Genomic DNA, 72,089 nt, shown 5'->3' with positions numbered 1-72,089 from the left:
CCTTTTTATTTTTTATCGCAAAATCGGTGTAAATACCCATAATTAGAGCTATTTTAGCGTATACAATAATGCCTGGAAAAAGGAGGAGGCCTCTTTTTATTTGTTGTTCTGAGAGGTAGGCCCCTCTAACTATCACAAAACCTCATAAAAGTGTTCCTTATATATTAGCAAGGCTATAGAAAGCATCTCTACTTCCTAGACATTTTTTAAGTTTAAGTTATAACTGAATTTCAAAAAATAAAAATAAAATTGAAGAAACCTCAAAAAAGGAAGCGGGAGGGGACATGAAACATGTTTATTTTTTTATTTGGCCTTATAAATGTGTTAGAACTGGTTTTGGTCAAACCATTTTTTTATAACATTTAAATGTTGGGTTTTAAAGGTCATAAAAACATTTTTCAAATGTTTTATTTGAAAAAATGCTGTCACAATGTGTACTACAAAATATTTTTGGCAAACATTTTTGCAAAATGTTTTTACAAAACTTTATATTATATATGTTAGAAATATAGAATGTTTTGTATCAGGTTTATAAAACTGAACTGAATGTAAAACGTATTAAACCCTTTATATATCAAACAGATATTAAAACATTTTGCACTTGCTGGGATCATGTCATGGCAAAATGTAGAGGATTTAATTGTGCCACGGTATGCCAACCCAGTACATGCTAATCAATACTCACCATGCTCACATGCATAAGGGAAAATGGGAAATTCAACATTTTCTGTAACATTTTATTCTCATGTTTGTTCAAAATCATGGCAGCGAAATTACAGTGCTTTGAATCCTCAAAGGTCTGGAAATAGGCGCTATATAAATCCAAATTTTATTATTTATTTATCATTCCCCTTTCCCGCTCAGTATATATTTCCTGTTCACAGTTCTTTCCTGAATGTTCTCCCTTTCCCTTGAACAAAAATCATTGCACACCCACACATAGAATAAATATCGATTTAGAACCTATACATCAAAAAAGGCCTATCATTATTGAATATTCAACTATGGCATTTTTATGAAATTAGGCTAATTAATTAGACTAATTTGATTAATTAGACTAAATCAATACAATCAATTGATATCATAAAATTTCAATTATTCAAGAAATTATTTCCCCACTAAAAAGAGAGCTACAATAAATGCCAAAATTATAATTAAAGTACAATTAATTAAGTTTTACCTTTATCCCAAGTGATCCCTAATTAGCTAAATTCAATTTGAATCTTTTTACCATATATTTGTATACACATGACTGAATTGACAATCATGAGCAACAGTGTCATGGAGTCATTGAGGCTATTCTCTTTGAAATCCATCCACCCCTATGGAACACATGACCTTAATCTCCCACACAAGGGGTACATAGACTTCAAATGGAATCACCCATTCAGGTAACCCCATTTGAAAGTCACACTCCCTTTGTAGGATATTAAAGTCATGTCTTCCACAGGGGTGTATGGATTTTAACTGGAACAGCTTATCATCATAATTACCCTGCTCTGACCATGAACTTCTGCATTCTTGTCTCTACAATTAACTGAAAAAGGTCAATTTACTAAATTTCCTGAACAGCTGATTTGCAAGATACTGTGGTTACAAGTTGCCATGGCAGGAGTTTCCCTTAACTAAAAGTGATCATTTTGTTGATATAATTTAAGGTTAAATTTAATTAATTGTAATTGTTTGAAATTAGTTTAAAAACCAAACTGTCAGTGTTAGGCCTGGAATTAATAATTAACCCAGCAAACATAAAAATGTTTTGTACAATGGTATTTTATGTTATAGGTCTAAATATTTTCCTTTATAGTCAAAATATTTTAATAACATTTAAAATGGTATTTCATGTTTAAATGTTTTCACTTTTAGTCAAAAAATTTTAATAAAATTTAAAAGTCGGGTTATAAAGGTCAGGTAAAATGGTTTAAAACATCTTTTATATGAAAAACTATGTAACACAATCTGGTCCATGGAGGCCAAAGGAGGCATTTTTGCTATTGGGAATACCAAACATCTAGCATACTTGATTTTAAAGTTTTAAAGTTTTGTGATGTCTATTTTAAGTATTTTATTGGTTTTTTTCCCATATTTTTTGCCTACATATCTCTATTTCAAACTAGTTGCCTTTAGCTTCCATGGACCAGATCGTGTCAAATAATTATAACAACATTTTCATTGTCAAAATGTTATAGTAAAATATTTTAGCATACATTTCTTGTAAAATATTTTGTCACCATCTAAAAAACATGATTATGCTATAGAATGTTTTTGCAAGTTTTCAAAAATGTAACCAAGTTTAGGCCTTATAACTAAGCCAAGATTTATGTTTTCTCTCAAACATTTAGGGTTTACTGGGAATGGCTATATTTTCTGCACAGGTTAATGTGGACAAGTTGGGATACTCATACACAAAATTTAGGGTTAGGGTTAGGATCCACCACCCAACATGTTTCTACTGGGACAGTCACTGTGTAGTTACAGATCTTACAATCTCCGCTCATTACCCTGCATCCAGCATTAATAGAAAGATAGTTTTTAATGTGAAATGTGTTGTGCTGTGCAGAGGTGTGCACAGAAACCTTCAATCCAAAAATATGCTGAAAATGGGCCGATCTTTTAAATGTTTTGGCATAAAACCAGGGAGCAGGCTAGAGGCCCCAATTCAGCATCAAAGTACATCTTGCGTATTTTGGGGGCTTTAGGGCACCAGCCCCGGGTAAAAGCAGAGGCGCCAAAATGAAGGGGCGGCGGAAGAAGGGCGGCGGAAGAAGGCGGCAAAAACAGGGCGGCAAAAACTAAAGGGGCGGCAAAAAGAATTAGTAAATAAAAAGGGTGGACAAATTTGATAAAGCATAAAAAATTTTGAAAAAATGGTACTATACAGTACATCAAAATGTGTTACTTTTAGGGCGCTTGCGCCTGAAATCCTTTTTTTTTTTTTTTTTGCTCTTCACTTTTTCAAACAACCGGAAAAAAATTGGTCAACCTTTTCGGGCTGTTGAGGAAGGGCGGCAAAATGAATTTTCTTCAGCTCCCGGGTTGGGGCGCTGCCACGATGCACGCCACTGAAGTAGTTACCGGTACATAATTATCTTGGTTACCGGATCACGCTAGAAAAATTTAGGTCATGCCTTCGCCCTTCGAGTGCCTTTGGGGATTGTTATGATTGTTGTTCATTACTCAAGCGCGTGATCCTGTGAACATAGTAACATTATGTAACATCGATAGTGAATACCTACCCCCTGGACACATACATACATACGTTGTGTGCACATTATTTCTATCCAAAGCAAAAGTAGTTTGGGGCATAGCAAGAGCCTCGGGGGCCCATGGACAAGGAGCAGTGTAGGGCCCTTTCAACATCTCCTTGGTCAGCCCTAACCATAACCACTTCATTTTCGCTTTTGCTCTGGGCCCCTGAACCCTCGGGCCCTGTCCACCCGCTTGCTATGCCCCTGAGAGTAGGCTCCCAGCTGTCAAATTTCAAATCTCTGGGTGACCCAGTCAGCCAGTATCATGGAAATGGAGTGGGGGACAAGAGTACATATTTTTTGCTCCAAAAGACCAAACTAAACCAAACATCTAGATCAGGGCACAGTTGTACCGGGGTACATTCACTGAATGACCTTTTACATTAAAATTATGAAATTATGGAAAAGTAAATTTCTATCTTGTCCAATTTGGCTTTTCTTCCCAGGAAATAAACATTTTGTCCAGCCCTGTTTCCACCCCTGCTATTAAAGTAATACTAGGCCCCTATAATCAACAATTTATTTTTGGGGACCCGTGCTCAGGTTGCTATAACATTGTTGATTGATAAATTGGAAACTGGATTGATGGTGTGCAGTTCGAATCAGCACCTACACAAAGAACAAGGGCTGGCTGTCCCCCCAGCCCCCACTATTTTGTGCAAAATTTTCCGACTCTAACTCTAAGGAGGGTACTAACCCTGGCCCTAGAATGGCTAATAGTAATAGAGTTGCATTAATTTCTGTCAATTTTGGATGTGTACACAAAGACCCCTGAGCAGGTCCCCCTTAGCCCCCAGCCCCATCAAAAATCAGGGACTGCCTCGGCTCTACTGCTCTCCTTAAATCTGATAAAGGAGAGTGATTTTTAGCTCTCCTTAGTTGACCATTCTCTCCTTACATTCTATTGTAATGCTCCTCAGCTCTACTTACAGGCTCCAGTAGAGCTATTAAAAGCTCTTCTGCAAATTCCAAAAGACAGTTCCTGAAAAACCTTGATCTGTTCCTCCTGGTAAAGTACTTGTTTAAGTTTATGAAGTAACTTTAAAATTGACAAAACATGACTCACACTATACTAAAATGCAGCAAACCTTTGACGAGCGCGACTACCGTGATGTTGCAAATTCGCGCTAACAACGCGTCGGGCGCACACAGTTCATTCATAAATTTCCACTCGGCAACAACAGATCGCCTCAGCTGCCAATCAGAGACAAGTGCGTGCAACGCAGTAGACATGGTAGATACGCGATGTATCCTTACAATACGCGCTCGTCAAAGGTTTACTGCATTTTAGTATATGATTTGGGACTTTAACAAAATTCAAATAATTTTCGCCTATAATTGAATACGGAATTAAAAAGATTAGTTTGCGTCTGACGTCAGTTGGTTGCTGACCTGTGCAGTACAGCATTTTTGGTCTAGTTGACAGGACGTCATACGCAAACTAGTCTCTAAAATAGTCTTCAATTTATCATAGGCTATATGAAAAGCATGCCTGCAAACATTAATGTCATTTCCCCACTAATTCTTAAAAATTTATATTCTTAATTTGCAAAATACAAAAATTTCCCTCCAATTTCCTGAAACATGGTTCCTGCCTGATTACAACTTCATATTGAACAGGTGGAATGGCAAGTGGACATCTATGGACTAACCATGACCATCCTAGCTGTATGGTCATGCGTCATGAATTGGGGTACAGGAAAAGGTGGTGGTGTTACATTTTTCATTTTTTTCAGGACGTTTAGTCCCAGATCTCAAGAATGTTGAGGGTATTGAACTAGAAATGGTCTCATTTTGTTGCTAATTTATCTTGCTATAACTGTGGAAAGTAAAAACTTCACACTGTATTTAGGTTTTGAGATATTGCAATTCAAACGATGCAAAAGTCAGGGGTGGTGGTGCCTACGGTTGAGGTACCTACGGTTGAGGCGTGTGTTAAAGTAGGCCTATAGGGAAAATTGATTTTTAGTCTCTCAAATTTATTTTTTACTGTAACTTCATAACCCAGCAAGGTATTAGGATGGATTATGTACCATTGTTTTGGTATTTATTTATGTCTAGTAGGAAATGTGACCAGTTTTATTCCAAACTAGTTTAATTTGTTGTAAGTGTGCTACATTCTGTGTCATGGGTTCTAGGCTTTTCCTATACGTTACTGTACTAAGCATGCATTTATGCTCCAAAATGTTCCGAATGTCATATTTCTTGAAGAAGTTGCCCTACCTTTGTAAACTAAAAGTTAACATTTTTTACTTTCAGAAGGAAATTTGATGAGGAATTCAAATATGCCATTGTTTTTTGTGTAGGGCACAAAGGAAAAAAGTTTTGATTGATAATGTCATAAAAATTATGTATGACTTTTGAACACCCTGTATCTCAGTTAGGCAACATATCTCATCCTTACAAGTTTGCTTTTTTTGAAAGCCTACAATGTTATTAGCACATCTAAAAAGGTTTTAGCAGAACAAGTGTTTATGTTAGTAAGTAAGAGAGAAACAAAATTTTATACTTTTTGAACCAAAATATAACTTTTCCACCCTATATGATATTTGTGGCACCCTGTATATCAACTTAAAAGATGCAAAATTGTGTTCCTTACACTTTCAGCTTTATGATGATATAAAAATTGTAGGTTTCTGACAAACACAAGATGAATTACAATCATTTTTGTGTGAAAGCGTGATTATTTTTCTCATTTTGAGCATGTAACGCGTTTGGCCCCCAATTCATGACGCACGACCGTATCTAGGTACAATGCCAAAGATATCCAGGTACAATGTCAATACAACAGACATGACAGCTAGAGCCTACAACACTTGTCTATAAAACATCAGCCCAAGCTCCAGGACAGGATGTATTAAACTGTATTATATTATAACATCAAATAAATGAATAAAGAGTTTTGGGTATAACTTAAGTTACCCATTCATCATGTTCATTTAGAGACAAACCATATTTAGTTCTGATCAGCATAATGTAGGGCCTACAAAGTCAAAGGCAAAGCAAAGGGTGTGGCCAACCTTTCATTGGCTCTGTGGCGCCTAAGGCCATGCCACATAGCAAAGTTTAAAAAATTCACCATTGAATTATTATATACCAAAACTGAGTACTATTACTAATGTTTTGTAAATTCATGTGTAAAATGTTTGTTTGTTTTTTTAGAAAATGCTTTGCATGTTCATGGGGATAGACATGGGTGGTTGTCGAGGACCAAATGTGGTCCGCGGGTTGGCACCTGGCCTAGGCCTACAGTAACATAGGCCTATGAGGCAATGGCAGTCTGTACATGCACAACAACAAGATAATGCAATTTGTAAAGTAATGTACAGTACTGCCATCAGATACAAATTCCAACTCATGCACATGATGCAGTGCAGGCAGTGACACTCAGTCATTTTCAGTTATAAAATATGGAATCCTTTTTGGTCATGCATGCATGTTGGCATGAAAGTTCAATTCGTTCCAAATGATAATGACCCTACAGTACTCCCAAACCAAGTGGTATTTTGTGCTGATACAAAATACATGCACGTCCCAGTGAATTCACTGTACCTCGATGTCTGTCAGTGGTTAAAAATAGCACTGTAATTGGGTCTAGGTCGCACTCCTAAGCCTAAGGTCAAATTCAAGTGCAAATTTCCCATATTTATGATTTTAATCATGCAATGTCATGGAATTTACATCGTCAAAAACGGCAGTAGTTTCACCTGATTTACTCCGAAATTACATCCGAAGTGTGCCGAAGTAATGATACTTATGTTAAGAGTACTCAAATTGATAGATTAATTCACTTACCAATGATGTAATCCGTGTAAATAATGGCTTTTTAGCGATAGCTCTATGCGTTAGCAGCGGGTACACAAACAGTGTTTATCATAGATCGATTGCTGCCGCCGCGATATGTCCTCGACTGTGACCTGAAATAAGGTCATCTTTCAGGTCAACATGCGTCTAGCGCTCATAATTGCCTGACGGCAGCGGGCGTGATGCTGAAATTAACAATGAACTTGAGCTGAATGCAGTGTCAGAACAGCTTGCTGGAACGGGGTTTTCGTTTTGTCCCGGGATTTATTTATTTCTGAGACATTTGTAGGGCCTATCAAGTTGTATGTTGGTCTTAAAATTAGTTCTTGTTGGACACATGCTAGACCCCTTCCTGTGCACCTATACAAACACATGGAGTGGAGGCCCTAGCCTAGTCAAAGACTCTCACGCTCTCACCAAAAGACTTACCTATCCGTCATCTTGGACATGTCACCCAAAGACTTAGCCTATCACTTTGGGGGACTGACGTCACTTTGGATCTGTCTCCAACTTCCTCAAAAAGACATAGGCCTAGGCCTACACATAGGGCCCCTACTTCCTTACGCTACTGTCACCCAAAGATCCTGCCAAAGACCAAGTTTAGGGCATATAGGCCTACTTAGAATCTGCCGTCTCTCAAAGACCCTCACTTGAAAGATTTACCGGTATTTCATTTTGGACCAGTCACCCAAAGACCCTCACCCAAAGATTTATTTAATTTTAACCCAAAGACCCTCTACTGAAAAAAATAAAATATAGACTTAACTTTGGAGCTCTCTCCCAAAATCTCTCCCTCAAAGACTTAAGCCTATTTCATTTTGGACCAGTCATCCAAAGACCCTCGCCGAAAAGTACTTCACTTTGGACCTGTCACCCAAGACTATTAACTGCACTTTGGATCTGTCACCCAAAGACCCTCACCCAAAGACTTTCTTCCCTTTGGACCTCCTCACTTAAAAAATTCATTTCATTTTGCACCAGTTAAATCCAAAGACTCTCGCCGAAAAGTACACTTCACTTTGGATCTATCTCATATAGACCCTTTACTCAAAGACTTACTTAATTCTGGACCTGGTGTTATACCCAAAGACCCTCACCCAAAGACCTACTTCACTTTGGACCTGCAAAGATTGATTTCACTTTGGATCTGTCACCCAAAACTCTCACCCAAAGACTAATTTCACTTTGGATCTGTCACTCAAAGACCCTCGCCCACAGACTTATTTCACTTTGAACCAATTGCACCCAAAGATCCTCGAGAAAAGACTTGCTTCTTTAATTCACTTGGGATCTGTCACCCGAAGACCCTCAGCCAAAGATCTACTTTACTCAACCAAAGATTTATTTCATTTTGAACTAGTCACCCAAAGACGCTCACCGAAAAGTTCACATGATTTCGGATCTGTGACAGACAGATCATCTGTCTCATAAAGATCCTCACCCAAAGGCTTACTTCACTTTGGATCTGTCACCCGAAAACCCTCACCCGAACACATCTTTCACTTTATACATGTCACCCAAAGAATTACTTCACTTTGGACCTGTCACCCAATGCCCCTCACCAAAAGACTTATCCTTTGTGGATTTGTCACCCAAAGACCCTCACCCATCACTGTATAAATAGTGTTTAGAAGTGGTGGCAAGAGAAACGTTATGTTTAGAATATGGATGTTTAGAAATTAAACACCATCACTGACCAATGTTGAGAAATTTGACACAATGATGTTTAGCTTCTGAACATGTTTACAAAGTGATTGCAAAATTGTTTTTAGAAAAGTGTTTAATCGCTAAAACACTGTTTTTGCAGTGCAAAGAAAAGATTTGTCACCCAAAGACCCTCACCCAAAGACTTCTCAGTCATGATGCCTATTTCATTTTGGACCTGTCACCCAAAGACTTACTTCACTTTGGATCTGTCACCAAAGCCCCTCACCCAAAGACTTCTCCATCATGATGCTTATTTCATTTTGGACCTATCGCCCAAAGATTTACTTCACTTTGGATCATCTGTCACCCAAATATCCTCACCCAAAGACTTCTCCATCATAATGCTTATTTCATTTTGGACCTATCGCCCAAAGATTTACTTCACTTTGGATCTGTCACCCAAATATCCTCACCCAAAGACGTCTCCGTCATCTTGGATTTGTCACCCAAAGACTCTCACCGAACGACTTACATCACTTTGGATCTGTCTCCCCGCTATGCCGGCACTCGCCCAAAGGTTTTTATTTGGACCTGTCGCCCAAACTTGACATTCACTCTCAAAACTACATATTCAAATTTAATACGATCTATTACTAGGGACACTTAATATATTCAAAATGAATGCGTTTAGATACAAATTCAAAGTGTGATAATTTGTAAACTAAAGGGAAGGCTTTGATATTATTTTGGATTTGTGAATGTGATGTGTAGGAGATATAGGTTTGTTTCAAAATATGAATCCTTTTTCTGAAAAGGTACATGATAAACGACTAATAACGTGTATAAAAAGTGTTAAGGCTAGGAGCAGCAACCTCCAAAAATGAGTTCGTTCACTCCCCACTACAAGGTTTCACACCATAAGTAGTTAGTATGGACCCTCTAGATCACTGCTAGGTAGTGGTCTCAAATTGTGATATCAGGTTTTTTTACATAATTATATATGGAAGTACAATCGCATAAAATCACAAAAAATAGGACTAACGTGTTTAAAGGTGTTATACATGGATGTTACACGCATTGCTATCAGCAGTAGATAGCTTGTTTGAATGTTACACGCATTGCTATCAGCAGTAGATAACACGCATTGCTATCAGCAGTAGATAGCTTGTTTGAATGAGGTTACACGCATTGCTATCAGCAGTAGATAACTTGTTTGAATGTTACACGCATTGCTATCAGCAGTTAATACATGTTAAGTATATTAAACACGTTTACAAAGTGAAGGCAAGAATATGTTTAGAAAGGTGTTTAAATGCTACGCACTGTTTTTGCAGGGGTGTGTTTGCTAGTGCTATCAGCAATATAATGGCTTTTTTAAAAAGTTGCTCTGCTTTAGCTTACTACTAAATGTGACACGCAATGTTATCAGCATATAGCTTGTTTGAATGTTACACGCATTGCTATCAGCAGTAGATAGCTTGTTTGAAGGTTACACGCATTGCTATCAGCATTAGATAGCTTGTTTAAATGTTAAACGCATTGCTATCAGGAGTAGATAGCTTGTTTGAATGTTACACGCATTGCTGTCAGCAGTAGATAGCTTGTTTGAATGTTAGACGCATTGCTATCAGCAGTAGATAGCTTGTTTGAATGTTAGACGCGTTGCTATCAGCAGTAGATAGCTTGTTTGAATGTTACACGCATTGCTTTCAGCAGTAGATAGCTTGTTTGAATGTTACACGCATTGTTGTCAGCAGTTGATAGATTGTTTCAATGTTACACGAATTGCTGTCAGCAGTAGATACCGGTAGCTTGTTTGAATGTTACACGCATTGCTGTCAGCAGTAGATAGCTTGTTTGAATGTTACACGCATTGTTGTCAGCAGTTGATAGATTGTTTCAATGTTACACGAATTGCTGTCAGCAGTAGATACCGGTAGCTTGTTTGAATGTTACACGCATTGCTGTCAGCAGTAGATAGCTTGTTTGAATGTTACATGCATTGCTATCAGCAGTAGATAGGTTGTTTGAATGCTACACGCATTGTTGTCAGCAATACTGTAGATAGCTTGTTTGAATGTAACACGCATTGCTGTCAGCAGTAGATAGCTTGTTTGAATGTTACACGCATTGCTGTCAGCAGTAGATAGCTTGTTTGAATGTTACACGCATTGCTGTCAGCAGTATATAGCTTAATGACACGCATTGCTGTCAGCAGTAGATAGCTTGTTTGAATGTTACACGCATTGCTATCAGCAGTAGATTACTTGTTTGAATGTTACATTTCCTGTTGCTTTCAGCAGCAGATAGCATTTTACATGTTGCACTGCTGTCAGCAGTAGATAGCTTGTTTGAATGTTACTCGCATTGCTATCAGCAGTAGATAGCATGTGTGGCCGAGTGGATAAGGCGCCCGACTCATAATCCATAGGTTGCGAGTTCGAGCCCCGCTCGTGCCAACGTGTTGTGTCCTTGGGCAAGGCACTTTATCCTCATTGCCTACTGGGGGATGGGGTTGGGTTGGGTTGGATGTTTGTATAGTTGTTTGTTTCAATGTTGCAATATTGGCGCCGATTAAGCTGCTGCCTGCAAATTGCATTGTGTCTGATGGTTAGTTGTGTTTAATGTACATGTACAATTCTGGCAATTTGACCTGCGGATCACCATTAGAGTTTGAAATAAAAACCTTCCATTATAGCTTGTTTGAATGTTAAACGCATTGCTGTCAGCAGTAGATAGCTTGTTTGATGAATGTTACACGCATTGCTATCAGCAGTAGATAGCTTGTTTGAATGTTACACGCATTGCTGTCAGCAGTAGATAGCTTGTTTGAATGTTACACGAATTGCTGTTAGCAGTAGATGCACGCATTGTGTCAGCAGTAGATAGCTTGTTTGAATGTTGCTGTCAGCAGTAGATAGCTTGTTTGAATGTTACACGCACTGCTGGCAGCAGTAGATAGCTTGTTTGAATGTTACTCGCATTGCTATCAGCAGTATATAGCTTGTTTGAATGTTACACGCATTGCTGTCAGCAGTAGATAGCTTGTTTGAATGTTACACAAATTGCTATAAGCAGTAGATATCTTGTTTAAATGTTACACGCATTGCTGTCAGCAGTAGATAGCTTGTTTGAATGTTGCACGGCTGTCAGCAGTAGATAGCTTGTTTGAATGTTACACGCACTGCTGGCAGCAGTAGATAGCTTGTTTGAATGTTACTCGCATTGCTATCAGCAGTATATAGCTTGTTTGAATGTTACACGCATTGCTGTCAGCAGTAGATAGCTTGTTTGAATGTTACACGCATTGCTATCAGCAGTAGATAGCTTGTTTGAATGTTACACGCATTGCTGTCAGCAGTTGATAGCTTGTTTGAATGTTACACGAATTGCTGTCAGCAGTAGATAGCTTGTTTGAACGTTACACGCATTGCTATCAGCAGTAGATAGCTTGTTTGAATGTTACACGCATTGCTATCAGCAGTAGATAGCTTGTTTGAATGTTACACGCATTGCTATCAGCAGTAGATAGCTTGTTTGAATGTTACACGCATTGCTATCAGCAGTAGATAGCTTGTTTGAATGTTACACGCATAACTACCAGCAGTAGATAGCTTGTTTGAAAGTAAACGCATTGCTATCAGCAGTAGATAGCTTGTTTAAATGTTAAACGCATTGCTATCAGCAGTAGATAGCTTGTTTGAATGTACAACGCATTGCTATCAGCAGTAGATAGCTTGTTTGAATGTTACACCCATTGCGATCAGCAGTAGATAGCTTGTTTGAATGTTACACGCATTGCTATCAGCAGTAGATAGCTTGTTTGAATGTTACACGCATTGCTATCAGCAGTAGATAGCTTGTTTGAATGTTACACGCATTGCTACCAGCAGTAGATAGCTTGTTTGAATGTTACACGCATTGCTATCAGCAGTAGATAGCTTGTTTGAATGTACCATGCATTGCTACCAGCAGTAGATAGCGTGTTTGAATGTTAGACGCATTGCTATCAGCAGTAGATACCTTGTTTGAATGTAATACACATTGCTATCAGCAGTAGATAGCGTGTTTGAATGTTAAACGCATTGCTATCAGCAGTAGATAGCTTGTTTGAATGTTACACGCATTGCTATCAGCAGTAGATAGCTTGTTTGAATGTTACACGCATTGCTATCAGCAGTAGATAGCTTGTTTGAATGTTAGACGCATTGCTATCAGCAGTAGATACCTTGTTTGAATGTAATACACATTGCTATCAGCAGTAGATAGCGTGTTTGAATGTTAAACGCATTGCTATCAGCAGTAGATAGCTTGTTTGAATGTTAGACGCATTGCTATCAGCAGTAGATAGCTTGTTTGAATGTTACACGCATTGCTATCAGCAGTAGATAGCTTGTTTGAATGTTAGACGCATTGCTATCAGCAGTAGATAGCTTGTTTGAATGTTACACGCATTGCTATCAGCAGTAGATAGCTTGTTTGAATGTTACACGCATTGCTATCAGCAGTAGATAGCTTGTTTGAATGTTACACGCATTACTACCAGCAGTAGATAGCTTGTTTGAATGTAAACGCATTGCTATCAGCAGTAGATAGCTTGTTTAAATGTTAAACGCATTGCTATCAGCAGTAGATAGCTTGTTTGAATGTACAACGCATTGCTATCAGCAGTAGATAGCTTGTTTGAATGTTACACGCATTGCGATCAGCAGTAGATAGCTTGTTTGAATGTTACACGCATTGCTATCAGCAGTAGATAGCTTGTTTGAATGTTAGACGCATTGCTATCAGGAGTAGATACCTTGTTTGAATGTAATACACATTGCTATCAGCAGTAGATAGCGTGTTTGAATGTTAAACGCATTGCTATCAGCAGTAGATAGCTTGTTTGAATGTTAGACGCATTGCTATCAGCAGTAGATAGCTTGTTTGAATGTTACACGCATTGCTATCAGCAGTAGATAGCTTGTTTGAATGTTAGACGCATTGCTATCAGCAGTAGATAGCTTGTTTGAATGTTACACGCATTGCTATCAGCAGTAGATAGCTTGTTTGAATGTTACACGCATTGCTATCAGCAGTAGATAGCTTGTTTGAATGTTACACGCATTAATACCAGCAGTAGATAGCTTGTTTGAATGTAAACGCATTGCTATCAGCAGTAGATAGCTTGTTTAAATGTTAAACGCATTGCTATCAGCAGTAGATAGCTTGTTTGAATGTTACACGCATTGCTACCAGCAGTAGATAGCTTGTTTGAATGTTACACGCATTGCTATCAGCAGTAGATAGCTTGTTTGAATGTTACACGCATTACTACCAGCAGTAGATAGCTTGTTTGAATGTAAACGCATTGCTATAAGCAGTAGATAGCTTGTTTGAATGTTACACGCATTGCTATCAGCAGTAGATAGCTTGTTTGAATGTTAGACGCATTGCTATCAGCAGTAGATACCTTGTTTGAATGTAATACACATTGCTATCAGCAGTAGATAGCCTGTTTGAATGTTAAACGCATTGCTATCAGCAGTAGATAGCTTGTTTGAATGTTACACGCATTGCTATAAGCAGTAGATAGCTTGTTTGAATGTTACACGCATTGCGATCAGCAGTAGATAGCTTGTTTGAATGTTACACGCATTGCTATAAGCAGTAGATAGCTTGTTTGAATGTTACACGCATTGCTATCAGCAGTAGATAGCTTGTTTGAATGTTACACGCATTGCTACCAGCAGTAGATAGCTTGTTTGAATGTTACACGCATTGCTATCAGCAGTAGATAGCTTGTTTGAATGTACCATGCATTGCTACCAGCAGTAGATAGCGTGTTTGAATGTTAGACGCATTGCTATCAGCAGTAGATACCTTGTTTGAATGTAATACACATTGCTATCAGCAGTAGATAGCGTGTTTGAATGTTAAACGCATTGCTATCAGCAGTAGATAGCTTGTTTGAATGTTACACGCATTGCTATCAGCAGTAGATAGCTTGTTTGAATGTTACACGCATTGCTATCAGCAGTAGATAGCTTGTTTGAATGTTAGACGCATTGCTATCAGCAGTAGATACCTTGTTTGAATGTAATACACATTGCTATCAGCAGTAGATAGCGTGTTTGAATGTTAAACGCATTGCTATCAGCAGTAGATAGCTTGTTTGAATGTTAGACGCATTGCTATCAGCAGTAGATAGCTTGTTTGAATGTTACACGCATTGCTATCAGCAGTAGATAGCTTGTTTGAATGTTAGACGCATTGCTATCAGCAGTAGATAGCTTGTTTGAATGTTACACGCATTGCTATCAGCAGTAGATAGCTTGTTTGAATGTTACACGCATTGCTATCAGCAGTAGATAGCTTGTTTGAATGTTACACGCATTACTACCAGCAGTAGATAGCTTGTTTGAATGTAAACGCATTGCTATCAGCAGTAGATAGCTTGTTTAAATGTTAAACGCATTGCTATCAGCAGTAGATAGCTTGTTTGAATGTACAACGCATTGCTATCAGCAGTAGATAGCTTGTTTGAATGTTACACGCATTGCGATCAGCAGTAGATAGCTTGTTTGAATGTTACACGCATTGCTATCAGCAGTAGATAGCTTGTTTGAATGTTAGACGCATTGCTATCAGGAGTAGATACCTTGTTTGAATGTAATACACATTGCTATCAGCAGTAGATAGCGTGTTTGAATGTTAAACGCATTGCTATCAGCAGTAGATAGCTTGTTTGAATGTTAGACGCATTGCTATCAGCAGTAGATAGCTTGTTTGAATGTTACACGCATTGCTATCAGCAGTAGATAGCTTGTTTGAATGTTAGACGCATTGCTATCAGCAGTAGATAGCTTGTTTGAATGTTACACGCATTGCTATCAGCAGTAGATAGCTTGTTTGAATGTTACACGCATTGCTATCAGCAGTAGATAGCTTGTTTGAATGTTACACGCATTACTACCAGCAGTAGATAGCTTGTTTGAATGTAAACGCATTGCTATCAGCAGTAGATAGCTTGTTTAAATGTTAAACGCATTGCTATCAGCAGTAGATAGCTTGTTTGAATGTTACACGCATTGCTACCAGCAGTAGATAGCTTGTTTGAATGTTACACGCATTGCTATCAGCAGTAGATAGCTTGTTTGAATGTACCATGCATTGCTACCAGCAGTAGATAGCGTGTTTGAATGTTAAACGCATTGCTATCAGCAGTAGATAGCTTGTTTGAATGTTAGACGCATTGCTATCAGCAGTAGATAGCTTGTTTGAATGTAATACACATTGCTATCAGCAGTAGATAGCCTGTTTGAATGTTAAACGCATTGCTATCAGCAGTAGATAGCTTGTTTGAATGTTACACGCATTGCTATAAGCAGTAGATAGCTTGTTTGAATGTTACACGCATTGCTATCAGCAGTAGATAGCTTGTTTGAATGTTAGACGCATTGCTATCAGCAGTAGATACCTTGTTTGAATGTAATACACATTGCTATCAGCAGTAGATAGCGTGTTTGAATGTTAAACGCATTGCTATCAGCAGTAGATAGCTTGTTTGAATGTTAGACGCATTGCTATTAGCAGTAGATAGCTTGTTTGAATGTTACACGCATTGCTATCAGCAGTAGATAGCTTGTTTGAATGTTAGACGCATTGCTATCAGCAGTAGATAGCTTGTTTGAATGTTACACGCATTGCTATCAGCAGTAGATAGCTTGTTTGAATGTTACAAGCATTGCTATCAGCAGTAGATAGCTTGTTTGAATGTTACACGCATTGCTATCAGCAGTAGATAGCTTGTTTGAATGTTACACGCATTGCTATCAGCAGTAGATAGCTTGTTTGAATGTTACACGCACTGCTGTCAGCAGTAGATAGCTTGTTTGAATGTTACACGCATTGTTACCAGCAGTAGATAGCTTGTTTGAATGTTACACGCATTGCTATCAGCAGTAGATAGCTTGTTTGAATGTTACACGCATTGCTATCAGCAGTAGATAGCTTGTTTGAATGTTACACGCATTGCTATAAGCAGTAGATAGCTTGTTTGAATGTTACACGCATTGCTATAACCAGTAGATAGCTTGTTTGAATGTTACACGCATTGCTATCAGCAGTAGATAGCTTGTTTGAATGTAATACACATTGCTATCAGCAGTAGATAGCGTGTTTGAATGTTAAACGCATTGCTATCAGCAGTAGATAGCTTGTTTGAATGTTACACGCATTGCTATCAGCATTAGATAGCTTGTTTGAATGTTACACGCATTGCTATCAGCATTAGATAGCTTGTTTGAATGTTACACGCATTGCTATCAGCAGTAGATAGCTTGTTTGAATGTTACACGCATTGCTATCAGCAGTAGATAACTTGTTTGAATGTTACACGCACTGCTGTCAGCAGTAGATAGCTTGTTTGAATGTTACACGCATTGTTACCAGCAGTAGATAGCTTGTTTGAATGTTACACGCATTGCTATCAGCAGTAGATAGCTTGTTTGAATGTTACACGCATTGCTATCAGCAGTAGATAGCTTGTTTGAATGTTACACGCATTGCTATCAGCAGTAGATAGCTTGTTTGAATGTTACACGCATTGCTATCAGCAGTAGATAGCTTGTTTGAATGTTACACGCATTACTACCAGCAGTAGATAGCTTGTTTGAATGTAAACGCATTGCTATAAGCAGTAGATAGCTTGTTTGAATGTTACACGCATTGCTATCAGCAGTAGATAGCTTGTTTGAATGTTAGACGCATTGCTATCAGCAGTAGATACCTTGTTTGAATGTAATACACATTGCTATCAGCAGTAGATAGCGTGTTTGAATGTTAAACGCATTGCTATCAGCAGTAGATAGCTTGTTTGAATGTTAGACGCATTGCTATCAGCAGTAGATAGCGTGTTTGAATGTTACACGCATTGCTATCAGCAGTAGATAGCTTGTTTGAATGTTACACGCATTGCTATCAGCAGTAGATAGCTTGTTTGAATGTTACACGCATTGCTATCAGCAGTAGATAGCTTGTTTGAATGTTACACGCACTGCTGTCAGCAGTAGATAGCTTGTTTGAATGTTACACGCATTGTTACCAGCAGTAGATAGCTTGTTTGAATGTTACACGCATTGCTATCAGCAGTAGATAGCTTGTTTGAATGTTACACGCATTGCTATCAGCAGTAGATAGCTTGTTTGAATGTTACACGCATTGCTATCAGCAGTAGATAGCTTGTTTGAATGTTAGACGCATTGCTATCAGCAGTAGATAGCTTGTTTGAATGTTACACGCATTGCTATCAGCAGTAAATAGCTTGTTTGAATGTTACACGCATTGCTATCAGCAGTAGATAGCTTGTTTGAATGTTACACGCATTACTACCAGCAGTAGATAGCTTGTTTGAATGTAAACGCATTGCTATCAGCAGTAGATAGCTTGTTTAAATGTTAAACGCATTGCTATCAGCAGTAGATAGCTTGTTTGAATGTACAACGCATTGCTATCAGCAGTAGATAGCTTGTTTGAATGTTACACGCATTGCGATCAGCAGTAGATAGCTTGTTTGAATGTTACACGCATTGCTATCAGCAGTAGATAGCTTGTTTGAATGTTAGACGCATTGCTATCAGGAGTAGATACCTTGTTTGAATGTAATACACATTGCTATCAGCAGTAGATAGCATGTTTGAATGTTAAACGCATTGCTATCAGCAGTAGATAGCTTGTTTGAATGTTAGACGCATTGCTATCAGCAGTAGATAGCTTGTTTGAATGTTACACGCATTGCTATCAGCAGTAGATAGCTTGTTTGAATGTTAGACGCATTGCTATCAGCAGTAGATAGCTTGTTTGAATGTTACACGCATTGCTATCAGCAGTAGATAGCTTGTTTGAATGTTACACGCATTGCTATCAGCAGTAGATAGCTTGTTTGAATGTTACACGCATTACTACCAGCAGTAGATAGCTTGTTTGAATGTAAACGCATTGCTATCAGCAGTAGATAGCTTGTTTAAATGTCAAACGCATTGCTATCAGCAGTAGATAGCTTGTTTGAATGTTACACGCATTGCTACCAGCAGTAGATAGCTTGTTTGAATGTTACACGCATTGCTATCAGCAGTAGATAGCTTGTTTGAATGTACCATGCATTGCTACCAGCAGTAGATAGCGTGTTTGAATGTTAAACGCATTGCTATCAGCAGTAGATAGCTTGTTTGAATGTTACACGCATTGCTATAAGCAGTAGATAGCTTGTTTGAATGTTACACGCATTGCTATCAGCAGTAGATAGCTTGTTTGAATGTTAGACGCATTGCTATCAGCAGTAGATACCTTGTTTGAATGTAATACACATTGCTATCAGCAGTAGATAGCGTGTTTGAATGTTAAACGCATTGCTATCAGCAGTAGATAGCTTGTTTGAATGTTAGACGCATTGCTATCAGCAGTAGATAGCTTGTTTGAATGTTACACGCATTGCTATCAGCAGTAGATAGCTTGTTTGAATGTTAGACGCATTGCTATCAGCAGTAGATAGCTTGTTTGAATGTTACACGCATTGCTATCAGCAGTAGATAGCTTGTTTGAATGTTACACGCATTGCTATCAGCAGTAGATAGCTTGTTTGAATGTTACACGCATTGCTATCAGCAGTAGATAGCTTGTTTGAATGTTACACGCATTGCTATCAGCAGTAGATAGCTTGTTTGAATGTTACACGCATTACTACCAGCAGTAGATAGCTTGTTTGAATGTAAACGCATTGCTATCAGCAGTAGATAGCTTGTTTAAATGTTAAACGCATTGCTATCAGCAGTAGATAGCTTGTTTGAATGTTACACGCATTGCTACCAGCAGTAGATAGCTTGTTTGAATGTTACACGCATTGCTATCAGCAGTAGATAGCTTGTTTGAATGTACCATGCATTGCTACCAGCAGTAGATAGCGTGTTTGAATGTTAAACGCATTGCTATCAGCAGTAGATAGCTTGTTTGAATGTTAGACGCATTGCTATCAGCAGTAGATACCTTGTTTGAATGTAATACACATTGCTATCAGCAGTAGATAGCCTGTTTGAATGTTAAACGCATTGCTATCAGCAGTAGATAGCTTGTTTGAATGTTACACGCATTGCTATAAGCAGTAGATAGCTTGTTTGAATGTTACACGCATTGCTATCAGCAGTAGATAGCTTGTTTGAATGTTAGACGCATTGCTATCAGCAGTAGATACCTTGTTTGAATGTAATACACATTGCTATCAGCAGTAGATAGCTTGTTTGAATGTTAAACGCATTGCTATCAGCAGTAGATAGCTTGTTTGAATGTTAGACGCATTGCTATTAGCAGTAGATAGCTTGTTTGAATGTTACACGCATTGCTATCAGCAGTAGATAGCTTGTTTGAATGTTAGACGCATTGCTATCAGCAGTAGATAGCTTGTTTGAATGTTACACGCATTGCTATCAGCAGTAGATAGCTTGTTTGAATGTTACAAGCATTGCTATCAGCAGTAGATAGCTTGTTTGAATGTTACACGCATTGCTATCAGCAGTAGATAGCTTGTTTGAATGTTACACGCATTGCTATCAGCAGTTGATAGCTTGTTTGAATGTTACACGCACTGCTGTCAGCAGTAGATAGCTTGTTTGAATGTTACACGCATTGTTACCAGCAGTAGATAGCTTGTTTGAATGTTACACGCATTGCTATCAGCAGTAGATAGCTTGTTTGAATGTTACACGCATTGCTATCAGCAGTAGATAGCTTGTTTGAATGTTACACGCATTGCTATAAGCAGTAGATAGCTTGTTTGAATGTTACACGCATTGCTATAAGCAGTAGATAGCTTGTTTGAATGTTACACGCATTGCTATCAGCAGTAGATAGCTTGTTTGAATGTTAGACGCATTGCTCTCAGCAGTAGATACCTTGTTTGAATGTAATACACATTGCTATCAGCAGTAGATAGCGTGTTTGAATGTTAAACGCATTGCTATCAGCAGTAGATAGCTTGTTTGAATGTTACACGCATTGCTATCAGCAGTAGATAGCTTGTTTGAATGTTACACGCATTGCTATCAGCATTAGATAGCTTGTTTGAATGTTACACGCATTGCTATCAGCAGTAGATAGCTTGTTTGAATGTTAGACGCATTGCTATCAGCAGTAGATACCTTGTTTGAATGTAATACACATTGCTATCAGCAGTAGATAGCGTGTTTGAATGTTAAACGCATTGCTATCAGCAGTAGATAGCTTGTTTGAATGTTAGACGCATTGCTATTAGCAGTAGATAGCTTGTTTGAATGTTACACGCATTGCTATCAGCAGTAGATAGCTTGTTTGAATGTTAGACGCATTGCTATCAGCAGTAGATAGCTTGTTTGAATGTTACACGCATTGCTATCAGCAGTAGATAGCTTGTTTGAATGTTACAAGCATTGCTATCAGCAGTAGATAGCTTGTTTGAATGTTACACGCATTGCTATCAGCAGTAGATAGCTTGTTTGAATGTTACACGCATTGCTATCAGCAGTTGATAGCTTGTTTGAATGTTACACGCACTGCTGTCAGCAGTAGATAGCTTGTTTGAATGTTACACGCATTGTTACCAGCAGTAGATAGCTTGTTTGAATGTTACACGCATTGCTATCAGCAGTAGATAGCTTGTTTGAATGTTACACGCATTGCTATCAGCAGTAGATAGCTTGTTTGAATGTTACACGCATTGCTATAAGCAGTAGATAGCTTGTTTGAATGTTACACGCATTGCTATCACCAGTAGATAGCTTGTTTGAATGTTACACGCATTGCTATCAGCAGTAGATAGCTTGTTTGAATGTTAGACGCATTGCTCTCAGCAGTAGATACCTTGTTTGAATGTAATACACATTGCTATCAGCAGTAGATAGCGTGTTTGAATGTTAAACGCATTGCTATCAGCAGTAGATAGCTTGTTTGAATGTTACACGCATTGCTATCAGCATTAGATAGCTTGTTTGAATGTTACACGCATTGCTATCAGCATTAGATAGCTTGTTTGAATGTTACACGCATTGCTATCAGCAGTAGATAGCTTGTTTGAATGTTACACGCATTGCTATCAGCAGTAGATAACTTGTTTGAATGTTACACGCACTGCTGTCAGCAGTAGATAGCTTGTTTGAATGTTACACGCATTGTTACCAGCAGTAGATAGCTTGTTTGAATGTTACACGCATTGCTATCAGCAGTAGATAGCTTGTTTGAATGTTACACGCATTGCTATCAGCAGTAGATAGCGTGTTTGAATGTTAAACGCATTGCTATCAGCAGTAGATAGCTTGTTTGAATGTTACACGCATTGCTATCAGCATTAGATAGCTTGTTTGAATGTTACACGCATTGCTATCAGCATTAGATAGCTTGTTTGAATGTTACACGCATTGCTATCAGCAGTAGATAGCTTGTTTGAATGTTACACGCATTGCTATCAGCAGTAGATAACTTGTTTGAATGTTACACGCACTGCTGTCAGCAGTAGATAGCTTGTTTGAATGTTACACGCATTGTTACCAGCAGTAGATAGCTTGTTTGAATGTTACACGCATTGCTATCAGCAGTAGATAGCTTGTTTGAATGTTACACGCATTGCTATCAGCAGTAGATAGCTTGTTTGAATGTTACACGCATTGCTATCAGCAGTAGATAGCTTGTTTGAATGTTACACGCATTGCTATCAGCAGTAGATAGCTTGTTTGAATGTTACACGCATTACTACCAGCAGTAGATAGCTTGTTTGAATGTAAACGCATTGCTATAAGCAGTAGATAGCTTGTTTGAATGTTACACGCATTGCTATCAGCAGTAGATAGCTTGTTTGAATGTTAGACGCATTGCTATCAGCAGTAGATACCTTGTTTGAATGTAATACACATTGCTATCAGCAGTAGATAGCGTGTTTGAATGTTAAACGCATTGCTATCAGCAGTAGATAGCTTGTTTGAATGTTAGACGCATTGCTATCAGCAGTAGATAGCGTGTTTGAATGTTACACGCATTGCTATCAGCAGTAGATAGCTTGTTTGAATGTTACACGCATTGCTATCAGCAGTAGATAGCTTGTTTGAATGTTACACGCATTGCTATCAGCAGTAGATAGCTTGTTTGAATGTTACACGCACTGCTGTCAGCAGTAGATAGCTTGTTTGAATGTTACACGCATTGTTACCAGCAGTAGATAGCTTGTTTGAATGTTACACGCATTGCTATCAGCAGTAGATAGCTTGTTTGAATGTTACACGCATTGCTATCAGCAGTAGATAGCTTGTTTGAATGTTACACGCATTGCTATCAGCAGTAGATAGCTTGTTTGAATGTTAGACGCATTGCTATCAGCAGTAGATAGCTTGTTTGAATGTTACACGCATTGCTATCAGCAGTAGATAGCTTGTTTGAATGTTACACGCATTGCTATCAGCAGTAGATAGCTTGTTTGAATGTTACACGCATTACTACCAGCAGTAGATAGCTTGTTTGAATGTAAACGCATTGCTATCAGCAGTAGATAGCTTGTTTAAATGTTAAACGCATTGCTATCAGCAGTAGATAGCTTGTTTGAATGTACAACGCATTGCTATCAGCAGTAGATAGCTTGTTTGAATGTTACACGCATTGCGATCAGCAGTAGATAGCTTGTTTGAATGTTACGCATTGCTATCAGCAGTAGATAGCTTGTTTGAATGTTAGACGCATTGCTATCAGGAGTAGATACCTTGTTTGAATGTAATACACATTGCTATCAGCAGTAGATAGCGTGTTTGAATGTTAAACGCATTGCTATCAGCAGTAGATAGCTTGTTTGAATGTTAGACGCATTGCTATCAGCAGTAGATAGCTTGTTTGAATGTTACACGCATTGCTATCAGCAGTAGATAGCTTGTTTGAATGTTAGACGCATTGCTATCAGCAGTAGATAGCTTGTTTGAATGTTACACGCATTGCTATCAGCAGTAGATAGCCTGTTTGAATGTTAAACGCATTGCTATCAGCAGTAGATAGCTTGTTTGAATGTTACACGCATTGCTATAAGCAGTAGATAGCTTGTTTGAATGTTACACGCATTGCTATCAGCAGTAGATAGCTTGTTTGAATGTTAGACGCATTGCTATCAGCAGTAGATACCTTGTTTGAATGTAATACACATTGCTATCAGCAGTAGATAGCGTGTTTGAATGTTAAACGCATTGCTATCAGCAGTAGATAGCTTGTTTGAATGTTAGACGCATTGCTATTAGCAGTAGATAGCTTGTTTGAATGTTACACGCATTGCTATCAGCAGTAGATAGCTTGTTTGAATGTTAGACGCATTGCTATCAGCAGTAGATAGCTTGTTTGAATGTTACACGCATTGCTATCAGCAGTAGATAGCTTGTTTGAATGTTACAAGCATTGCTATCAGCAGTAGATAGCTTGTTTGAATGTTACACGCATTGCTATCAGCAGTAGATAGCTTGTTTGAATGTTACACGCATTGCTATCAGCAGTAGATAGCTTGTTTGAATGTTACACGCACTGCTGTCAGCAGTAGATAGCTTGTTTGAATGTTACACGCATTGTTACCAGCAGTAGATAGCTTGTTTGAATGTTACACGCATTGCTATCAGCAGTAGATAGCTTGTTTGAATGTTACACGCATTGCTATCAGCAGTAGATAGCTTGTTTGAATGTTACACGCATTGCTATAAGCAGTAGATAGCTTGTTTGAATGTTACACGCATTGCTATAACCAGTAGATAGCTTGTTTGAATGTTACACGCATTGCTATCAGCAGTAGATAGCTTGTTTGAATGTAATACACATTGCTATCAGCAGTAGATAGCGTGTTTGAATGTTAAACGCATTGCTATCAGCAGTAGATAGCTTGTTTGAATGTTACACGCATTGCTATCAGCATTAGATAGCTTGTTTGAATGTTACACGCATTGCTATCAGCATTAGATAGCTTGTTTGAATGTTACACGCATTGCTATCAGCAGTAGATAGCTTGTTTGAATGTTACACGCATTGCTATCAGCAGTAGATAACTTGTTTGAATGTTACACGCACTGCTGTCAGCAGTAGATAGCTTGTTTGAATGTTACACGCATTGTTACCAGCAGTAGATAGCTTGTTTGAATGTTACGCATTGCTATCAGCAGTAGATAGCTTGTTTGAATGTTACACGCATTGCTATCAGCAGTAGATAGCTTGTTTGAATGTTACACGCATTGCTATCAGCAGTAGATAGCTTGTTTGAATGTTACACGCATTGCTATCAGCAGTAGATAGCTTGTTTGAATGTTACACGCATTACTACCAGCAGTAGATAGCTTGTTTGAATGTAAACGCATTGCTATAAGCAGTAGATAGCTTGTTTGAATGTTACACGCATTGCTATCAGCAGTAGATAGCTTGTTTGAATGTTAGACGCATTGCTATCAGCAGTAGATACCTTGTTTGAATGTAATACACATTGCTATCAGCAGTAGATAGCGTGTTTGAATGTTAAACGCATTGCTATCAGCAGTAGATAGCTTGTTTGAATGTTAGACGCATTGCTATCAGCAGTAGATAGCGTGTTTGAATGTTACACGCATTGCTATCAGCAGTAGATAGCTTGTTTGAATGTTACACGCATTGCTATCAGCAGTAGATAGCTTGTTTTGAATGTTACACGCATTGCTATCAGCAGTAGATAGCTTGTTTGAATGTTACACGCACTGCTGTCAGCAGTAGATAGCTTGTTTGAATGTTACACGCATTGTTACCAGCAGTAGATAGCTTGTTTGAATGTTACACGCATTGCTATCAGCAGTAGATAGCTTGTTTGAATGTTACACGCATTGCTATCAGCAGTAGATAGCTTGTTTGAATGTTACACGCATTGCTATCAGCAGTAGATAGCTTGTTTGAATGTTAGACGCATTGCTATCAGCAGTAGATAGCTTGTTTGAATGTTACACGCATTGCTATCAGCAGTAAATAGCTTGTTTGAATGTTACACGCATTGCTATCAGCAGTAGATAGCTTGTTTGAATGTTACACGCATTACTACCAGCAGTAGATAGCTTGTTTGAATGTAAACGCATTGCTATCAGCAGTAGATAGCTTGTTTAAATGTTAAACGCATTGCTATCAGCAGTAGATAGCTTGTTTGAATGTACAACGCATTGCTATCAGCAGTAGATAGCTTGTTTGAATGTTACACGCATTGCGATCAGCAGTAGATAGCTTGTTTGAATGTTACACGCATTGCTATCAGCAGTAGATAGCTTGTTTGAATGTTAGACGCATTGCTATCAGGAGTAGATACCTTGTTTGAATGTAATACACATTGCTATCAGCAGTAGATAGCATGTTTGAATGTTAAACGCATTGCTATCAGCAGTAGATAGCTTGTTTGAATGTTAGACGCATTGCTATCAGCAGTAGATAGCTTGTTTGAATGTTACACGCATTGCTATCAGCAGTAGATAGCTTGTTTGAATGTTAGACGCATTGCTATCAGCAGTAGATAGCTTGTTTGAATGTTACACGCATTGCTATCAGCAGTAGATAGCTTGTTTGAATGTTACACGCATTGCTATCAGCAGTAGATAGCTTGTTTGAATGTTACACGCATTACTACCAGCAGTAGATAGCTTGTTTGAATGTAAACGCATTGCTATCAGCAGTAGATAGCTTGTTTAAATGTCAAACGCATTGCTATCAGCAGTAGATAGCTTGTTTGAATGTTACACGCATTGCTACCAGCAGTAGATAGCTTGTTTGAATGTTACACGCATTGCTATCAGCAGTAGATAGCTTGTTTGAATGTACCATGCATTGCTACCAGCAGTAGATAGCGTGTTTGAATGTTAAACGCATTGCTATCAGCAGTAGATAGCTTGTTTGAATGTTACACGCATTGCTATCAGCAGTAGATAGCTTGTTTGAATGTTACACGCATTGCTATCAGCAGTAGATAGCTTGTTTGAATGTTAGACGCATTGCTATCAGCAGTAGATACCTTGTTTGAATGTAATACACATTGCTATCAGCAGTAGATAGCGTGTTTGAATGTTAAACGCATTGCTATCAGCAGTAGATAGCTTGTTTGAATGTTAGACGCATTGCTATCAGCAGTAGATAGCTTGTTTGAATGTTACACGCATTGCTATCAGCAGTAGATAGCTTGTTTGAATGTTAGACGCATTGCTATCAGCAGTAGATAGCTTGTTTGAATGTTACACGCATTGCTATCAGCAGTAGATAGCTTGTTTGAATGTTACACGCATTGCTATCAGCAGTAGATAGCTTGTTTGAATGTTACACGCATTGCTATCAGCAGTAGATAGCTTGTTTGAATGTTACACGCATTGCTATCAGCAGTAGATAGCTTGTTTGAATGTTACACGCATTACTACCAGCAGTAGATAGCTTGTTTGAATGTAAACGCATTGCTATCAGCAGTAGATAGCTTGTTTAAATGTTAAACGCATTGCTATCAGCAGTAGATAGCTTGTTTGAATGTTACACGCATTGCTACCAGCAGTAGATAGCTTGTTTGAATGTTACACGCATTGCTATCAGCAGTAGATAGCTTGTTTGAATGTTCCATGCATTGCTACCAGCAGTAGATAGCGTGTTTGAATGTTAAACGCATTGCTATCAGCAGTAGATAGCTTGTTTGAATGTTAGACGCATTGCTATCAGCAGTAGATACCTTGTTTGAATGTAATACACATTGCTATCAGCAGTAGATAGCCTGTTTGAATGTTAAACGCATTGCTATCAGCAGTAGATAGCTTGTTTGAATGTTACACGCATTGCTATCAGCAGTAGATAGCTTGTTTGAATGTTACACGCATTGCTATCAGCAGTAGATAGCTTGTTTGAATGTTAGACGCATTGCTATCAGCAGTAGATACCTTGTTTGAATGTAATACACATTGCTATCAGCAGTAGATAGCGTGTTTGAATGTTAAACGCATTGCTATCAGCAGTAGATAGCTTGTTTGAATGTTAGACGCATTGCTATTAGCAGTAGATAGCTTGTTTGAATGTTACACGCATTGCTATCAGCAGTAGATAGCTTGTTTGAATGTTAGACGCATTGCTATCAGCAGTAGATAGCTTGTTTGAATGTTACACGCATTGCTATCAGCAGTAGATAGCTTGTTTGAATGTTACAAGCATTGCTATCAGCAGTAGATAGCTTGTTTGAATGTTACACGCATTGCTATCAGCAGTAGATAGCTTGTTTGAATGTTACACGCATTGCTATCAGCAGTTGATAGCTTGTTTGAATGTTACACGCACTGCTGTCAGCAGTAGATAGCTTGTTTGAATGTTACACGCATTGTTACCAGCAGTAGATAGCTTGTTTGAATGTTACACGCATTGCTATCAGCAGTAGATAGCTTGTTTGAATGTTACACGCATTGCTATCAGCAGTAGATAGCTTGTTTGAATGTTACACGCATTGCTATAAGCAGTAGATAGCTTGTTTGAATGTTACACGCATTGCTATCACCAGTAGATAGCTTGTTTGAATGTTACACGCATTGCTATCAGCAGTAGATAGCTTGTTTGAATGTTAGACGCATTGCTCTCAGCAGTAGATACCTTGTTTGAATGTAATACACATTGCTATCAGCAGTAGATAGCGTGTTTGAATGTTAAACGCATTGCTATCAGCAGTAGATAGCTTGTTTGAATGTTACACGCATTGCTATCAGCATTAGATAGCTTGTTTGAATGTTACACGCATTGCTATCAGCATTAGATAGCTTGTTTGAATGTTACACGCATTGCTATCAGCAGTAGATAGCTTGTTTGAATGTTAGACGCATTGCTATCAGCAGTAGATACCTTGTTTGAATGTAATACACATTGCTATCAGCAGTAGATAGCGTGTTTGAATGTTAAACGCATTGCTATCAGCAGTAGATAGCTTGTTTGAATGTTAGACGCATTGCTATTAGCAGTAGATAGCTTGTTTGAATGTTACACGCATTGCTATCAGCAGTAGATAGCTTGTTTGAATGTTAGACGCATTGCTATCAGCAGTAGATAGCTTGTTTGAATGTTACACGCATTGCTATCAGCAGTAGATAGCTTGTTTGAATGTTACAAGCATTGCTATCAGCAGTAGATAGCTTGTTTGAATGTTACACGCATTGCTATCAGCAGTAGATAGCTTGTTTGAATGTTACACGCATTGCTATCAGCAGTTGATAGCTTGTTTGAATGTTACACGCACTGCTGTCAGCAGTAGATAGCTTGTTTGAATGTTACACGCATTGTTACCAGCAGTAGATAGCTTGTTTGAATGTTACACGCATTGCTATCAGCAGTAGATAGCTTGTTTGAATGTTACACGCATTGCTATCAGCAGTAGATAGCTTGTTTGAATGTTACACGCATTGCTATAAGCAGTAGATAGCTTGTTTGAATGTTACACGCATTGCTATAACCAGTAGATAGCTTGTTTGAATGTTACACGCATTGCTATCAGCAGTAGATAGCTTGTTTGAATGTTAGACGCATTGCTCTCAGCAGTAGATACCTTGTTTGAATGTAATACACATTGCTATCAGCAGTAGATAGCGTGTTTGAATGTTAAACGCATTGCTATCAGCAGTAGATAGCTTGTTTGAATGTTACACGCATTGCTATCAGCATTAGATAGCTTGTTTGAATGTTACACGCATTGCTATCAGCATTAGATAGCTTGTTTGAATGTTACACGCATTGCTATCAGCAGTAGATAGCTTGTTTGAATGTTACACGCATTGCTATCAGCAGTAGATAACTTGTTTGAATGTTACACGCACTGCTGTCAGCAGTAGATAGCTTGTTTGAATGTTACACGCATTGTTACCAGCAGTAGATAGCTTGTTTGAATGTTACACGCATTGCTATCAGCAGTAGATAGCTTGTTTGAATGTTACACGCATTGCTATCAGCAGTAGATAGCGTGTTTGAATGTTAAACGCATTGCTATCAGCAGTAGATAGCTTGTTTGAATGTTACACGCATTGCTATCAGCATTAGATAGCTTGTTTGAATGTTACACGCATTGCTATCAGCATTAGATAGCTTGTTTGAATGTTACACGCATTGCTATCAGCAGTAGATAGCTTGTTTGAATGTTACACGCATTGCTATCAGCAGTAGATAACTTGTTTGAATGTTACACGCACTGCTGTCAGCAGTAGATAGCTTGTTTGAATGTTACACGCATTGTTACCAGCAGTAGATAGCTTGTTTGAATGTTACACGCATTGCTATCAGCAGTAGATAGCTTGTTTGAATGTTACACGCATTGCTATCAGCAGTAGATAGCTTGTTTGAATGTTACACGCATTGCTATCAGCAGTAGATAGCTTGTTTGAATGTTACACGCATTGCTATCAGCAGTAGATAGCTTGTTTGAATGTTACACGCATTACTACCAGCAGTAGATAGCTTGTTTGAATGTAAACGCATTGCTATAAGCAGTAGATAGCTTGTTTGAATGTTACACGCATTGCTATCAGCAGTAGATAGCTTGTTTGAATGTTAGACGCATTGCTATCAGCAGTAGATACCTTGTTTGAATGTAATACACATTGCTATCAGCAGTAGATAGCGTGTTTGAATGTTAAACGCATTGCTATCAGCAGTAGATAGCTTGTTTGAATGTTAGACGCATTGCTATCAGCAGTAGATAGCGTGTTTGAATGTTACACGCATTGCTATCAGCAGTAGATAGCTTGTTTGAATGTTACACGCATTGCTATCAGCAGTAGATAGCTTGTTTGAATGTTACACGCATTGCTATCAGCAGTAGATAGCTTGTTTGAATGTTACACGCACTGCTGTCAGCAGTAGATAGCTTGTTTGAATGTTACACGCATTGTTACCAGCAGTAGATAGCTTGTTTGAATGTTACACGCATTGCTATCAGCAGTAGATAGCTTGTTTGAATGTTACACGCATTGCTATCAGCAGTAGATAGCTTGTTTGAATGTTACACGCATTGCTATCAGCAGTAGATAGCTTGTTTGAATGTTAGACGCATTGCTATCAGCAGTAGATAGCTTGTTTGAATGTTACACGCATTGCTATCAGCAGTAGATAGCTTGTTTGAATGTTACACGCATTGCTATCAGCAGTAGATAGCTTGTTTGAATGTTACACGCATTACTACCAGCAGTAGATAGCTTGTTTGAATGTAAACGCATTGCTATCAGCAGTAGATAGCTTGTTTAAATGTTAAACGCATTGCTATCAGCAGTAGATAGCTTGTTTGAATGTACAACGCATTGCTATCAGCAGTAGATAGCTTGTTTGAATGTTACACGCATTGCGATCAGCAGTAGATAGCTTGTTTGAATGTTACACGCATTGCTATCAGCAGTAGATAGCTTGTTTGAATGTTAGACGCATTGCTATCAGGAGTAGATACCTTGTTTGAATGTAATACACATTGCTATCAGCAGTAGATAGCGTGTTTGAATGTTAAACGCATTGCTATCAGCAGTAGATAGCTTGTTTGAATGTTAGACGCATTGCTATCAGCAGTAGATAGCTTGTTTGAATGTTACACGCATTGCTATCAGCAGTAGATAGCTTGTTTGAATGTTAGACGCATTGCTATCAGCAGTAGATAGCTTGTTTGAATGTTACACGCATTGCTATCAGCAGTAGATAGCTTGTTTGAATGTTACACGCATTGCTATCAGCAGTAGATAGCTTGTTTGAATGTTACACGCATTACTACCAGCAGTAGATAGCTTGTTTGAATGTAAACGCATTGCTATCAGCAGTAGATAGCTTGTTTAAATGTCAAACGCATTGCTATCAGCAGTAGATAGCTTGTTTGAATGTTACACGCATTGCTACCAGCAGTAGATAGCTTGTTTGAATGTTACACGCATTGCTATCAGCAGTAGATAGCTTGTTTGAATGTACCATGCATTGCTACCAGCAGTAGATAGCGTGTTTGAATGTTAAACGCATTGCTATCAGCAGTAGATAGCTTGTTTGAATGTTACACGCATTGCTATAAGCAGTAGATAGCTTGTTTGAATGTTACACGCATTGCTATCAGCAGTAGATAGCTTGTTTGAATGTTAGACGCATTGCTATCAGCAGTAGATACCTTGTTTGAATGTAATACACATTGCTATCAGCAGTAGATAGCGTGTTTGAATGTTAAACGCATTGCTATCAGCAGTAGATAGCTTGTTTGAATGTTAGACGCATTGCTATCAGCAGTAGATAGCTTGTTTGAATGTTACACGCATTGCTATCAGCAGTAGATAGCTTGTTTGAATGTTAGACGCATTGCTATCAGCAGTAGATAGCTTGTTTGAATGTTACACGCATTGCTATCAGCAGTAGATAGCTTGTTTGAATGTTACACGCATTGCTATCAGCAGTAGATAGCTTGTTTGAATGTTACACGCATTGCTATCAGCAGTAGATAGCTTGTTTGAATGTACCATGCATTGCTACCAGCAGTAGATAGCGTGTTTGAATGTTAAACGCATTGCTATCAGCAGTAGATAGCTTGTTTGAATGTTAGACGCATTGCTATCAGCAGTAGATACCTTGTTTGAATGTAATACACATTGCTATCAGCAGTAGATAGCGTGTTTGAATGTTAAACGCATTGCTATCAGCAGTAGATAGCTTGTTTGAATGTTACACGCATTGCTATAAGCAGTAGATAGCTTGTTTGAATGTTACACGCATTGCTATCAGCAGTAGATAGCTTGTTTGAATGTTAGACGCATTGCTATCAACAGTAGATACCTTGTTTGAATGTAATACACATTGCTATCAGCAGTAGATAGCGTGTTTGAATGTTAAACGCATTGCTATCAGCAGTAGATAGCTTGTTTGAATGTTAGACGCATTGCTATCAGCAGTAGATAGCTTGTTTGAATGTTACACGCATTGCTATCAGCAGTAGATAGCTTGTTTGAATGTTACACGCATTGCTATCAGCAGTAGATAGCTTGTTTGAATGTTACACGCATTGCTATCAGCAGTAGATAGCTTGTTTGAATGTTACACGCACTGCTGTCAGCAGTAGATAGCTTGTTTGAATGTTACACGCATTGTTACCAGCAGTAGATAGCTTGTGTGAATGTTACACGCATTGCTATCAGCAGTAGATAGCTTGTTTGAATGTTACACGCATTGCTATCAGCAGTAGATAGCTTGTTTGAATGTTACACGCATTGCTATAAGCAGTAGATAGCTTGTTTGAATGTTACACGCATTGCTATAAGCAGTAGATAGCTTGTTTGAATGTTACACGCATTGCTATCAGCAGTAGATAGCTTGTTTGAATGTTAGACGCATTGCTATCAGCAGTAGATACCTTGTTTGAATGTAATACACATTGCTATCAGCAGTAGATAGCGTGTTTGAATGTTAAACGCATTGCTATCAGCAGTAGATAGCTTGTTTGAATGTTAGACGCATTGCTATCAGCAGTAGATAGCTTGTTTGAATGTTACACGCATTGCTATCAGCAGTAGATAGCTTGTTTGAATGTTACACGCATTGCTATCAGCAGTAGATAGCTTGTTTGAATGTTACACGCATTGCTATCAGCAGTAGATAGCTTGTTTGAATGTTACACGCACTGCTGTCAGCAGTAGATAGCTTGTTTGAATGTTACACGCATTGTTACCAGCAGTAGATAGCTTGTTTGAATGTTACACGCATTGCTATCAGCAGTAGATAGCTTGTTTGAATGTTACACGCATTGCTATCAGCAGTAGATAGCTTGTTTGAATGTTACACGCATTGCTATCAGCAGTAGATAGCTTGTTTGAATGTTACACGCATTGCTATCAGCAGTAGATAGCTTGTTTGAATGTTACACGCATTACTACCAGCAGTAGATAGCTTGTTTGAATGTAAACGCATTGCTATAAGCAGTAGATAGCTTGTTTGAATGTTACACGCATTGCTATCAGCAGTAGATAGCTTGTTTGACTGTTAGACGCATTGCTATAAGCAGTAGATAGCTTGTTTGAATGTAATACACATTGCTATCAGCAGTAGATAGCGTGTTTGAATGTTAAACGCATTGCTATCAGCAGTAGATAGCTTGTTTGAATTTTAGACGCATTGCTATCAGCAGTAGATAGCTTGTTTGAATGTTACACGCATTGCTATCAGCAGTAGATAGCTTGTTTGAATGTTACACGCATTGCTATCAGCAGTAGATAGCTTGTTTGAATGTTACACGCATTGCTATCAGCAGTAGATAGCTTGTTTGAATGTTACACGCACTGCTGTCAGCAGTAGATAGCTTGTTTGAATGTTACACGCATTGTTACCAGCAGTAGATAGCTTGTTTGAATGTTACACGCATTGCTATCAGCAGTAGATAGCTTGTTTGAATGTTACATGCATTGCTATCAGCAGTAGATAGCTTGTTTGAATGTTACACGCATTGCTATCAGCAGTAGATAGCTTGTTTGAATGTTACATTCATTGCTATAAGCAGTAGATAGCTTGTTTGAATGTTACACGCATTGCTATCAGCAGTAGATAGCTTGTTTGAATGTTACACGCATTGCTATCAGCAGTAGATAGCTTGTTTGAATGTTACACGCAATGCTATCAGCAGTAGATAGCTTGTTTGAATGTTACACGCATTGCTATAAGCAGTAGATAGCTTGTTTGAATGTTACACGCATTGCTATAAGCAGTAGATAGCTTGTTTGAATGTTACACGCATTGCTATCAGCAGTAGATAGCTTGTTTGAATGTACAACACATTGCAATCAACAGTTGATTGATGGTTTGAATGTAATGCACATTGCTATATTAAGCAATAGATAGCTTGTTTGAAAGTAATACGCATTGCTACCAGTAGTAGATATATAGCTTGTTTGAATGATACACTAATTGCTATCAGCAGTAGATAACTTGTTTAAATGTTAAACGCATTGCTATCAGCAGTAGACAGCTTGTTTGAATGTATTACGCATTGCTATCAGCAGTAGATGGCTTGTTTGAATGTTACACCTATTGCTATCAGCAGTAGATAGCTTGTTTGAATGTTATACATAACATATTGCTATCATCAGTAGATAGCTTGTTTGAATGTTACATGTATTGCTATCAGCAGTAGATAGCTTGTTTGAATGTTACATGTATTGCTATCAGCAGTAGATAGCTTGTTTAAATGTTAAACGCATTGCTATCAGCAGTAGATAGCTTGTTTGAATGTTACACGCATTGTTATCAGCAGTAGATAGCTTGTTTGAATGTTACACGCATTGCTATTAGCAGTATAGATAGCTTGTTTGAATGTTAAACGCATTGCTATCAGCAGTAGATAGCTTGTTTTAATGTAATACGCATTGCTATCAGCAGTAGATAGCTTGTTTAAATGTTACATGTATTGCTAATAACAGTGAACTCTAAATCGTCATGTTTAGGAAAATGAATGCGCTCATTGTGATCCCTTTTCGCACTTGCAAGCATTTTAAGCGTATTATTCTGAGCATTGTGAAAATATGGGTATACTCATGACAACCATTGAATAAGCATGTCAAACCTTCAATATATTTTCCGTTGACACACTGTTTACTTTCTAACATATTAATCATGTGTATGTATTTGGAATCTTGTGTGCTAATTCCAGGAATATAAACATGTTTTGCCTCACTTTATGCGTTTAACCATGTTAACAAAATATATGTCATACAAGAGAACATGCACAGAAGATTGTGAATGATTTTTATTGGTAAAAATTATAAAAATGGAAATTGCATGAATTCCTGCCTTATGATACCAATAATTACAAGATGTCAACCCAGTAACGCCTCCCTTAATGATTGGTTACCATGACAGCAGTAAACTAACAACCGTCTGGATACCAGCAGTTGCAACCTAATTTTGGTAGAGTGAGTCCTTTTTGCAATCCACTGTACGCACTGATCATTGTGTTTGAGAATTATTAAAATCCAGGTCCAACACTCAGGCTAAATATATAAGTATTAATTAATGACAAAACGCAGTTGTTAAAAAATTGTGTTATGATAAGAACGAACGTTGATGTTTATTATATTTAATTTTTTGGAATCATGAAACGAGTGCGGATTTCAGTGATAATTAATTACCGATTAAAATTAATGATAAATTACGAATGATATTTTTCGTCTGTCAAACTAAAAAGGAATGCTGGATTCGATTAATCGTGGAATTTACGCTATGGCACCACAACAGCTACGAAGCTACCTGTTGCTAATTTTTTTCGCTTTTCTTCATCAGTGTACATCTTACAGTAAGTATGATTTTTTAAAACAATATTGTTCATAATTACTTTGCCAAATGTGTTTCGGCTTCAAGTTGGATGCATCGTGTAAAGAATACGTTCATGGAAATTTCTGAATATTTTGATATGTTGTTGCTGTGCTGATAACAAATCAGGAAAAAAGGTAATTAAGAAATCCAATTTTAAGCAAAATGAATGTCAAAATATATGTTTTTTTCCAAATTCTAATTACAGGCTTCTAAAAATTCCAAAATGTCGCAAACATCAAAACTCTTCATTATACTAGAAATATTGCATATTCAAATTTTATTTGTTTCACATTACACATGATTATATTGAGCCGAGTTGCAAAGCGTGAAATGGGAAAATAATTCATGGTAATGAGACTACTTTGGAAAAAAAATCCTTAAAACAATGCAAAATCGGACATTTTGATATCCCTGTCGACTTATCAATTAGTCAATGTGTTAAACCATACGTTTATCCGACGTGTGGCAGTTCTTATTGTTGTTCCTTATTTATTTCTTTATCTTTTTAATGTCTCTTCAAAGTATAAAACATGAAAAGCTAAATATATGTACTTTTTCCCATAAAATATGTTGTAAGAAACATTTAACTTTAATACTAACTGTCATTAAAAATGGACCAAAATAACATCAAAACCATAATGGCCTAAAAATACGTCACATTCTACAGGCTGGAGAAAGGTGGGGTGTGTATGGGGAGAGGGATGGGTGTGTGGGTGTATTTTTGTGTCTGCATTGACATTTACATCGTAGACAAAACTTATTAGGTAACCAAACACAAAATGTTTTACAAAAACGTTTAAATGCCGGGTTAAATAAAGGGTTTAAAACGTTTTAATAGCATTCTTGAAAACTTGCCGCAAGATACATATTCGACTAGAGTTTTGAAAAATTATTTAGCAAAGATGTTTGCCAAAAATATCTTACAATAACATTTTGACAACATTTTAAAAATGTTGTTGCAGTGTTTTGTTCATATACAAACGTTTTGACAAAAACCAAACAAACGTTTATTATGTCGCGCGAATTTATTCCACTTGCACCATATTTCACCATTTTAGCTTCAATATAGCAACATTTTTTCGAGTGCATTAATTCCTTGAACTAATTTTGTCGCCAAAAGGTGCTGAATTCATTATATAGTTGGACTAAATTATAAATCTGCCAACTGGATTTACTCTTTTTGCTGTGGCTACCTGCAGTATACTTCAAGAATGCATTATACTTCAAGAAATGTCTTCCTACCCCCCTCCCCCATGTTAAAAAGTAATCCACGCCAATGATATTAAAGATGACTGAATTAGCACAGAATGTTTTTCTGACCACCAGTCTCTGGGATTTTAAACAAAACTTATGCCTTCTACATGGACAGGCCCGTACGCAGGGGGGGTGCGGGGTGCGACGCACCACCCCACCCAAATTTTACCCAGGTTTTTTACGCTTTTTTGGACAAGAAAGGTCCAAATTTTGGGAAAAAGTCCACTTTTCACAAAATCGCCCCCTTGAAAAAAAAGTCCACTTTTTCATATAATGAAATCCTGCGTACGGGCCTGTACATGGGTCCTACACGAGTCCTACACTAAACTGTATTTAGCCCCTTATGAGTTTTTTTTCAGAGGCGGACCAGGGACATGAAAGTCTACGTTCTACGCATATTTGCAAAGGGTTATCGTTTTTGTACGCTATACTTCCCTGTAATTTTTACGTGTATTTCACGAAAATCAATTTGGCATTTTATCTCAAATATATATAAGCCTATGGAATTGATTAAGATGATCACTTTTATTCCACACCAATTTGACTGGAGTTGAATACATTTTGATGGTTTTAACACAAAATGTCACGTTTATGTAAAGCTTTATGGAAGATTTTTTACGCGAAAATGTTGCAAGTTAACAACCTGTACGTACGCTATACTTCCCTGTAATATACACGTAAATCAATTTGGCATTTTATCTCAAATATATATAAGCCTATGGAATTGATTAAGATGATCACTTTTATTCCACACCAATTTGACTGGAGTTGAATACATTTTGATGGTTTTAACACAAAATGTCACGTTTATGTAAAGCTTTATGGAAGATTTTTTACGCGAAAATGTTGCAAGTTAACAACCTGTACGTACGCTATAATACTTCCCTGTAATATACACGTAAATCAATTTGGCATTTTATCTCAAATATATATAAGCCTATGGAATTGATTAAGATGATCACTTTTATTCCACACCAATTTGACTGGAGTTGATTACATTTTGATGGTTTTTAACACAAAATGTCAAGTTTATACGGTAATGCTATATGGAAGATTTTTAAGGTAAAATGTTGCAAGTTAACAACCTGTGCAGCTGCCTGTCATGTTACCGTACAAATAATGGGGGTTTATCATTACAATCTAAGGTGTTTTTCATAATGACGGTATTTTACCATCAATAATTACAATATATACCGTTTAAATCCTAAATACGGGAGACTCACGTAGATCCTATACGGTAAATTACGGTAAAATTCCTAATTCTGGTTGTAATTTTATATTTTAGGCCTTCATGCTTACCTTTTAACATGTTCTGTATATTATGCATGTACTTATGTCTTGCGTGCGGCACTGATCTAGACCTGTATGTTTTTGTCTTCCTTTTTATTGAATAAAAGTGATGTAAGATTGGTCTCTGATTGTACGGATGGGCCCTTTTGTAGGTTTATTTTGTGCTTGTTGAAAATTAACGTAAGTGCCCTCATGCGCTTTCTCTTGATTTGTTTTGTTATTGTTATTGTTGTTATTTGTTTGTTTGTTTGTTTTTTGTCATTCTTGTGATTGTGTAATTTATATTTAATATTGCCCGCGGAAGTTGCGCTTAAAACAGAATCGAAATTTGCTATCAAAAACGTTTCTTTATTATTTGTGTTTAATAATAGCATTTTGGGGTGTAAAATCCGTTGTATACTGCGCCAATAAAGTATCCTTACACTTGGAAAAATAATCACAATTTCCAAACTGAACAATATTGGTGTAAATTTTTTTTTTTTATATATGCACTATCTAATCCTGCACATTATAACGCCACATTGAATCCAATGTGACTTCAAGAAGCAAAGTTACAAGCATTTGATTAGACGAAGGTCCAGTTTTAAAAGTGACAAACTGGCCTATTCAAAACTCCACAGACTAGATATCTGGTTTGAGAGTGGTGAATGGCTAATTTATGCGTTTGGCTCTAAAAGGAACAAAAGAAACTGAAACAAAAGAACTAACAAATAAAATGAAAGTTATGAAAAGTACAGAGAAGTAAAAACTGAAATAAAAACAGCTTTAAATAACGCTTCATATTTCAAGAAACTGTGTTGTCTCTTTGTTGCGCTTGTTGGAATTTTGTTGCGCCTTGTATAGGCCAGTTTGTCACTTTTAAAACTGGACCTTCGTCTATTCAATTGCTTGTAACTTTACTTCTTGAGGTCACATTGGATTCAATTTGGAGTCATAATGTGCAGGATTTGATAGTTCATCTATCAAAAAAACATATTTACCCCAATATTGTTCAGTTTTGAAATTGTGATTATTTTTCCAAGTGTAAGGATACTTTATTGGCGCAGTATATATTGTTTTTGTTTTGCTTTGAATGCTAATACCATTAACATGCACACTGCTAGTACATCAATTAATAAATGTTTAAAAATGGCAGTGAACCGTTCAGTTTTGGAAAATATCTATCGATAATATAGCTATGTTGACAAGTAGAATATATTTGACTTCAACTTGCGATGTGATCGATCATAAAAGCTATTTTCAGAAATAATTGGTCTCGTGCATGATAAAATAAGCAGTCAAAAAAAAGGAAGGGGATATATTGAGATAGATAGATATATAGAGAGAAAGATAGATAGGGAGAGGGAGAGAGAGAGAGGAGAGAGAGAGAGAGAGAGAGAGAGAGAGAGAGAGAGAGAGAAAGAGAGAGAGAGAGAGAGAGAGAGAGAGAGGAGAGAGAGATAAGAGAGGGGGAGAGAGAGAGGGGGGGTGGAGCGAGGGAGAGGGAGAGGGAGAGAGAGAGAGAGAGAGAGAGAGAGGGTGCACGTGAGCAGGAGAGCGAGATGAGAGAGGGGGAATAGAGAGGGGGGGTAGAGAGAAGAAAGGGCAAGAGAGAGAGAGCATGTTAATAGAAGGAATGAAAAATGAGATCGAGAGACGAGAGAAGAGAGAGAAGAAAGCAGATGATTGATAGATTTTGTTTTGATCGATAAGTAACTCATTTTCATTGACCGTAACACATTAATTGATCACGCATATTATACCAATACCACTAAAATTGTTTACACCGGTTGTCATGTTAACGACGACTCTCATTTTGAGTGCCTTTATGCCTGATTGCTTGCGAGTGTGTGTTATGCAGCAATAATAATGGAAAAACCTTTGAATAATTTACTATGAGGTATATGTATTTTATATATATATTAACGTTCCGCTTTAGTGTCAGTCATTTTTTTAATTTAAAGGATTTTGTTTACCCAAATTCACACACTCTTAAAACGATCTACTCATTTGTGAATAGAAACTTGTCAAATTTGACAAGGGCAACTATTCAGATGGGGACATAACAGATTTCTCTTCCAAATGCATCGAATCTGTTCAAAATGAATCGGATATTCTTATTAAAATGACAAGAAACTCATCAAATTTGATAACATTGCCTTGTCATTAAAAAAATGAGTAGGTTCTTTTCAAAAACGACCCAACGTATCAAATTTGAGTAGGTTGTCTTGTCAGAGAGTGACTTAACAGAATCTTGTCAAAATAAAATGGGTAGACTTCTCAAATAATGAGTTGGAGTTCTTGTCAATTTTAATAGTTATATATATATGCCTATAAGAACTTCACTCTAATTTCGTGTTATTCATTTTTTGAATAGAATCCCAACTCAATTATTTTGATTCCGCAACTATTTGTTTTGACGAGATATACTGTTCATTTTGATTAGGTGAACCGAGAATCTTATCAAAATAGATAGCCTCCACATTAACCCTGCATGATTGTGCGTGTGTCTATTCGCCAGCGAAGTGTTACGTGTAATCCGATTATCACTATGTCAAATGGATAAATGGATCACGCTTTTGAGTTCTGCACCACGATCGAAATGATCGCCACACAAAGTCTATGAGATGTACTACCAAAATCAAAAGGTGCGTGATCCAGTTACTAGGGAGTTACGTAACCACTTCGCTGGCGAATTGGCATGATTAGGATTGGTGGAGGTAAGAGTGCAGGTGCAATCGATGGGGCAGCCGGGGGTGGGAGGAGGGGTGGTGGCGCTGTGTTGGTGTGTGTCAACTCCGGGGCAATTCTGGTGCCAAGTGAAACACCAGATAATACCGGAAAGTTTTCTTTTTTGATAATGATCAGTTAGAGAGTTATAGAGCTTATACCTTTGCATAGGTTTGGAAAAGGGACACTTTAAAATGTTTTTTTCATGCTTTGCAATTAGAGAGTCATGTCTTCAGCAATAGACTAAGCACGTATAATCGAATGAAAATATAATCATTAGGAAACGAATTTGGAGAAAACCATCTGTTAATAAAATACTATGCTGAGCCACCAGCCTGGGTGGCTCACGCTCCAGTAATTTCAGATGATTGAGCTCAGTAATACATCAAAGAATGTCTTCCAATTCATGAAAACAAATAGATAATCAGCTTATCGGATTAAAAGCTTAGAGGGAAGGTCTTGCTGCTCAGCGAGTGTTTGTAATTATCAGAAGGTTTTCTCCAAATTCATTCTCTAATGAATAAGACGCGTCCTACGCCACCGCTTTTGTGTCTCTCTTAGCTCTCTACGCAGCAAGACATCTCCAAGTTTGAGACAGAAAGTCATATCTCCATACAAGATAAGTGACACATGCTCATCAATTAAAGCCGGTTTGAGACACTTCTTTATTTTGTGTCTTGCTAGAAGACATGTCTTAATTGGGCAATGTGTCTTAGCCTGTCTGTGCCGCATGCAGCCAAAACATGTTTCTTATTTCAGGTTTTTCAATTGTCATGATTGTGAGACATGATGTTAATGTGAATGCCAAAATACTACCAATAGGCACAGGGTAAACTGAAATCGGATATTGCTTGAGGGGTGAGGGTGGGTATATTGATGGGGTGACGTGTTTCATTGTGTGCTGTGTATATGTAGTTTTATGTGGTGGGAGATGTGGGGATGTGGGGATGTGGGCATGGTTGTATTGGTGTGATTACATCTGTATTCAAATAACATAAGCATGCAGGTATAACATTTCTATGCCACCAGTTATTGTTCCAGTACAGTTGAACAATTTCCCCGCCAGTGTGGCTTCGTTACGTAGACGACACGTTCGTATTGATTCGATTAAACGGGAGCATTTCAACTTATTCACAGAGCACATCAACTCACAAAGTGAACACATAATGTTCACATGCAATGCAACACACAATGTTCACATGTGAAGCTGAAGCGGTTGGACAGCTTCCATTCTTAAATACTTTGGTCAAGCTCTCAGAGGACGGACATTTCTGTACTGATCAGGGTGTATCGTTAACCTACATACACTGACCAGTACCTCAATTTTAACAGCCACCCTCCATTAGAGCATAAATTGAGTTTAATCAGGACGGATTTTACGGTTACAGAGAGAATTTAAAAGAAATCTCTCTGCGGCCATTGCTAGCACCAAATGCAAAGCTAATATCAATTTGCCACTCGGCAACTGTGGCATACGGTGACATATCGTGGAGGTCATCTTAAAATGTACTTTTAAGTTTTAAAAAAAACAAAACTTATAAGATGGATTTTGTCTAATTGCAGGTATACCAACTGTTACCTTAAACGTGGTAAACCCAATAAGACAAGGGTCTCCAGCTAGTCTTACATGTACATTCCAACCACCAACGACTGATGGCATTTACGTGTATCTTGAATGGGGCAAAACCTTGACATCTTCATTTGATTCAGCCACCCCAATTGCGCTTACTGGGTATACATCAGGTAAGCAGGCCTACTGAACCACCAGAAAGTAAAGCAATCAACTACTAGGGATAGGGACTTACCAAGGGCGTAGCCAGCGGGCAAGGGGCCATGTGAGAAGTCTTACCCCTATGGGACGCTGGCCGCCCTGCCCGGCCGCTCTGATGTTTAAGATTTGTACTTTTTAGCAACTTTTGTTGAACAAATTTCTCCCTGGCAAGTTGCCTGTTTTCAAACTCCCTTCTGAAAAAGCCTTGGCTACGCCAATGGAGCTTAAGGTAAAGCAACCAGGAGCGTAGACAGGGGAGAGGATCGCCCTCATCAAAATCCACCAAATGCCCAAAAGGTCCACTTTGCGAGCGTAGCGATCAAATAATTTAGGTTCTTTATGCTTTCTTGGTTAAAAAAGCATTTTGAGAAAAGGTCCAAAAAGTGCACTTTTTCAAAATCAGCCCCCAAATAAATCCTGCCTACGCCCCTGAAAGCAACCAACATCCACCTACTAGGGATAGGGGCCCATATCGCCGAAATGGTTCTAGAATAGGTTGACCACACACAAGATACACTAAACGATCTGAGAGGTGTCTAAGGTCAATTTGAGGTTGTCGATTCGTATCCGATACATGTACAATTTTTAATTTAGAGTTAAAGTAGTCAAATTCTCAGTTTAAAGGGCCAGTACTGAGTATATACTTGTAATTACAAAATCGCCCAATTTTTGTTGGGTTATACAGCGATCAACATCGTCTTAATGCTTCGATGTTCTTTAAAATGGTTGCATTTTGTTCATGTTGCAAAACCAATAATTATTTAAATAAAGCATAGTTTGCACCATCTGGGATGTTTTGTTACGTAGGTAACATCACAAAAGTGGTTATGGTCAATAGAATTCAATGAGGATCTCTTTCAACATATAACGTTATAGTGGAAATTTTGGTAATAATTTATGGCAATAATAATATTTGTTAATTAAATCATTCTCATTACCTGTAAATCGGTCAAGGTCCGACAATTAAAAACAATGCAATGAGCATAATAATTTTGTTACAGGTAAAGCACAATTTATTCTGTTACCATTTGTTGTCTCTTTTTTTTTTATCCAGGTGGTAGTCAGCCTACTCCAGTTTACAGTCACACTGCGCATGATCCGCCGGAATACATCATGACAATAGACCGAAATACAGGGACTAGTGATTTAAATATATCTGCTGTAGTTATGAGTGACACTGGATATTATTGGTGCTCCTATAGTAGCGGAATCAACCCGAGAGGAAGATCGTCTGTACCGATTACAGTTTACGGTATGTATTATAATCTGAACCAGAATTAAAAATACTGGTTTGCGTCTGACGTCACGGTCAATCAAACTCTCCATGACTATTGATTGGTTAGTAGTGTGTAAAAGGAAGGTTGATTCATCTGGTGCCGATCGGAGAAAAGGAATCGCAGAAAATGGCGAACAATTACGGTAATTTTACAAGGCAACTATTCTGGCATTGTTGACACGCCTTCAGGAAAGAAAGTTTTCTATTACTAAGATCTTTTGAGACGGTTTGTATATTTGAAGGTGCAAAATTAACCATAAGGTACGCTGTTTTACCGCCGCCGCGGTCAGACACTCAGTGCCATTGATTGAGTTTGATTGACAGATGACGCCACACACATTTTTTATATAATCCCGAATATGATCTCAATTTATTTTACAATATTGGATGTCACCACGACATCATTTATGGGAAATGTTTATTTACAGTGGTGTAGCTAGGGCAAGGGAGGGCACGTGTCATGGGCGCCGTCTAAGAGGGGCCTGGGGAGCCGAATCCACATTCAGTGCCCCTTAGATCGATTCTGCGCCTCCTATACAGGTGGTGAAAGGCAAACTTTTTTCAATATAACTAATCACTTGAAAGACCGTTTTAAGTCGGAAATTCAACTTGCTTATAACCAAATTAGTGGATTTTGTGCAAATTTGTAAGCGCTCCTGGTGCGATTGTGTCAGGAATGGGGCCTCATTTTGTACATTTTACCCCGTGCGCCACAACCCCTAGCCACGCCACATACAAGTTGTAACGATCGTCGTGATTTTTGTCAATTATTGTCCTTGATTTTCCCCAGATGCTTCCTTTAATTCCATCAAGATATCATCTTCTTCGCAAAGTTACTCATCAGCAGGAGAAACCGCCACTCTTATTTCGGGCGCCCTCTATAGGTGGGTTTGTGCAGTGGAGGGATTAATACAACCAGCTAGTATACAATGGACACTAGGGGATAACCTCTTACACACGTCGGTAAATCAAACCGATGTACCTAGCAGCGAAGATGCGAGTCTGTGGGATAGTCTAAGTGTCTTGTCACTGGCTGCTGATTGGTCACACAATCAGGAAGAGTTGTGGTGCAATGCCAGTGTTTCTAGTATGAATGCTGCTACATATCTATTGCTTGATGTCAAAGGTGAGTTGCTCTGGAAAAAAATAAAAATAAATAGCTTTATTTCGTAGTATAACATATACTATTGATTCAAATAATGCATTTCACGTTGAAGGTTGTAATACAAATATAACACCACAAATATGCCAGCCTAATAATGTTTTGCACCAAAATGACGTAAACCGTCGATTTTCGTCACCGTGAAGAGCGATTCGGTTCTTATTGACAGCTAGGATGATTGAAAATCAGCCCGCAGCTGGAAGAAACAATGGGTTGACCGTCATTTTTAACGACTGTACCTCGAACACCATGGTGACTGAGGCTCACACAATATCCATTAAAATATTCTGGCGTTTCCTGACAAAATAAGTATGAAATGTAATGAATCATCTATTTACATACTTACATTGTGTACAATGTCTCTAGTTGTGAAAAATACATCAATTTATCGTTTTAGCTTCACATAATCTAAAGGACATTGATTAATCATTCAATTAAAAACTTGTTTTACAGTGCCACCAAACAACAACAGCATAGCCTTGTCTGACAATCGCCATCTCGACCCCTACCAAAATGGCGCCATCGTATCAATCAACATCAACGAACAATACACATTGACATGTAGCGTTCAAAACACCCGACCAGCAGCAATGATCCAATGGGAAATCAACGATGACATGCTATCAGATGGGTATGAGGTTGTTACAACTTCATCTTCAGATGGCGAAGGTCTTTATAATACTACTAGTCAATTGGTTTTGATGGCAACGGCAGCATGGCATTGGGTTACGGTGGAGTGTGCTGCGTCAATTAACGTTACTGATGCTCCTCAGCACATGATTAGTAGTGTTTTGTTTGAAGTTTTAGGTAAGGAGACATTAGCGTTAAACAGTGTTAGGTATATTAAAGACAGAGGTAAAAAGACTAGTTCGCGTCTGACGTCAGGGCAAACGTGCACCGTGATTGGTTGCCGACCTGCGCAGTACGGCATTTTCTGTCTAGTTGTCAGAATTTCAGACGCGAACTAGTCTTTTTTTTTTATCTCTGTCATTCATTATACACTAGTGGAAGTTTTGGATGAGAAAACGGACATTTTGATGAGAATCGGCCAAAATGGTGAGAATTTAATTTTCTCATTCTTTTGGATGAGAAAATAATAATCGGGGATTAGCAATTCTCACCAGTTTTAATAAGACAATAATGATTGACACACACACCAGGAAGTTTCTCATCCAAAAGAATGAGAAAATTAAATTCTCACCATTTTGGCCGATTCTCATCAAAATGTCCGTTTTCTCATCAAAACTTCCACTAGTGTAGGTGTTCGTGATCACAGTCTTTATTTAACACGCCACGCCGGTAGATGTCGTTGTAAAGCAGTGTTTGAGTTGTTGGTGGTGGTGGGAAGGGGGGGTAATAGACAGTCGATAACCGACCATCAATGATCAATTAATTGTCAATATTCAATCAAATTCTAAAACCTAACAAGCAAATGATGATCACAGACTGTCATGTTCAATCGCAGTCGCTAAGGGATGATTAGGTGGGGGGGTAATATGTGTGTAGTTGAGGGTGATGGAGTAAAATCGATAATCGATTATCGATTATCGATTATCGATAATCAATCATTTATCAATACAAAATGTTTAAAATGCATAGGCCTACGCAATCGACAAAACTAGATATCTGCAGTAATTTGAAAATATGATATCTCTAAAGTGCTAGAAAACCAACATTTTGATCATTTCTATGCATATCATATCTCATGCAACCTGAATGAACCAAATTTGTTTCCACTTGGGATTTCAACAGCTTAAAATTCAAATTTTTCGTAAAATACGGTTCAAATATTTTGTTCTGAATTGGAAAATCTCTCTTGGTATAAAATGGCAATAAGAGGGATTTTTATCGTCAATTTCTAACTTTGTTATCTTAATCATCATGGCCGTGGACACATGATACTCTATTTTGAAAGCCACCCGAGTTTCCATTTTGACAAACGAATCAAAACAAAAATATCTTTAACGTTGTCGTCAATACAAGAAAAATCACAAAAATGCCTTTTTCTCAAGAAAAAATTTAGCACCCGAAAATAAATTTTCTTAAAAATCGTTTTTTAAATTCTTTATATATATGCTTAATAACTTAAAAAAAAAAAAAACAAAAAAAAAAAAAAAACCTATACTAAAATATCGTAAAGTAACACGTGCTAGTATGATAACCTTATTGTTGGGGGGTTTGTGACCATGGTCATCAGACAAATCAAATTAAGACAAAACACGAGAAAAAAGATAGCCAGCAGTACATAGAGTATCATGATGCCTATAGGTGTTCGTGATCACAGTCTTTATTTAACACGCCACGCCGGTAGATGTCGTTGTAAAGCAGTGTTTGAGTTGTTGGTGGTGGTGGGAAGGGGGGTAATAGACAGTCGATAACCGACCATCAATGATCAATTAATTGTCAATATTCAATCAAATTCTAAAACCTAACAAGCAAATGATGATCACAGACTGTCATGTTCAATCGCAGTCGCTAAGGGATGATTAGGTGGGGGGGTAATATGTGTGTGGTTGAGGGTGATGGAGTAAAATCGATAATCGATTATCGATTATCGATTATCGATAATCAATCATTTATCAATACAAAATGTTTAAAATGCATAGGCCTACGCAATCGACAAAACTAGATATCTGCAGTAATTTGAAAATATGATATCTCTAAAGTGCTAGAAAACCAACATTTTTGATCATTTCTATGCATATCATATCTCATGCAACCTGAATGAACCAAATTTGTTTCCACTTGGGATTTCAACAGCTTAAAATTCAAATTTTTCGTAAAATACGGTTCAAATATTTTGTTCTGAATTGGAAAATCTCTCTTGGTATAAAATGGCAATAAGAGGGATTTTTATCGTCAATTTCTAACTTTGTTATCTTAATCATCATGGCCGTGGACACATGATACTCTATTTTGAAAGCCACCCGAGTTTCCATTTTGACAAACGAATCAAAACAAAAATATCTTTAACGTTGTCGTCAATACAAGAAAAATCACAAAATGCCTTTTTCTCAAGAAAAAATTTAGCACCCGAAAATAAATTTTCTTAAAAATCGTTTTTTAAATTCTTTATATATGCTTAATAACTTAATTTAATTTTCTCATTCTTTTGGATGAGAAAATAATAATCGGGGATTAGCAATTCTCACCAGTTTTAATAAGCCAATAATGATTGACACACACACCAGGAAGTTTCTCATCCAAAAGAATGAGAAAATTAAATTCTCACCATTTTGGCCGATTCTCATCAAAATGTCCGTTTTCTCATCCAAAACTTCCACTAGTGATAGTGCCACAAATATACACCGTTTGTTTTATAAATATCGATATCGGATTTGAGTGGGCAGTTTGGGATGTCCCCACTTCAGCGAAGCCGGTTTGTATACTCAGACCTAATTTACATCATTTTGTTCAAGTTTGCTTTCTTAAGTCAATTCTGTATGTTACCTGAGTATGGTAATGAGTTTAATAATAGCATCATCTGTTGTGGTTGGTCCATTGCATCTGGGTGATACTTATTTCTTATTTCTAGAACTTGTCCCAAAAAAAATGCGAGCGCGAAGCGCAAAACGAGACATGGGCATGAGTAACTGAAGTGGTGGTTCTTCTGTGCTGCGATGGCCCCAATTTATAAAGTCACGCAAACCAAGTTACCGTAAAAACTCGATAGTTAGCACATGTGCTTACTATCGAGCGCTTTTAAAACATGAAATTGTACCAAAGTCCGGCGTTATACCAACTGTGCTAATGGGGTTGAGACACACATTTACATGTTTACTTGTTCGTATATACTATGCGTATCGATGATTTGCTCAAAACTCTTTACACTTTGTGGATGTTTACATGTTTTAAAAGCGCTCGATAGTAACCACATGTGCTAACTATCGAGTTTTTATGGTATGATGATTTTTCCCATGTAGGTCAATCAGACCCACCGGTAATATCAGGTAACTTGGACATGATGGAAGGAGAAGCAGAAATATTATCATGCATGGCTACAAATGGCTACCCAGAAGCGGCCATAGAATGGTTACTTGACGGAGATAACATAACCACTACCCAAACCTTAAATGTTATAGTTGCCCACAACAGGAGATATACAAGTAAGAGTGAATATACATTGATGCCACATAGAAGTGATAACGGGAAGGTTTTGACTTGTGAAGTAACGCATGCGACGCTTGGAGAGCCGTTGGTGATGAACGTATCGAGGGTCTTGAATGTTAAATGTAAGTATGAGCACTAACAGACACCCACATAGACACCCCTGCACACACAAGAGGTAAAATCATTAGGACATGACATATGCTCTTGCTTGCAGCAACGTCGTGGATGACATAATAGAGACATTGCGATTTCCAAACGCAGCACGTGGAACGTACGTTTTCACGTGCGTTTTCACATACGTTTTTACGCACATTAATACGGTGTTAAATATTGCTAGTCTCGGTTCCAAACTGGATTGTGCTCATTCGTCATGAAGGAGAACAAGTCAGCTGGAATGAAGGCTATAATATTTGATCTAATCTAATCTAGGTCAATAGAGGGCATAGTGATTGAAAAAATAACAGTAAGCTGAGTCTCTGCCTAATTCAAACAGGCCGCTTTTGATTTTGACTAAAATTTTGACCTACATGCTGATTAAACTTAATTGTTTTTTTGTGCTCCCCAAATATTATAGTTGCCCAAAAACATATATTGTGGTAGATTAAAGATCACTACATTCATACATCATGACTTTACTTTCAAAATGAGACTTTTTCGTCCTGAAAATCGCGTTTCATGGACTTAGACTTGAGGTAAAATCAGCATACTTCAACGTAGCATCTGCGTTTTATTCTACGTTGGAATCCAAAATGGGAAATCGCAATGTCATTTTTTGTACGCAAAGTATCACACACAATGGGCAATCTCTGCGTATGAATATTGCGTTTAAAGTGAGCCCATTTTTAACACATCGCTGTACCTTTATTATAATGATTTGTTACAAACAAAAAGGATCATAATAATAATTAGACTTTCCTTCGTATGTTCAGTATCTTTGACTGTCTTTAACATATTGCGAAATGGACAAATTTTGTGCATTTTCAACGATGTATCTACGTCGATTTCGCACGTGGAATATCTTCAAAAATAGCTAAATACATGACCTCGCTTCGATACAGGAGAGTGGTTTTGAATAGATCAACGTACGTCCGATACCTACATTTGGAAATCGCAATCTCTCTAATACTATTAAAAAAACTCTAGTGAAAACATGAAACTGTAAAGAACAATCTGGATTACTTTTGAATTCTCAGATTCGCCTCAAGTTTCATTAACAAAATCTGCAAATGGTCCCATAGAAGAAGGCGATTCCGTTACGCTGACATGCTCCACAGACGCCAATCCACCCACAACACATTTCAGCTGGGTCAAAGGTGATGATCTTGGAGACGGAAGTGATACATTGGTACTTGATTCCATCACCCAGAATGAGGAAGGGTCATATCGATGTAAAGCTCAGAATGGAATCGGAGTTGAGAGTGTGTCTGATCCTGTTACCGTTGATGTGAATGGTAAGTTTGCGAAATTTTGGGTAATGACCTATAGAAATGGAAGTCAAGAGACACAAAACATTGGTCAAGACCTGGTATTAGTTTCGACTAAATTCAAATTCAAACTTTAACAATATCACAATTGTGTCAATATCTATTATATTCAATAGATAATCCTAACCACGCCGACTCAGTTTTCATCGTTGCCCTCTAATATCATTCTCTGTTTCAGGAGCCGCAAAGTCCAACAGCACCAATGACGGTATAACACAGACGCCATTGACATCCGGTGATGTTTCTGAAACCAGAGGTTCAACTACCATGAAACTAACAAGAAACGTTGAAGTAACCTCTTCAGATGGAGACTTGGAATCAACACAGGTTGTAAATAATAGCATTATGCCAATATTTGTATCCTCTGCACACACAGTGAATAGTCTTGCACCTCAAACTAGCACTTCACCTCACGAAACATCACCGCAAGGTGATGTTGATATTTCAAGTACTTTGCACCAACATATTAGCACCAGCACAAGCACAAGCACCACAGATACCAACAAGTTCACTTCCGAAGCGCTTTCTGAAACTACACCAACTACTTCTTTGCACCAAACATTCAAGCTGTCAACGCAGGATGATGATGGAATTTCAAGTACATTGCACCAACATGTAAGCACCAGTACTGGCACCAGCACTGGGACCAGTACTAGCACCAACACTGGCACCAGTACTAGCACCAGCACTGGCTCCAGCACCAGTACCATTCACCCAAGTAGTCACGTAAGTAAGCTTAAGTACAAGCAATTGAAACTTTGTTGCCCACTGAAATAAATCGATTTAGCCTTAACTATCTCCAAGCGGGTGTCGACTGCAGACGACAAGGTGTACTTTTTAAAATGTTAAGATTTTAATTCCATTGCTTTCTTTTGATTGTAAATTTTCATGACCATATTTGAAATCAGCATGAAAAATGAATCAAAAATGAACACAAGCAAGCCTGGTATTGGTTCAGTGGTTCTTAAGATAGCTCTTGATAAATTCTTTGATTGTATGTATTCGTGTTTATATATACATGATATATATACAAGAACATTGTCATTTTATATCATATTTGTCCATCTATATTTTTCATTAAAGATTTAAATATTGTTGACTTATATAAACAGTGTGTTTGTTTTGCATTCTAGCGTAAAAGGCGTTTTGGGACCTTGGGTTATTGTTACCCATAACGATATAAAGGGACGGTTAGTAATTTGATGGGGTTCGTCAAAATTCGGGAATCACGACAATATTGCTGTCAACAACAATAAAAACCCCAAACAACCAAAAACCCAATTACCTGACGAGCTTTTTTTGGGAATTCTTGTACTCACTGTATGGACAAAACTGTTTCGTTGCAGAATACCACAGATGTTCCTAATACTATAAACATCACTACCAATGGCTTTTCCAATACAAACACCACTCATCAGCCGCTTAGCAATAAGAGCACCAGCACTATGCGGACAGTTAATGTTGCTGTTTCGCCAACTACATTTAATGCTTCTTTAACCACTCTCAATCCAAATATTACCCGCACAAAGGTATTTTAACTTTGTCATTTGAATTATTCTTGACGGTTATGATCTCAGACAACTTGGGGTTCCTTCAATAAAAAAAATGAATGAACGAACAAACAAATAAAAATGGGATCGAGACTTTAATCCAGGAAAAACGAATGATCATTATTCTGACTGTAATTTCCATAATCTTCGCTAATATGTTGTCAGCAGGCCTGTAAGATCCTCCAACATTGTAATGTAGAAAGATATGGTGGAGTAAAGGAGCTCAATTGCGATAGAGTGTATAGAGAATGAATCGGTCTCTTACGCTCGGAAAATTTCTAGTTATCCTAACCCTAGCCTCAACCCTAAACCATAACCCCACCCCTAAACCCTAACTCTAGCCCGATCCCTAAACAGAGACGATTATGGTAGTAGGAACGAATTTGGTTTGTATATACCGGCACTCTTTACCCGTATATACTCATGTCAGCAGGTCATCCTCGTTCCAAATTGTAACCTCGTTCAAACTCATTCTGGTCAATGTTTTTTCATTGAGCATGTGTTCCATATCCAACTATATACATTAGGGGGTCATCACTGTACACTTGATCCATTGGTTCCATAGGGTCAGAAATCTGTAATAGTTTTGTTAATTGATAAATAATAATAATGGTAATAGATATAATAACCGTCTTATAAACACATCTGAAAGCACTGTACAGCCAATACGCAAAAACAAAACAAAACAAAAACAAAACAAACAAACACACACAAAAAACACCCAACAACAACTACGAAATACACAAAATCATGCATACACAATAGCCGAAAACAAAATACATGGCAAGAACATCAAAAGTAATTTACACCATTAAAAGGGCGAGTCTTCAGATCCTTTTTGAAGATAGCAACTTCACTACCAAATATGTCTTCTAGATCTTTTACGCTGCTACTGAAAACGATCTAGCTACTGAAAACGATTATAGAGTCTGATACCAGTTTCTTGGTGTAAAAGTTCCATATTTTGGGTAATGGCCGAGCTCCAATCATAAATACCCTTTAACATTTACCTTCACACCTCACAGATCACCTGGAATCAACTATAACTACCCTAATTACGAAAAATATTCCAATATATTCGAAAAATATCGCTTTCTGGGTGCATCCTCGTCAGCAGCTTCTAAATGATTTATTTGTCTCTGCTGTTAATGCCCAGTTATGCCATGTCGTAAATAAAAAAAAAAAAAAAAAAAAATGACTGTTGAGTAAAGACTGTATTTTATATTTGTTTGTTTTTCTTTTTTGAACTCTCTAGCCATGTGTGCAAAATGCCGGTGATTTGGAAAATATTATTAATGATTACAAACCACCTGAGAGATATTCAGCCGATGGTTTTTCACAATCAGGTAAGTTTTCAAAAGAATACAAATATCAAATTCGGAATTATTAATTTGTACTCATACGAAGTTGTTATCCTTCAGTGGCAATCAAAACTTAGTAACCAAAACTAACACACACGAAAATTGTTTTTCATCTCGTTTTCTACAGCCAAATTTACATCTGACAATGCGACAATGGAAGTGATATTTAAGGAGGCTACGATCAGGTTTCCACCTCACCCATCGCCACGTGAGTACTTTCTGAACTTAAGAGCGCTATGAGGATTCAATTCCTTACTTGACTTGACGAAGTTGACGTTATGTGCATAACACGGCGGCATGTCCCTTCGCTCTAACGAGCCACCATCCATTGCCCTGTTCCTCATGTTCAGCATCATGTGGAGCAGCATCATGTGGCATAATTATGATGTGGCATTCATACGTCATGTTGAACTTGGTCTTTCCAATGGAAAGACAATGTTCATCTGGTATGTGGGCTTCCTAATGTCCAAGACACAGTGAAGTCGTTCTGGATTCAGTAGTATCCTTAACGTTAAGTCTGCCTTATCTCTTCATTGCCAGTCTTATCCATTAGTCATACTTCATTTATAGATCGAAGACATCTCAAGTGCTTCGAGCTTGGTTTTGTCTGCTTTACTCAACGTCCAAGATTCGGCTCCGTAGGTAGCAATAGGCCAATCGGGAGAATAAGAGTTTCCTAAATCCTCCCTTTGAGTGGTCTTAGGCGTTATAAAACGTTATTCATTTACTTGATTAAAGATAAATTATTGAGCATGAATCAAAAATGTTCTCACTTTATATTGCAGTTGAAGTTATCGCCATTCAATCATCCTCCTTGCAAACTCCATGTCCTACGAGTTACGAGGACAATCACCAATCATACCATTTGGCCAGTGTCATCAGTGTCAACGCCCTTGACAACGGAAGTGACGTCACAAAACTATATCAAAATATAGAATTCGAATATGTGCCCAAGAAGGTATACTTTATTTACTTCTGATATTAAATAGAATGATCGAATATAAAGCAACATACTTGCCCGGTTCATTTATCCAAAAGTTCCTCGTTTGATTAGTCTCTTGATGGGAGGCTTCTTAAGCCTGTGGATGGGTGGAATGATGTTTCCCTAGCTCAAATCTTCTGATATCTTCAGCGCCATGCTTTCAAGAAGCTTATATTTTTTTAACAAGCTTATATGGTTCAAAACCACTAATAATCTATTACACGGTTTTCAATGTGAAAATTGCTAATTTCGGGTGGAATTTTCTCATATTTAGGACTCTCACAGTTAAACGCGCAAGAAACATGATTTAGGGGTGTATGGATTTCACCCAGAATAGCCGTATATATAGATGTGTAGAGATGTGTAGATTAAGTGTATTAGGTTTAAATCAAATTGGTTTCGAAATGATGATGATGATTGAAATAAATTACAAAGATGTTGTCGTAAAATTGAAAAGACTAATTGAAAATTATTTGATCAATTATTTCAGCCTAATGTACCAGGCAATGGACAGTTCTTTTATCAACCAAGATGTGCTTGGTGGAATAAGGAAGAAGAGTAAGTTGTTGCAATAATAATATAAAAGAAACATAATTACAAACAAACATAATTACAAACAAACAAGACAATACATTAGTGCAATAATAACTACAAACTACAAAAACAAACCAGCAGCAACAATAGCAAATATACCACCAACAAAAACATTCGTTCATTCATTTGTTGATGTACCCTGAGTAATTTAATTTGACCATTCACCTTTGTTTACATCTAAAGTTTTTTCATGAAAGACGGGAATCCCCTCTCATGTAATCACAATAACAAAGTCAGGTCTATTATTATCATGAGAATTCTCAGATAACACAATGTGATTATTGCATTACATCATGTTCCTAAATGTGAGGGAATGAGCTAATAGCATGGGGACTTTCCGGATTGTTTAGTATAACAAGATGTAAATATGAAACTGTTGTTGTGGGCTATTTAATGCGATTACAGTCTGTGCCTTAAAGAAAAGGTATTTGTGAGCCAGGCATATTTGTTTTGTATAGTCAATGTGCTACCAATTAGCCAGCTAGCACGAAATAAATTCGGAATACGCCAAAGTGAGAATCTCTCCCAAAAAGGAATACATTCTTCTGTCGACTTGCGGATGTCTAGTTTATGAAACAACCAGCACATCTGTGGATGAAATGCGGCTGTTTCATGAAGAAAGTGAATAAATGGTAAAAGCAGCATTCTTTTTGGAAAATTATCATCTGTGCAATGATTTTGTATGCAAAGGATATATATTAAGTCAGCTGTCTCCAAGTCAACAGTGGTCTCCGCTGAACATGTTTGAAATAACATATAGATCAGTCGTCAGGAACATTGATTATAACAGAAGTTCACAATCGCCCAATAAGAAGAAGACTGCCGGATAAGTACACATTGTAAATCATTGTAATGCATTGATTGTAAGCATTCGTGTATACATGTATATGAAAGAACGTTGCCTAATCACTCTATACTTTTCATCAACGGTTCACAATGTAACATATACCAACAGTGTAAAAAATATGGGTTAGGCCAAGCAATTACCGTATTGGTGATGATATTTTTGTTGTTGCAAACAGATATTGGACCGATGAAGGCTGTACATTTGTTGGTATCAAAGACAAGCACGCCCATTGCCACTGTGATCATCTTACCTTATTTGGTTTAGTTGGTGAGCTAATCCAGGTAGGTTTATTATGTTTATCCGGAAAGGACACTAAATTCCCATTTTGCAGTTAGTGTCCGTTTTTCCTATACAGTGCACACACAGCGCTCCAATTGATGATTGACCTCTAGCTCACTCACTGTACTGTAGGTATATGCAATAGACTAGTTAGTGAGCTGGTGGGAAAACCCTTCACCCAATATTAGCCATAGAGGCTCACATGTGAATTATAATATTCATCCTTAACATACTACAATTTGAAGTAAAAATATCACGGGAAAGCTGTTGTCGAGCTATTTTTCCGAAGAGAGAATTCCAAAATTTCATAGCAGTCGGACGTGTAATTTCAATGGCAAATTGTGCTCAACAGCTGACTTGTGATAGCTCCAACTTTGGCACCGCCGGGTGATCGATTTGATTAATTTTCGCCATAGAAGCTGAAAATAAACTTCAATTCTTTCCCTCTATGGTCATCTAAATATTATTAAAATGCGATTTTGGGAAGATTGTTGTCGAGCCCACCCAAATATGGAGTTCTGACTGCCCGATAGAGAGCTAAAAAATGAAAAACTTATTTCCAAACCGTGTTAAGTCTAAAACCACATGTTTCTCATTTACTTGTGTGATACAATCACAATTACTCTGACAAGTTTGACATGAGTTGTACCATCAATAAGCCTGGTTAACAATAAGCAGACTATTGTTCTCATTTGGGAAACAAAGGTCACGCACACTATTGTTATTGTCCGTTTGCTTTGTAATTGTGCATCCAACTGAAATCATGATACCTATTTCACCACAGCCCATTGCAATAATGCACAGGTAAATCAGAAACATGTGTTTGTGGATTTAACCATGGATATGAGACACATCCCTGATTTAACATAGTTGAGCTGTTTTCAATTAGGTTTATCTTGGTTTAATGGGGTTTAAGTCCTGCAAAGGTCGTGGTGAATTCTGCTGTAGACATGACTGCACAATGCCGGGTTTTCTATTACCAGGAATTGAGACAAGCTGTCGATCGGTTAGGAATAATTCATATCAATATGAATTATGATATGAAGGGAACTTACAAGAGGTCCATCAATCAGTTATTCTGGTGAAAGATAGATTTCACACCATAATAGATGACCGATGGATCTCAAAGGGTCACGGGGAAAACTCGCTGAATACACGAAGTGAAATAGACAGACAACAAGATATACTTAATTCCGCATCATTAAATATCAACAAAGTATCACAACATAGATTATGGATTGAGTACGCTTGTGCGATGTTATCCCTTCGATAGATGGCCGTCGAATACGAAGATTCGACGTCATTCAGGATCAATGAGAGAAAGACCGCGGAGTGATATATTTAAATAATTGATTAATCGAAAGAAAATAGCGTCATAACACGTTTTTTAATTAAGGTTAAGGTGTAAATAAAGCCGATGAAAGTTTGGCGAACTTTGCCTGTTCAGTGAGTCTGGAGAGCACCACGTGTGAGCTCCGCACAAAAACACCTGCCTTGACCACTGACCCATGACCCCATGATTTGCAGCGCCACGTTCGATTGTGTTTGTTTTCTTGTGCGAAAAAAAGTAATCCAGTAGTAAAAAGTGGTATTTTACTCACGTTTCCAGTGACGTTACTCTGATACTTACTTTTCAGTTTCCCCACACAGACAGCCAGGCTAGTGCTATAAGTAAATTGGCACAACTCGGTCATGCGATGTCTATTATTTTCATATGTTTGACATTGATCATCTATTTTTATTGTGGGTAAGTATGATTTTAATATAATTTTGTATCCAAGTATACATGGAAAGAAGAAGGATGAAAAGAAGAAGAAAGAAAGAAAGACAGAAGAAGGAAGATTATAAAATAATAACAAGAAACGTTTTTTTAACAGTGCCTTATTAATTAATCACTCCATACCATGCAGAACTATAACTTCTCAATGTGGAGTAAATGAGCGGTTATGAGCCCATTTATTGAAAAGGTACACAACACTATACAAAAGTACAGACTATTCCAAATGAAAGTGGAAAGCATTATGGTCAGGGTTTCGGTTCAATATTTAAGCAAATAGTTATGGTTATCAGGCGGCGTAGGAAGCGCAAAACGTGATGTACGAGGCTGGCGAAGATACAGGGCTGACAGCCCCATTCAAAATACACGGTTAGCAATTACAAATGGAAAATTAACATACTTGCAGTGTGGTACATTGTCGTACCCCGACGGTTTTAGAGTCAGATAATTTTGCTTTGACACCACATAACAAATTTAGAATTGTTTGTGAAGATTTCATGATTATGTGTTAATCCAATGGCGACTTCAAAATTGGCGATATCGCTTCCATCACCGCCTGATGGTTATGGTGATACCGCTGGAAAATAGTATTAAAGGCATATTGTAACATTTCCATCAAAATAGATTAGTATTTCTTCTCCATAAATGTTAGCTTTTACTGTCAGATATGTCCCCTTTTAATTTTGAGCCGAACAAGTGAGGTAAAGCAAAGACAATTGGAATTTAGTACCAACGCCGTTGTCGCCAATGCGTGTCACTCCGACGGTCGTGCTACGGCACATTCCTTTGATGTGTGTATGACCGTCCCGCATGCCATGTACGTACTGTGTGTATGCACGTCACGTACGCGTTCGACTAATATTTCCATTGTAATAATTAAACGCGCTTTAATTAAACTGCGCTTTATTCAAAATCTCAGATTTTGACAAAACTACAGCACCTAGAGTCTTGATTTTTGCAGGGTATGCTAGTTTAATAAAGTATGTAAAATTTAGTCATGTAAAAAATATAATTTTGACAAATATTGAGGGCGTTCTCCTCAGCAAATGTTACAATTTGGCTCAAGTTGTCTATTTCTTTACAGATTGTACAAGGTCCTCAGAGTCTTCATTCATACAAACTTGGCCATCTCCTTATTTCTGTCGCACGTATTCTTGTGGATAGCTTTCGAGGGAAGAGTGAGTGTAAGTCGCTTATAATATTATTATAAATATATAGCTGATGATCGTTAGAAGATTCGCCCAATTTGATGGGAAAAAACACCCAGTTGGACGTAAAATGAAAAGAGTTAGCAACATCGAAAATATACCCGATAATCAGCAGCTTTCATGTGCAAGGCAAAACATTTGGCCGTATTTGAGAATCAAGTATGATAGCTACTGGGAACCAACAGGGGTACCTCATCAAATAAGAAAGACTGGCAACAGCAACGGATGGAGAGCGTGACACTTCAAAACAAGAACAACGCCACGAAAGCAGACCATGTTTCATAATTTTCAGGAATTTACTTTAAAAATGTCTTATAAATACATTTAATTTAGAATTATAAACAAAGGCTCAATGGAAATCACATCTACTAAGTTTCAATTCAAAAACAAATATTCAGTTGACCTTGAAAAGACTTTGAATATTAGTTGGCCCTCTGCTGTCGGTATACTTTATATACATAATGAAAACTTTGCAACATCTGCTCTGCACACTACTGCACGGCCACGAAAGCGTGGTCAAACCCGCTCTGTTTTACTTCCATAGCTCATATCGCAGCAAAAGGACTCATAAAAATTAAACGGTAATTGTGATTCACTTCTTTTTTTCACAGAAGGTGACAATTGAGTGTGGCATTTATAGAAACTTTCAATAATGGGAAAGTTCAACTTGGTTTTTACATAAATATCGATTCTTTGCTCTATTGCACTTTTTTTTACTAACCCTGTAATAAGTAACAACGTTTCTGCTTATGTTCAATATCTCTAGATTGTATCTGGTTGTACTGCTGTAGCTGCTATTGCTCAAATTGCAGTCTTGGCCACGTATTTCTGGATTTGTATGGAAGCGATTCATCTGTTCCTCTGTCTCAAGCCTGCAGGATCAGCACTTGGCAACATACCACTCTACGTGTGGTTTATTGTATGCTGGGGTAAAGAATGACTGTTCACTGTTCATAGTGGTAGTTTGTGCTTTCAAGAAAGAGGGAGGGTCAATAATTCTAGATTTTAAAAATAAGATCTGATTTAGAAACACTTTATAATGTTGCCGATTTCATCGTATGGCTAATTGTACTGAGTACACCCTTAGCAGCCTAAATGAATTCTTTGTCCCAGCAAATCATCAGGTCGGAATTTCAACCCAGATGTCAACTCCATTATGAATCTTGACCTGAACGCCCTTAAGATCAAACACACATAAATGTGCTAATGCAAACGTGACAATAATCCAAAAGATTTAAAAAATTGATGGTACTGGCGACAGGCGACGGATAGCCGTTAACTTAACACAGCGATGTTTTATTAAATTTGTATCAATGCTGACGTATACAATATGCTTGTTGATCAATTTAATGAAGCAGTTTAGCAATGTTAAATTTTTCCAATTGTCCCTATAATAAATAAAGAAAGAATTACTACTAATAAATTATTATTAAAATATATTTTATATCTGGTAGGTTTCCCGCTGATCATTGTGTTGATCTCGGTAGCAGCGAAATCCAATAGTTATGGGTACTCGGTGTACAAATTTACCAAAAGAGATGAACTTGATGAAATAAATTGGTAAGTAAATGCAATTCATTTGAATGTTATATTAGCTTATTATCACCTAGATTAATTATATAGTTTGTGCATTTTGTGTATCGGCTATGCTGCACGGATCAGCATACGACCACTTTTCAATAGCATTTTGTAATTTATTTGTTTGAATCATCGCGAGTTTTGAAAGCATTTCAACTCATCTATAAGTATTCAAATCAGACCCGATGTTTGTTGTGACGTCATATGTCAACTCATGATCTATAGTATTCATATCAGACCCGATGTTTGTTGTGACGTCATATGTCAACTCATGATCTATAGTATTCATATCAGACCCGATGTTTGGTGTGACGTCATATGTCAACTCATCTATAAGTATTCATATCAGACCTGATGTTTGGTGTGACGTCATATGTCAACTCATCTACAAGTATTCAAATCAGACCCGATGTTTGGTGTGACGTCATGTCAACTCATTTATAGGTATTCAAATCAACCCCGATGTTTGGTGTGACGTCATATGTCAACTCATCTATAAGTATTCAAATCTACCCCGATGTTTGGTGTAACGGCACATGTCACCTCGTCTACAAGTATTCAAATCAGACCCGATGTTTGGTATGACGTCACATTTCAACTCATCTATATAAGCATTCAAATCGGACCCGATGTTTGGTATGACGTCACATGTCACCTCATCTATAAGCATTCAAATCAGACCCGATGTTTGGTATGACGTCATATGTCAACTCATGAACTTTAGTATTCATATCAGACCCGATGTTTGGTGTGACGTCACTCACATGTCACCTCGTCTACAAGTATTCAAATCAGACCTGATGTTTGATATGACGTCACATGTCATCTCATCTATAAGTATTCAAATCAGACCCGATGTTTGGTATGACGTCACATGTCACCTCATCTATAATATTCAAATCAGACCTATGTTTGGTATGACGTCACATGTCACCTCATCTATAATATTCAAATCAGACCCGAACCATCCTATGTTTCAGGTGTAAAGTAATTCATTAAAAACACAATTTTACTTCTTATCCAAGAAATTATACTCAATCGATGAGCGACGAGCGATTAGTTTCACTAATGCGGTAGAGCCCTGTCTGTTGAGTTGTGAAAAGTGCACAACCTTATCCGTTCAGCTCATTGGTCAAAACTTAATCGCTGGTCGCTCAGCGAATGTAACTTCAGCTTTACTTTTCCTGCGTTTTCACAGGTGCTGGTTAAATAAGGAAGATGGGATTCTTTGGTCATTCGGAGCACCAGCCACCATCGTATTTGTGGTAAATATGCAACTATAAATCGTCCCTACTATGAACCGTGAATTGCATTATACGATTCGACGATCGTGAATAACGACCATGGCAAATTCGATACCGTAACCCTCTGTTGTCATTGGATAACAAAGGGACGGTTTATAGTTATTGGAATTGATCAGTATGTGGGAATAACGACGATTGCACCTCTCATTCACAGAGACAAAAATGATTACAGGTTGCATGTACTACATGCAGGAATATTCTATATTTTCTTAGAATTGCCATGAGCATATTTTGTATGTATGATAGGGTTACCCAAAACATATCCCGTCCACATAATTGCTTACATAGCAACTGGTTAAGAGTCACGTACTCTGCCTCTTGGCTATCCTTGTCTAAGGTGGCTTTGAAAAGAGCCGTTTAACATTTGCACCTAATCAGCTCTTTATGCACACGTCATTACTCACTGAGTTTAAACGTTTGAAAACAAATATTATTTTTCAGATAAATTTTGTTCTTGTTATGCTATGTTTGCAAGAGTTATTTGGTGCATCGAATAAAGAATCGGAGAGAGAGGAAATGCAGCTGTCTCAGCATTTGTAAGTTTTAACATTTAATCCCCATCAAATATATATATATCGATGTACAATATAATATATTGTTGTAGTATACAGCTTGCAGTCAACTTAATTCTCGCTATTCGCAATAAGGGCACCGCCAACGGTTTGCGATGTAATCGAGATGTATCAGGAGAAAAGGTCGAGATCAAAGACCGCGCAATACGAATATTACCATGCTATTACATAGGAACACGTGACAATATTTTTTAGTTTGTCAAAATAAAGGTGTTACATGCGAATCGATACTCAATAATACTTAATAATGTGATTTGAAATGTGCACAATTAATTTTTTTCTCTATCGATTTGCGTGTAATACCGTTATATTGACAAACTAAAAAATATTGTTCCTATGTAATAGCATGGTAATATTCGTATTGCGCGGACTTGATGTCGACCTTTTCCCATGATACATCACGATTACATCGCAAAATCCGCTGGCGGCGCCCTTATTGCGAATAGCGAGAATTTACCTTTTTGGTCAGTCCCATAAGCCTTTGCGGATTGACCTGAGGTGTCGTCATTTTTGTCACGCCGATGCGCACATCGTTTAGCGGATATCGTTCCTGCGCATTTCAAACCCGATTTCAAAGCCATGAAGTGCGCAGTAAAGATGTGCGCATCAGCGTGACGACATCTCACACTTCCGGGCTGAGTTAAGGAAGAGGGCAAAGGCTTATGGGATTTACTGAAAAGGTTACTTTGATTTTAACTAGTACAAGAATATTATACAGTATGTTGCGCAGTGCTATTTTTTGTGTATAAAAACTTCCCAATTTCGCTGGAGTGTTTCCAATGAATATTGTACTGTTTGTTTTGTTCAAACAGAGGAGGACTTCGCTTGTTGATTTTAATGGAGCCGCTTCTGACAATACCGTGGTTATTAAAGCTGCTCTATTTTCACCAATATAGTGTGTCATTTGATTATTTCTACACAATAATGAATGCATTTCAGGTAATTATATCGAAATATAATGATCAATTACTTGATGTTACTTGCACTTTTTTCTATTTTAAGATCCTGAAAAAAAAGACGAAAAAGGAGGGAAGGAAAATAGGAAAGCAGCTTCCCGAAATTGCCCGGTGCATCATCTGTGCTGATCGTTTCCCACCAAAATTCACCATCATAATGGGCCAAAACAGTGTAAATAAAATGGCTACATTTGTGCACACGTTACGCTCGCATATTTGTCCCAACAGAGCCATTTTTTGGCAGCTCGAAGACTTTACATGTATAGTCTCTCTAAAAACGGTATATATATATCCTACCGATAATACCGGGTCAATAGGATGTAACCGGGATATTTTTTTTCTCCTTCCTCCATCAAAACCGGGAGGAAATTTCTATCCCACCCCCACTACCACCAAGAAAGCTAGCTGCGCCCTTGCAATCGCTCGCATGCTCCGTGTGCAAAAATGCTCATTGAACGCGCGCGCGATTCGTTTTTTCCCAAAGCGATCGAGTATAAATCCAATCTACATACTTGTGAAAAAGGAAAGTGTGGCTATGGATAAAATAATATATAAATAATATAAAAAAAGTGTAAAATTGTACTGATTAAAATGCTTCAAAATGTGTACTCTTCTTACACGCACGTATTGTGTTCATTTTGTTTACTAGGGTGTATTCCTGTTCATTAACCAATGCGTCTTAGATGAAGAGGTAAGTTACAATGGCTGCCAGGTGTCATTATTTTATATGTGTAGACAATATAATATGCAGAAATGTTACCGTCATATTAAAAGGGCATTTTGTGACCCACAGCAGCATCCCCGCCATTTTTCTCAAAAAAGTTGAGATTTGTATACCACTGGAAACATCTGGCTGCTTAATGAATATGTACAAAAAATTCTTGCAGATTAATTCGTTCAGCAAAAATATCTTGAAATTTGAATTAAGTTCTGGTATACTAGCACGAAATTACAACGCAATGCACATAATCATGCATAACTCGCAATCGATTGTGTGGAAATCTACAGAAAAATGTCCATAAGAGGATGCTATGATCTCAAAATACGCCTTTAAGGATTATTTTTACCAAATTAAAGCCCAATCGGGCATCTAACACCATATGAACTTTGACCTTGGATGACTTCAATTTGATTTTGTTAATGCTTCCGTGATGTGGAGAATCGTGACTTTCATCAAGTTCAAGCCCAATCGGGCGAAGTTTAAAATTTAGCCCCTGGATTACCCTTGACCTCGGTTGACTTTAATTTTTATTTCGCGCTCATATCAAGGAGCCCGATCGGGCAAAGTTTAAAATGTGAACCATCCATGACCTTTGACCTCCGATGAACATTAAAACCACCCTTCTACATCTTACCCCTGGTACCTATCTATAGGGTCCACAACTTATAAGTTTCCCCTAAATACTTTTAAAAATAAATCGAACAATATTTGACAAAATGCTAACGTGTAAAAAGGTATGGATAGACGTATTTGTTTTACACATATGGACCAAATTATAGCGTCACACGTCATTGCGTTCAGTCACAATGGTTCATCTGAGTAGTTGCATCTGAGTCCATAGGAGTCAGCTCTCAAACAATACAATAGGCCAGGTCTATTCATGTGTTTGTTAAAGAAAACCTATGGACTCGGGTGCCACTTTTAAAACGGTCTCTTTTCTTACACAATTAACCATTGTGACTGAACGCAATGACGTGTGACGCTATAAATTGGTCCACATGTGTAAAACAAATAGGGCTATACAGGGTGTATCAAAATTAAGTATACAGTTTGAAAAATGCAGCTATATTAAAAAGTATGAGGTCTTTGGTAAAATTTCTCAAGTTGATAACTAAATCAACATCTAGTCCTCCTACCGCTGAACAATCACTGGCGTATGACCATTAATAAGGATTTGGTGGCTACTTTTGTAAGCCGAGTACAAAAAGCAGTTGCGCGAAGCTTCAATTGGGTTTAAATGCCCGGGGCTTGTTATTGTTTTGCAGCCAAATGAAACATACAGGTGTGCAGATCAATTGTCCTTATTGTTAGGGTTCCAATCCTGTGCATGTGTGAGTTACATAACACTTGATCTTTGGTAAATCTGGGCAACCATCTCCTCACAAGTTACATATGCTAGGTTTTACTTGACATGGAGAATAGCAACATTAAAATGGATACTTCACAGTACACGCCAGAGCAAAGGGCCTTCCTTGTTGCAGTGTACCATCGCACCAGAGTCTAGCAGAAGTGCTTCGGAGATTCCATCAGTAGTATCCAAATGGGCGCTCCCCCTTCACGTGGCGTTATTTACAAAAATGTTGCGAAGTAACAGATAACTGAAACGAGTCGTAATCTGAATAGAGAACATTGTGGTCGCCCCCGAACTGGAAGATTTGCTGCTAATATCCTAGCAGTCCGTAACAATCTGCAGGCGGGGCAAGCAGGAGGTCAAATTAGCTGCCATCGAAATGGACTTGGAATACCATCTGCAACCCGCAATTAACAGAATAACTCGTATATGACTTGCGATTTCATCCCTATCAGACGATAGGAGACATCAACTTCAGCAAGCAGATCACCAACGTCGCACTGTGTTCTGTCAGTGGCTTCTTGCCCGTCCTCTACGTTTACTGGAAGATTTCATCATTGGCGATGAATCAGAGTTTGCATTAAATGTTTCCATAAGTCCTCCTGCAGACCTTGATGAACTTCAGAGACGCATAATTGCACAAGTTGACATTATCTGGCAGGGCAGACCTCTCCTTAGACGTGGTGTGAACGCCATGTTGAGAAGAGCCGAAATCTGCATACAGAAGAATTGTGGGCATGTGGAAGACTAAGACTAAAACTGTCAATAACTGTAAACAGTAAAGGAGGTGGTGAGACCTTTTTGTGATTTGTATGTTGTTTTGATTTTAATTGACTTCGCGCAACTGCTTTTTGTTCTCGGTTCACAAAAGTAGTCACCAAATACTTATTATTAGTCACACGTCAGTGATTTTTCAGCTAAAGGAGGACAAGATGTTGATTAAGTTATCAACCAGAGAATTTTGCCCACAGACCTCATACTTTTTAATCTAGCGGCATTTTTCAAACTGTATACTTAATTTTGATACACCCTGTACATATCTTTTTACATTTTTACATTTCGTAAAATATGTTTTGACTTATTCTAAAAAGTATTAGGGGGAACTTATAAGTTGTGGACCGTATATCTATATCCGAAATATCGGATCGATATGGAAGCGCGGCAAAACGAATATCTGGACAGACAGACACGCTCATTATTTTATTAGTATAATAGCTTATTATTATTTCTACTTTTTCTCGCGCGATAGTCAATTTTCTTGTACACCCGACCTATGACGTAAATAAGAAGTGGGTATTAATATGGAACTTGCTTCTTCACTATCTTCCCACAGGTGCTTCATACTCTAAAGAGCAAAACTCTGATACAATTCAACACGGCAGTCAGGAAAAACAAAGTAGAGCAAGAACAAATGGATCAATTAGTTGAGTCAAGAAGACATGCTCCTGCTGAAGAAGTGTCCAACGAATCTGTTACTCGATTGTTTCGTGAGTAAAGTTTTTGTCAAACCATAAAAGTTCTAGAAATGAATTTTGGTTGTTAGTTATTCAAATCCAGCATTACGTCACTGGGCGGGAAAAACCTCATATGTACTTTTTGCCCCTGAACATGGATGAAACAAACCATTCAATAATAAAGTCTACACCTACAAGGCTTTATCCATGTTCAAGGGCCAAAAGTAAAAATGAGGTGTTTGCTGCATGTACTTTTGGCCCTTGAACATGGATGAAGCATGCAACCTCTTCAATATAAAGTCTACATCTACAAGGCTTTATCCATGTTGAAGGGCCAAAAGAACATATGAGGTTTTTCCCGCCCAGTGAATTTTCATTAATGACGACAACAGTGACTACAAAAAAGTGCAACAATCATAATAGCATTTTTATTCATGGAGTAACCTGACAAAATATATAAATTTCGACTGGATGTAAATGTATAATTTGCAAAATAATTTGTAAGCATCACTTATTATGATCGTGACCTTTTTTCAATTGTACAGATAAGCGGGAAGCGAAGTTGGCTACTGTGGAAATGTAACAAGTCCAGCAGTAGGGTCGGTTCATAGTGCATATTCGAAGACGAATATTCGGCTTCGAATACTTTTTGTGACGTCAAAATATATACGGCAACGAATAAAATATGAGTTGAACCGGATTAAATATCGCGCAACTGATAGCGAGATACTATTGATTTATATGAAAGGCTCGAGGTCACCTGAATATCGTTCGACGAACGATGATTTCAAAATCCCCAATGAAAATTAAAGGATCTGGAATGAGCGTTTTGAGCGTTTCGACAGTATTTTTGTGGGACATGAGAGCACATCAGACATATCGAATTACATTATGAATACGAAGAATGTCTTTCTGATATCAAATAATTTTCATTTTTTGAAATTCACGATATAATACAAATTTTATGACAAATTATTAGAATGTGATATTTTTCACATATTGATATATAACAGTCCTCGAAGTAAATATTATAAATCTAATGGTATTTTCTTAAAGTGTATGTAGCTGGGAGGAAAAGCCGGCGATCAATTGAAAATTTTGCCCTTTCATATTGAAGATATGGATTTTTTCCCCCAAAAGACCTAATTTTTTTGGTGTTTGGGGGAAAAATCCATATCTTCAATACGAAAGGTCAAAATTGTCAATTGATTGTCGGCTTTTCATCCCACCTACATACACTATAAGTATAAATCATCAGATTTATTAAGTTACTGTTAAATATCAAAAATATCAATTTTTAATCATTTGCCATAAAATGTGTATTTCATTGCGAATTTCAAAAATCAAAATTATTTGATATCAGAAGGACATTCTTCGTATTCTGAATCTATTCGATATGTCTGATGTGCTCCAATGTCCCACAATAAATAGACCTACTGTCCAAACGTTCATACCCCATCCCTTAACCTGCCCAGTTGTCAAATACGCCTGGATAGTTCCAACATGGCTGATAACAAACTGAAAGAAAATGCTTTGGGCGCACACCACTAAATAATCTTCCCATTGAAATACGTGTAAAAACACCGGTTTTCTTTGCTCATTTTGAGGCCTTTTGGGCTCGTTTAAAATTTTTTTATGATGACCAGTCGATTGTAAATCGATGAAAGTTTAACATATGTTTCAATGTATAGGGGTCCTTCCACCTCGTTTTCCCGCTACGAGGCCGCGAACAGCGCCCTCACTGTTTTTGACATGCTCTCAGTCTCAAGACTGCAAACCCGATTCTGCCATTTTTTAATTCGCGGACCTATTTTCACAATAATTATAAAAAAATGCTACTTTTTTGGTGACTCAAATTTATGTATAGGCTTTCCACTTTTATTTAAGCTATAATTCGCTACTCTTTTTGATTAATAAGTCTAAAGACCAGTCCAAAATACCTCAAATAGTTTCTGTATTTTACCGGAACTAATTAGGGTTACACAAATGCCGCATTGTTTTGGTGGTGTGCCGCCTTATTAGTGCGGTACAAGAGTACCCATTTTATATGATTAGTAATGTTTTATGCAAATAATATGATATTTAGGCTTACAAACATAACATGTATAAGTGAATGTTTCCATATTAACGTAGCTCTATTTAAATCGACTAATACAAAAAAAAAGTCTAACTCCAAATTCAGATTTATGCCTCCACCCCGGTTTTACATAAATAATGTTTGGCCCCAGTTCTAGGTCCCCAAATGCATCTGCCCCTGGCAGAGGACGTGTGAGGGTCCGGGGTTGTAAATCATTGGTTATTGATGATATAAAAATGCGTTTGCCATGGAAGTTCAACCATTTTTGTTATTTTGGGCCGAATAAAGATGTAATGCGTTGTTATCAGTCAAATTCATAATTATAATTAATAATTAAGAGGGCAAAATAAGTAATATGTAGGAATGGATATATCGCGCTTTGCAATGAATCTCTTCATAAACTATGCAGAACAACCAAAACCACGAGCGTTGGTACCCTATCATTGCGTGTTCTTTTAAAATAAATTCTTGTTTATTTCTATAATTTGTGAATCAGGCATTAAAATACACTTAGGCCCTAGTAATGTAGGCCTACACAAGTTCGGAACGAGACTTTTTATCTTTTGACGCGTATTTCGGTCAAATGCCAAAATTGATTGCTCAATGAATCATGAAATGAGAGCAATACTACTTTCATGATACCGATCTCAAGTGGATATCAGCCAATGAAAAAAGTATTCACCGGAAATATATTTGTGGGAGTTGAATTTTGTTGAACTCGACAGATATATATTTGGTGGGTCACCGTGGGTGGTCTCATATATAACACTTGTGAGGGCTGTCATATTTGTCGTCGCTTCAATCATATCTTATGATATTTATATATTTTTTTATTTATATATTTATTTATTTATTTATTTATTTATTTATTTATTTATTTATTTATTTATTTTTATTGATTTATTGATTGATTGATTGATTGATTGATTGATTTATTTAATTTATTTAATTTATTTAATTATTTTTTTATTTATTTTTTTATTTATATTTATTTATTTATTTATTTATTTATTTATTTATTTATTTATTTATTTATTTATTTATTTATGTAATTATTTATTTATTTATTGACTTATTTATTGACTTATTTATTTATTTTTATTTATTTTTTATTTATTTTATTTATTTATTTATCTATTACTCATTCATTTCTTGATTTGCTTTGCAGTTGAAACCTACAAGAAGGTATGGGTCAACCTCCGCGCCTGTTACAGGCAGGTCCTAAATGCCCCGAAAAGCAAATCTTTTTGACTCCTATTCAGGTCAGGGGCGTAACCAGACCTGACCTTCCGGGGGGGCAAGATTGAAAAATTTCCCAATTTCTGATCAAAAGTTTTAGTATTTATATTCGAGAGAACGCTCGCTTGCCACGAAGCGTTAAACGGGTGGAGTCGGTGGGGTCCAGGGGCAAAGCCCAGGCGGGGGTCAAGGGGGCTGAGCGCCAGTGAAGCTCCTGGTTTTTAGAAAATATCAGTGTTTCAGAGTACAAATTTCACAATGAAAGTAGTAGGCCTATAGATCTTCTTCTCTCTTTTTCCCTTTTCTCTTCTCCTTGAGTCCCTTCCCTTTTCTCTTCTCTCTTCCCCTTTTCTTCCCTCTTTTTCTTTTCTTCTTTCCCTTTCTCTTCCCTCTTTTTTCCCTTTTTTCTCTTCTCCCTTCCCATTTTTTCTCTTCTTTCCCTTTCTCGTCCCTCTTTTTTCTTCCCTCTTTTTCTCTCTTTCCCCCTTCCCAATTTTTGACTCTTCTCTTCTTCCAGGTTTTTGTGTGTCCGGGGGGCAGCTTGCACCCCGGCCCCCACTGGTTACGCCACTGCTCCTATTTAAACCCATTTATCATGTTTATACAGACATTAAATCATGACAATAGTTCAATGGAGTTTACCTATTATGATTTTATTAACTTCGTTAAAGAAATTCTCTAAATTTTGCTTACCTTGGTCAACGGGCAATACTTGTTAACAGTCGGGCAACGCTATGAACTGTAGAAATATATCTTTCTCCGGTTCATAGTTTTATATTCGAAGCCGCATATATTTTGACGCCCAAAACGTATTCGAAGCCGAATATTCGCCTTCGAATATTCACTTTGAACCAGCCTTTAATGTATCTTAAAAACAATACAATATGTTTAATTTTATGACTTGATGTTTTTAAGCCCTCACGGACTGGGTATCCTGCAGTATAAAGATAAAACATCAAGGCCGCAAGCCCAGTAGGGCTGAGGCCGGAAACTCTCATAGTGAGGACTTGCAATATATAAATACCCCGCAGGGTAATAAAAACTTTTGACTTTTGATATGTATTTGAACTACAAAAGATACAAAACAGAGCTGCCGGACTTGTTTTCATGGCAAACCGTATGGAACACACCACTCCTCTGCTGAAAGAGCTTCACTG

At 37.6% G+C, this 72,089-nt stretch overlaps 3 protein-coding genes across 15 annotated transcripts in view; 2 read left to right on the top strand and 1 right to left on the bottom strand.

Moving 5' to 3' along the window:
- Positions 1–7,143, bottom strand: part of LOC140144513 (muscleblind-like protein 1) — a 480,574-nt gene extending 473,431 nt beyond the window's left edge. For all 13 annotated transcript variants that reach the window (XM_072166327.1, XM_072166329.1, XM_072166324.1 and 10 more), the window contains exon 1: positions 7,044–7,143. The gene's annotated coding sequence lies outside the window, so the exon portion shown is untranslated. The remainder of the gene's footprint in view (positions 1–7,043) is intronic.
- A 34,107-nt stretch (positions 7,144–41,250) lies between these two features.
- On the top strand, positions 41,251–45,914 carry LOC140144512 (uncharacterized). Its single transcript, XM_072166323.1, has 5 exons — positions 41,251–41,269; positions 42,843–43,022; positions 44,105–44,302; positions 45,117–45,452; positions 45,886–45,914. The coding sequence occupies exons 1-5, from the start codon at positions 41,251–41,253 to the stop codon at positions 45,912–45,914; spliced, it is 762 nt and encodes a 253-aa protein (XP_072022424.1).
- A 31-nt stretch (positions 45,915–45,945) lies between these two features.
- On the top strand, positions 45,946–68,398 carry LOC140144509 (uncharacterized). The gene is made up of 19 exons (XM_072166320.1): positions 45,946–46,295; positions 49,412–49,720; positions 50,792–51,049; positions 51,261–51,409; positions 53,888–53,978; positions 54,121–54,201; positions 54,779–54,951; positions 55,466–55,533; positions 56,592–56,697; positions 58,333–58,442; positions 59,557–59,656; positions 60,447–60,609; positions 61,135–61,240; positions 62,457–62,523; positions 63,004–63,098; positions 63,947–64,073; positions 64,740–64,781; positions 67,496–67,649; positions 68,162–68,398. The coding sequence occupies exons 1-19, from the start codon at positions 46,079–46,081 to the stop codon at positions 68,197–68,199; spliced, it is 2,454 nt and encodes an 817-aa protein (XP_072022421.1). The 5' UTR covers positions 45,946–46,078; the 3' UTR covers positions 68,200–68,398.
- Positions 68,399–72,089: the final 3,691 nt, after the last annotated feature.

The sequence above is a fragment of the Amphiura filiformis genome, unplaced genomic scaffold (genome assembly GCF_039555335.1).
Source record: "Amphiura filiformis unplaced genomic scaffold, Afil_fr2py scaffold_60, whole genome shotgun sequence".
In the NCBI taxonomy this organism is placed as follows: Eukaryota; Metazoa; Echinodermata; class Ophiuroidea; order Amphilepidida; family Amphiuridae; genus Amphiura; species Amphiura filiformis.
This window is presented reverse-complemented; position numbering and strand designations above follow the sequence as displayed.

What these genes read in the sequence shown, in the direction of transcription:
- LOC140144512 (XM_072166323.1), top strand. An exon ending in GCTTACTGGGTATACATCAG is followed by an intron (nt 43,023 to 44,104) that starts GTAAGCAGGCCT and finishes TTTTTTATCCAG; the next exon opens with GTGGTAGTCAGCCTACTCCA. An exon ending in TCTATTGCTTGATGTCAAAG is followed by an intron (nt 45,453 to 45,885) that starts GTGAGTTGCTCT and finishes TTATCGTTTTAG; the next exon opens with CTTCACATAATCTAAAGGAC.
- LOC140144509 (XM_072166320.1), top strand. Translation starts at nt 46,079, where the DNA reads ATGATCCAATGGGAAATCAACGATGACATGCTATCAGATGGGTATGAG. An exon ending in CTTTCGAGGGAAGAGTGAGT is followed by an intron (nt 59,657 to 60,446) that starts GTAAGTCGCTTA and finishes CAATATCTCTAG; the next exon opens with ATTGTATCTGGTTGTACTGC. An exon ending in AATGCGTCTTAGATGAAGAG is followed by an intron (nt 64,782 to 67,495) that starts GTAAGTTACAAT and finishes ATCTTCCCACAG; the next exon opens with GTGCTTCATACTCTAAAGAG.